Genomic DNA, 70,815 nt, shown 5'->3' on the forward strand with positions numbered 1-70,815 from the left:
GCATATTACAGGTTGTTAATGAGTCTTCCTCCAATCCTGATGACCCATTCTTCTTCATATAGTCCAGTCTCAGATTATTTGCTCAGCATACAAATTGAATAAGTACGGTGAAAGGATACACACCTTTCTTGACTTTAATCCATGCAGTATACCCTTGTTCTGTTTGAACTACTGCTTCTTGGTCTATGAACAGGTTCTTCATGAGCACAATTAAGTGTTCTGTAATTTCTATTCTTCGCAACGTTATCTATAATTTGTTAAGATCCACACAGTTGAATGTTTTTGCATAGTCAATAAAACACAGGTAATCAACTGGTCCCATCCCACTTGGAGCAAAGGAGAATGAAGGAAACCAAAGACACAAGAGACAGAAAGGACCACATGAACCAGAGACTCCACCAGCCTGAGAACAGAACTAGATGGTGCCCGGCTACCACCGATGACTGCCCTGACAGGGAACACAACAGAGAGGGTGGAGCAGGAGAAAAGTGTGGAGCAGAACTCAAATTCATGTAAAAAGACCAGACTTAATGGTCTGACAGAGACTGCAGAGCCCCCGAAACTATGGCCCCCAGACGCACTGTTAGCCCTAAGCTGAAACCATTCCCAAAGTCCACTCTTCTGACTAAGAGTAGACAGGACTATAAAACAAAAAATAATACACATGAGGAGTGTGCTTCTTAGTTCAGGCAGATACACGAGACCAAATGGTTGGCTCCCGTCTGGAGGCAGGATGAGAAGGCAGGAAGGGACAGGAGCTGGTCAAGTAAACACAGGAAACTCGGGGTGGAAAGGTGGAGTGTGCTCTCACATTGTGGGGATTGCAACTAATGTCAAAAAACAATATGTGTATAAATTTTTGTATGAGAAATTAACTCGAGCTGTAAACTTTCACCTAAAGCACAATTAAGAAAAAAAAACAACCAGGTAAACATCTTTCTGGTATTCTCTGCTTTCAGCCATGATCCATCTGACATCAGCAATGATAACCCTCATTCCACATCTTCTGAATCTGGCTTGAATTTCTGGCAGTTCCCTGTTAATGTACTGCTGTAACCACTTTTGAATGATCTTCTGCAAAATTTCACTTGTGTGTGATATTAATAATGTTGTTTGATAATGTCCACATTCTGTTGGATCTCCTTGCTTTGGAATAGGTACAAATATGGATCTCTTCCACTCTGTTGGCCAGACAGATGTCTTCGAAATTTCTTGGCATAGACAAGTGAGTGCTTCCAGCACTGCATCCATTTGTTGAAACATCTCAATTGTATTCTGTCAATTCCTGAAGCCTTGTTTTTTGCCAATGCCTTCAGTGCAGCTTGGACCTCTTCTTTCAGTACCGTCAGTTCTTGATCATATGCTACCTCCTGAAATGGTTGAACGTCTAAAAATTCTTATTGGTACTCTGACTCTATGTATTCCTTCCATCTTTTTTTGATGCTTCCTGTGTCATTTAATATTTTCCCCATAGAATTCAATATTGCAACTTGGGGTTTGAATTTTTTCTTCAGTTCTTTCAGCTTTAGAAATGCAGAGCATGTTCTTTCCTTTTGGTTTTCTGTCTCCAGGTCTTTGCACATGTCATTATAATACTTTACTTGGTCTTCTCGAGCTGCCATTTAAAATCTTCTGTTCAGCTCTTTTACTTCATCATTTCTTCCATTGGCTTTAGCCACTTTACATTCAAGAGCAAGTTTCAGAGTCTCTTCAGACATCCATTTTGGTCTTTTCTTTCTTTCCTGTCTTTCTAATGACCTCTTGCTTTCTTCACGTATGATGTCCTTGATGTCGTCCCACAACTCATCTGGTTTTCTGTCATTAGTGTTCAATGCATCAAATGTATTCTTGAGATGGTCTCTAAATTCAGGTGGGATATACTCAAGTTGGTATTTTGGCTCTCGTGGACTAGTTCTAATTTTCTTCAGCTTCAACTTGAACTTGCATATGAGCTATTGATGGTCTGTTCCATAGTCGACTCCCGGCCTTGTTATGACTTATGATATTGAGCTTTTCCATCGTCTCTCTCCACAGATGTAGTCGATTTGATTCCGGTGTATTCCATTTGGCAAGGTCCACGTGTATACTCGCTGTTTATGTTGTTGAAAAAAAGGTATTTGCAATAAAGAAGTCTTTGGTCTTGCAATAGTCTACTATGCAATCTCCGGTGTCCTTCCTATCACCAAGGCCATATTTTTCTACTACCAATCCTTTTTCTTTGTTTCCAGCTTTCACATTCCAAATGCCAGTAATTATCAGTCCATCTTAACTGCATGTTTGATCAATTTCAGACTGCAGAAGTTGGTAAAAATCTTCAGTTTCTTCATCTTTGGCCTTAGTGGTTGGTGCATAAATTTGAATAATAGTTGTATTAACTGGTCTTCCTTCTTGTTGTTGTTGTTAGGTGCTGTTGAGTCAGTTCCAACTCATAGCGACCCTCTGTACAGCAGAACGAAACACTGCCCAGTCCTGTGCCATCTTCGTAATCGTTGTTATGCTTGAACCCATTGTTAAAGCCAATATGTAATCCAGCTTGTTGAGGGTCTTCCTCTTTTTCGCTGACCCCCTACTTTTCCAAGCGTGGTGTCTTTCTCCAGGGACTGATCCCTCCTGATGACATGTCCAAAGCATGGGAGACATAGTCTCGCCATCCTTGCTTCTAAGGAGCATTCTGATTGTACTTCTTCCAAGACAGATTTGTTCGTTCTTTTGGCAGTCCATGGTATATTCAATATTCTTCACCAACACCACAATTTAAAGGCATCAATTCTTCTTCGATCTTCCTTGTAGGCCTATGAATATTATCCTATCACTGACAGCATTGTATTTCAGGATAGATCTTGACATGTTCTTTTTGATGATGAGTGCAACGCCATTCCTCTTCAAGTTGTCATTCCTAGCATAGTAGAACATATGATTGTCCAATTCAAAATGTCCAATACCAGTCCATTTCAGCTCACTAATACCTAAGATATCGATATTTATGAGTTCCATTTCATTTTTGACAGCTCTCAATTTTCCTAGATTCATACATTATACATTCCACATTCCGATTATTAATGGGTGTTTGCAGCTGTTTCTTCTCATTTTGAGTCGTGCCACATCAGCAAATGAAGGTCCCGAAAGCTTGACTCCATTCCCGTCATTAAGGTCGACTCCACTTTGAGGAGGCAGCTCTATATAAGACAATGTTCCACTGCTATTCATAAGGTTTTCCCTAGCTAATTTTTTCAAAAGTAAACTGCCAGGTTCTTTTTCCTAGTCTGTCTTAGTCTGGAAGCTGAGCTGAAACCTATCCAACAAGGATGACCCTGCTAGTATTTGAAATACCGGTGGCAAAGCTTCCAGTATCACAGCAACATGCAAGCCACCAAAGTAAGACAAACTGACAGACACGGGGTGGACAAAAACTCAGCCAAGTTAAAAATAGATAACCTGAATAGCCCTATATCTGTTAAAAAATTCAATTAGTAGTTTAAAACTTTCCAAAAAAGAAAACACCAAGTCAGATTATTTCACTCAAGAATTCTACCAAACATTTAAGTAGAACTTAATACCAATTCTACACAATCTCTTTCACAAAACAGAAGAGAGAACATTACCTTATTCATTTTACGAGGCCAGCATTATCCTATTACCAAAACCAAACAAAGATATTACAAGAAAACAAACTAAAGACCAATATCTCATGAACATAGATGCAAAAAATCCTTACCAGAGTATTAACAAATTGAATATAACAATATATAAAAAAGATAATAATATCAATATCAGTTGGATTCATCCCAGGAATTCAAGGGTGGTTCAACAGTAAAAAATCAATCAATGTAATTCACCATATTTTCCATCTAAATAAGAAACACCAGATGATCATATTAGTAGATGCAGAAAATGCACTTGACAAAATTCAGTATCTACTTATGATAAAAAAAAAAACTCTCAGCAAATTAGGAATAAAATGAGACTTTCTTAACCAAATAAAGGCTATCTATGTAAAACCACCACCTGTCTGTCATTTTGTTATACTTTGGTAGCTTGCAGATTGCTGTGATGCTGGAAGCTATGCCACCAATATTTCAAATACCAGCTGGATCACCCATGGTGGACAGGCTTCAGCAGAGCTTCCAGATTAAGACAGACTAGGAAGAAAAGCCTGGAGATCAACTTCTGAAAATTAGCCATTGAAAACCTTTCGGATCACAACAGAACATTGTCCAAATAGCTTGCTTTGGACACATCATTAGGAAGGACCAATCCCTGGAGGAACACATCATGTTTGGTGAAGTAGAGGGCCAGCAAGGGCAAGAGAGACCCTTGGTGACATGGATTGGCATAATAGCCAGCCATCATGAGGATGACGCAGGACTGGGCAACATTTCATTCTGTGGTACATAAAGTGACAATGAATCAGAGTCAACTCCACATCAGCAATCTATCTATGTAAAATCTACAGCTAACACCATACTTAATGGTGAGTGTTCTAGATTGATTTGTGTACCCCAAAAATATGTATTGAAATCCAGGTCGCTTTACCTGTAAGTATAATCCTGTTTGGAAATAAGGTTTTCTTTATGTTAATCACTTCTGAGTTTTAAAAGAGCAGAATGGACAAAGGGGGAAGGCAGATAACATGTGAGGACCTGTCTACAAGCAAAGGAATGCCAAGGATGGCTGGCAGACACCAGAAAGTAGGAGAGAGGCTCACGGAAGAAAGACCCTGATTTGGACTTTCAGTCTCCAGAACTATGAGAAAATAAATTTCTGTTCTTTAAAGCCACCCACTTGTGGTGTTTCTGTTACTGCACCACTAGATAACTAAGAGAGCAAACAAATTAATTACTTCCCTCTAAGGAGCCCTGGTGGCACAATGGTTAAGAGTTCACCTCTACTGAAAGGTTGGCGGTTCGAACCCACCCAGTGGCTCTACAGGAGAAAGACCAAGCTATCTACTTTAGTAAAGATTACAGCCTAGGAAACCCTATGAAACAGTTCTACTCTGTCACGTGGAGTCGCTGAGTCAGAATCAACTCAACAGCACTCAACAACAAGATTGGGAACAAGGCAAGGATATCCTTTCTCATCACTCCCATTCAACATTGCACTGGAAGTCTGTTATGGATTGAATTGTGTCCCCAAAAAATATGTGTTCTAAATCCTACTATACCGGCTGCTATAATCCCATTTGGGAATGGGTTTTCTGTGTTATGTTAATGAGGCAGCATTACTGTAGGGTGTGTTTTAAGTCAATCTCTTTTGAGATATAAACAGAGCTGATTAGGTACAGAGAAGCAAGCAGAGGTGGGGGAAGATAGATGTCACACCACCTGAAGATCACCAAGGAACCAAGGAACAAGGACCTTCCCCGAGAGCCAACAGAAAGAGAAAGGCTTCTCCTAGAGCCGGTGCCCTGAATTCTGACTTCCAGCCTCCTAACTGTGAGAAAATAAATTTCCGTTTGTTAAAGCCACCCACTTGTGGTATTTCTGTTGTAGCAACACTAGATATCTAAGACCAAGTCCTAGCTAGTGCAAGCAAGGATACCAAAAAAGAAAGAAACAAGGAAGTAAAGAAAGAGAAAGAGGGAGAGAAGAAATAAAAGACATACATATTGGAAAGGAAAAAATAACTCTATTTGAAGACTACATGACTATCTATGTAGAAAATTCCCCAAAAATTTACAATAAAACTCCTGGAACTAATAAGTAAGTTGAACAAAGTCACAGGATACAAGGTCAGCGTCTTAGTCATCTAGTGCTGCTATAACAGAAATACCGCAAGTGGATGGCTTTAACAAAGAGAAATTTATTTCTTCCGAGTAAAGTAGACTAAAAGTCCAAATTCAGGGCGTCAGCTCCAGGGGAAAGCTTTCTCTCTCTGTCGGCCTTCTCATCAATGTTCCCCCTGGACTAGGAGCTTCTCGGTGCAGGGACTCCGGTCCAAAGGACATGCTCTGCTCCCGGCACTGCTTTCTTGATGGTATGAGGTCCCCAACTCTCTGCTTGCAGGCCACACCCCAGGGAAGCTCCTTTTACATTGGATCAGGGATGTGACCTGGGTAAAGGTGGTGTTACAATCCCACGCTAATCCTCTTTAACATAAAATTGCAATCACAAAAAGGAGGCCAACCACACAATTCTGGGAATCATGGCCCAGCCAAATTGATACACACATTTCTGGGGGGACATAATTCAAACCATGGCAGTCAGTATTTTAAAAAAAATTGTATTTCTATATGCCAGGAAAAAAAATTAGAATTTCAAATAAAAAACAGTTGTTGTTGTGTTGTTAGGTGTCATTGAGTCAGTTCTGACTCATAGCAACCCTATGTACAACAGAACAAAACACTGCCTGTGTCGTCCTCACAATCATTGCTATGCTTGAGCCCATTGTTGCAGCCACTGTGTCAATCCATCTCGTTGAAGGTATTCCTCTTTTTCACTGACCCTCTTCTTTACCAAGTATGATGTCCTTCTCTAGGGACTGGTCCCTCCTGATAACATGTCCAAAGTACAGGAGATGAATTCTTGCCTTTCTCACTTCTAAAGAACATTCTGGCTGTACTTCTTCCAAGATAGATTTGTTCATTTTTCTGGCAGTCCATGGTAGGTATATTCAATATTCTTTGCCAACACCACAATTCAAAGGCATCAATTCTTTTTTGGTCTTCCTTAGTCATTGTCTAGCCCTCTTATGCATATGAGACAATTGAAAATACCATGGGTTGGGTCAGGCGCACCATAGTCCTCAAAGTGACATCTTTGCTTTTTAACACTTTAAAGAGGTCTTTTGCAGCAGATTAGCCAAATGCAATGCGTCGTTTGATTTCTTGACTGCTGCTTCCATGGGTATTGATCGTGGATCCAAGTAAAGTGAAATCCTTGATAACTTCAATCTTTTCTCGGTTTATCATGATGTTGCTTATTGGTCCAGTTGTGAGAATTTTGATCCAATAACCTGAGAAGCTGGACTATATGAAGAAGAATGCTGCGTCGGGATTGGAGGAAGACTCATTAACAACCTGCAATATGTAGATGACACAACTTTGCTTGCTGAAAGTGAAGAGAACTTGAAGCACTTACTGATGAAGATCAAAGACTACAGCCTTCAGTATGTATTACACCTCAACATAAAGAAAAATGAAGTACTTAAGTAAAAACTGAACAAAATATGTGCAGGTAATTTATGTGGCAAACTACAAAACATTGATATAATGAGACAAAAAAGTCTAATTAAATTGCGACCTATGTCATGTTTATGGATTGGAAGACTCAGTATCCTTAAGATGTCAATTCTCCTCAATTTGATCTATAGATTCAATGAAATCTCTATTTAAATCCATAAAGCTTTTTTGTAGATATCAACAAGCTGATTCTAACATTTATATGGAAGGGAAAATGTACTAGAATTGCCAAAACAATTCTGAAAGGGAAGAAAAAAGTCAGAGGACTCAAATGACCCAAATTCAAGACTTAACTATAAAGCCACGGTAATTGAGACAATGTAGTATTGGCAAAAGGATAGACATATTGATCAATGGAATGCAATCTACCAGTTACCATTTGCTGTTGAGTCAATTCCAATTCCTGGTGACCCCATGTCTACCAGTGTAGAACTGTGCTCCATAGGATTTTTTTTAATTTTAATAGTATATTTTATTTAACCCAGTATATCCAAATTATTATCATTTCAACACAAGATCAATATCAAAAGGTACTAATGAGACATTTTACATTTTTTCCTACTAAGTCATCAAAATGTAGTGTGTAATTTACACTTACAGCACATCTTAATTCAGACTAGCCACATTTTAAGTGTAATGACATATTTTACATTCTTTTATTCATACTAAGTCTTTAAAAATCTGGGATGTGTCCTGCATTGACAGTTCATCTCAATTCAGACTAGCCACATTTCAAGTGCTCAGTAGCCACGTGTGCCTAATGATTGGTCATGTCTATGCATGGACCGAGTGCCTATAGAAGCTGAGAAGTGGGCCAGGGAAAGGCTAGTCCAATGTACTGCAGGATAGGAAAGTCCAAAAGGATAGAGGTGAGTGAGCAATGTCTGCAGATGCAGAAAGGAGGTGTGAGAAGCCAGCCCTGCCCCCTGGCCCCAAGACACAGGTGTGGTGGTAGAGGGGGTGAGTTTGGCAGGCAGACCTCGGGTTCAGGCAGAAGCACTGGCTCTCTGTTGGCTAGCAGGGCTAAGCTCTCCAGCCATCCTGGGGGCTGTCAGACTGTTGTGTGTACAGGTGTGTGATGTTTTTGGCTTCCTATTCTACCTGAGTAGATCTTGTTCTAAGTGAGCCTGGGATCCACAGTTTTCAACGGCTGATTTTTCAGAAGTAGATCACAAGGCCGTTCTTCTAAGGTGCCTCTGGGTGGACTCGAACCTCCAACCCTTTGGTTAGTAGCTGAGCCCTTTAACCATGTGCACTACCCAGGGAACGGAACAGAGATGCCAAAATGGATCCACGCAAATATAGTCAACTACGTTTTACAAAAGTGCAAATGTAATTGCAGTTCAATGGAGAAAGAATCATTATTTCAACAAATAGTGTTGGAATAACTATATATTCATATGCAAAAAAGAACATTTACTGCATATTACACCAAAATTACCTCAAAATGGATCATAGACCTGTATGTAAAATGTAAAACCATAAAACTCCGAGAATAAAATATTCATCACCTTGGGTTAGACAAAGAGTTGCTGTTGTTAGTTGTTGTCAAGTTGGCCCTGACTCACGGCAACCTTATGTATAACAGAAAAAATTCTCAGATATGACCTTAACAGCACAATCCATACAAAAAAATTGATAAATTTGACTTAAAAAATTAAAAACATTTGCTCTGAAAAAGACACTGTTAAGAGAATAGAAAAACAGGCCACAGACAGAGAAAATATGTTCAAATGACATGTCTGATAAAGGACTCCTGCCTAGATATAAAGAACTTTTAAAACTAAACAATGAGAAAACAATCCCCCCAAAATGGGAGAAATATCTGAGAAGACACTTGACCAAAGAAGATACATAGATGGTAAGTAAGAGTATGAAAAGATGTTCACCATCACTTATAAATAGAGAAATGCAAATTAAAACAGAATAAAATATCATTGCACACCTATTAGAATGGCTAAGTCAAAAACACTGACAATACCAAATGCTGAAAACTATGCGGAGTGACAGGAGCTCTCATTCATTGCTGGTGGGATGCAAAATGGTCAACCACTTTGCAGGACATTTTCAGAGTTTCTTATAATGTTAAACATAGATTTAGCATATAACCCATCAATAGCACTCTTAGTTATTCAAGTTAACTGAAAAATATATTCACACAAAAATCCATACTTGAATGTTTATAGTAGCTTTAGTCATAATCAACAAAAACTAGAAACAACCAAGACCTATTTCAACAGGTGAATGGATAAGCAAACTATTGTTCATCCATGCAATTGAATACTATCCAGATATAAAAATTAATGAAAGGAGCCCTAGCAGCCACAGTGGTTAAGCACTTGGCTGCTAACCAAGAGGGTCAAACCCACCAGCCATTCCATGAGAGAAAGATGTGGCAATCTACTTCTGTAAACATTACAGCCTTGGAAACCTTATGGGGCAGTTCTACTTTGTCCTATAAGGCCTCTATGAGTCGGAATCAACTCGATGGTAATGGGTTTGTTTTTCCCAGACATAACCAAACGTCTCACAGGATTAGTTTACTGGATTTGAAGGTTTAGAACTGTAGTCTTGTGGGACATCTTGGTCAATTGGCACGTTTAGTTTATGTTCTACATCCTAGTTTGGTAAGTAACATCTGAGGTCTTAAAAGCTTGTGAGTGACCGTCTAAGATACAACTATTGGACTCTACTCGTCTGGAGCAAAAGAGAAAGAAGAAAACCAAAGACTCAAAGAAAAAAGCTAGTCTACAGAACCAATTGCCTACATAAACAATGGCCTACATAAATCTGCGTAAACCAATTGCCTACATGGCCTCACCTATCCAGAGACCAGAACTAGATGGTGCCTGGCTACCACTACCGACCTTTCTGACCGGGGCCACAATTGATGTAGACGTAGAACAAAACCAAATTAAAAAAAAAAAAAAAAGGCCAGAATTACTGGACCAGCAGAGACTAGAGGAACCGCTGAGACTGTCACTCTGAGATAAGCTTTAAACTTTTAACTAGAACTACTCCTGGAGTCACCTTTCAGCTAAATAACAGATTGGCTGATAAAGTAAACAATATAACCCGTGGGAGAAAAATGAATGAGCTGTTGAGTCATGCAACAGTATGGATAAATTTTAAATATATTTTTCTAAGTGAAATGATCCAGGCTGAAAAGTCTACATATTGCATGATTTCATTCATATGACATTCTGGGAAAGGCAAAATTATAGAAATCAATAACAGATCAGGAGTTGCCAGAGGCTTGGGAATTGGGGAGTGGTTGAACACAAGGGGTAATTTCGAGGGCAATGGGAGTATTCTATACGGTACTTTGGTGGTGGATACATAACTCTATGCAATTGTCAAAACCCATGAACTTTAGATCACAAAGAGTGAACACTGATATATGCAAATTTAAGCTGGGAGGTTGGGGGATCCCAGGATGGAATTCATACTGTGACAAAAGTAGCCTGCTATATTACAAATGTATGACATAACCTCACTGAAGGAGGTGGCGAAAGAAAAGATTTGACCTAAGTAATTTTGGAAAATAGTGTTTTGACTGGAAATTGTAAGGCTAAATGCAAAAGGAACTGTATATAAACAGTGTACTCTAGTCGGTAAAGCTGTTTTTTGTTTTTGTTTTTTCTCGCAGATGTATGGGTAAACAATCCCAAAACTACTTAACATGTATATTGAGGTTGAACAAGTAAGCAAATGGATCGTGGATAGTGGGAGCCAGGCTTCCAACTTTCGAAAAGAAAAATTGTAAACAATCCAGGAGGAAAGGCTAGAATAAACCGCGTGGTGCTGTATTAAATTTGGCGACATCAGTATGAGCTCATGTTTAGCCCAATATCCAGATGAATAGATACAGAAATAACTGCAACTAAGTGTGTATATATGGGTTAGTACGTTGTTGTGTCAGTTGACTTGATTCTGACTCATAGAGACCCTATAGGACAGAATAGAACTGCCCCATGGGGTTTCCAAAGTTCTAATCTTTACAGAAGCAGACTGCCACTTCTTTCTCCTGCAGAGCGGCTGGCGGGTTTGAACCCTTAGCAGCAGAGTGCTTTAACCACTGTGCCACCAGGGCTCCTTTAGTTTTATATACATACAGACATATATTTCCTAACTCTGTCCAGTGGTAATTCCCATAAAGTGACATCTCTGTAGTGATGAGCACACCCAGCACCCAGATCTTAGTTTCTAAATAGCATTCTCCAATAAAAGGAATGAAGTCTCTTGGAGAAATGGCTGATTTGGGGGCTGTGGCAGGGAAAATACAAGATAAACTGGGAGCATCTCGTTGTGCAAGATAGTAAAGGCTAAAAATAAACAAATAAAAGGATGAGGCATGTCTAAGGAAAACAGGAGTCACCCTGTGTGGTACAGTGGATGGCTTTTATATGGCCTTTCTCTCCATGGTCTTGTAACTCCCACCAAAAGACTGGGTGGGACTATGCAAGTGAGGTGCTTGTGGCCCACCAAGTGAACTGGATAGCTTGCTAACAATGTAAATATGGTGCATGGCACCCGTGTGGGGGTAGGACCATGCAAACAAGATGTATGAGAGGGACAGATGGTGTTGGAATAGGTAAAAAGGGCTGGTGAGAGAAGGTATGTCTGACCTCTGCCGAATAGGAGTTGGTCTTGGGCTGTTGATCTTGATTGATTCTTAATCTTCCCACACATACACACACATATTGTATTTTTATATTCTAGCATGACCAATCCAAAAATAAAACTAAGAAAACATTTTCATCCATAATAGCATCAAAAAATATCTAGGGATAAATTTATCAATAGAAATGCAAGACTTGTACAGTGAGAACTACAAAATATTACTAAGATTTCAAAATACATCTCAATAAATGAACAGCCATTCCATGTGCATGAATTTAAAAATTCATTATTGTTAAGTTGACAGTATTCCCCATATTGATGTATAGATTTAAAATTTTCCTTATCAAAATTACAGCAGGCGTTTTTGCAGAAATTTACAAGCTAACCCTAACATTTATCTGGAAATACAAAGAACCTAGAATAGCCAAGAGAATATTAAATACAAAGAAAAAAGTGGGAGGACTTTCACTTCCTTATTTCAAAATGTACTATAAAGCAGTTATCAAGTGTGGTATCAGTAATGGGGAAAGGATAGTCTTTTCAACAAATGGTGCTGAGCCAATTACGTATCCACATACAAAAAGATTCATTTAGACGCTTACCTCACACAATGCACAAAAAATGAACCCACAGTAGATCACAGACTTAAATATAAGAGGCAAAACTTTAAAACTTTTAAAAGAAAACACAGGATAGATATAATCTTCATGACCTTGAGTTAGGTTAGGCAAAGAGTTCTTAGACACAACACCAAAAAGCACAATCCATAAAAGAAAAAAAAAAAGATAAATTAGGTTTATTAAAATTCAAAACCTTTGCCCTTCAAAATATACCATTAGGAAAATAAAAAGACAAGCCACAGACTGGGAGAAAATATTTGCAAATCATATATCTGATAAGGGTCTAGTATCGGAACTGACTCGACAACAACTAACAGCAACAACAATCCAAAATATATACAGAACTCTTACAACTCAGCAACACGATAAAGAAACAAATAACCCAATTTTTAAAATGCGCGAAGGATCTGAATAGACATTTCTTCAAAGAAGAGATATAAATGGCCAATAAACACATGAAAAGATGCTCAGCATCATCGATCATTAGAGAAATGCGAGTCAAAATCACAATGAAATACCACATCACAACCACGGGGATGGCTGTAATTTTAAAAAAGTAAAAGGGAAAATAACAAGTATTGACAAGAATGTGGCAAAGTTGGCATTCTCATACACTTCTGCGGGGAATAGAAAATGGTGCCTCCTCTTTGGAACAGTTTGGCAAAAGATTGAACACAGAGTTACCACGCCAAAACCAAACCCAATGCTGTCAAGTCGATTCCAACTCACAGCGACCCTATAGGACAGGGTAGAACTACCCCAAGGAGCGGCTGGTGGATTCAAACTGCCGACCTTTTGGTTAGCAGCCGAGTTCTTAACCACTGCACAACCATGACCCAGCAATCCCACTCTTAGCTGTATACCCAAGAGAATTGAAAACACACATCCACCCAAAAACTTGTACACGAGTGTTCATAGCAGCATCATTCATAATATTCCCAAAGTGGAAATGACCCAAATGCTCATCAAAGATGAATGGATAAACAAAACATGGTATATACATATAATGGAGTATCATTCAGTCATAGAAAGGAATACAGTTTTGATACATGTTACGACATGGATGAACCCTGAAAACATCATGCTAAGTGAAAGAAGCCAGACACAAAAAGATAAATATTACAGGATTCCACTCATATGAAATATCTAGAATAGGCAAATTCAGAGAGACAGAAAGTAGGTTAGTGGTTGCCTGATGCTGTGGGTGGTAATGGGTATTGACTGCATGAGGGCAAAGGCGATGTCACTGAGGTGATGGAAATGTCTAAAATTGGATTGTAGTGATGGTTGCACCACTTGATAAATTTACTAAAAATTGCATTTATTGCGCCAAGGGCATTTTAAAGACATTTATGTGAAGGAATTAAAAACAGCGACTTTTATGGTATGTAGATTATACCTCGATAAATTTTTTTTAGAAGCACTCTGCGGGGAGAAAGAAAAGAAGGGAAGGAGGGAGGGAGGGAAGGAAGGAGAGGGGGTCAGGAGGTCATCTATCGACTTTGACCATTTATTTGAGCTCATACAGAGCTTATTAGGCTGTGGTCTGTTGTTGTTGCTGCTGTGGTCACGGTAGGGATGGTAGTTTTCCCAAGAAGGCTAAGGGTCAAGTAATGATTTGGACTTTTTGAAAAAAATCAAAATTTCAATTAAAAAAAAAAATAAGAAATGTTGCTGGCTTGAAATTGGGAGTAGCAGTAGAGACAAAGTGGAGATGATGGATTTTTAAAATACACAAAATGTAAAAGTGACAGGACTTCGTATTGATTGGCTATAGGGAGTGGAGAAGCATGAGGATGCCTCAGACTTGGCATGCTTAAAGTTGAACTCCTATTGTCCTCCCGCTTGCTTGTCCGCCCATGCTGCCAATGTCAGTGAGTGGACGGGCGCCCTGGTACAGAGCAGGCATTCACTGACTGTCTTTGGAGTGAGCAAATGAGTGAATGGAGTGAAAATATGTCCAAACAAAGCCTTCACCAGCTCCTGCTAAACAGCTAATCCTAAACTCAACATCAAGGTCAGACACAGCAGATTTCTAGCACAATTTCCCTCTCACTTTTATGACCATTCGAGAAATCATCAGGTCTCACAACCCAGAACACCCGTCTTCATATCAGCCACTCCTCGTGTGGAACCCGCAGGTGTGGCACAGGCTGTGTTTTGCCAAGAGCCTCTTACCCTGTAAATCTCTGCACACAGCAACGGCAGGTACATGTTAAATCCACATGAACATGGGCAATGTTTGGTGCTGCTGTAGAAAGGAGGGTCATGGTGGCACCCAACTGGTGGATCTATGTTCAGTTTGGCTCCAAGCAGGAACAGACTCTTACCAGCAAAACCCAAAAAAACCTATTGCCATCGAGTCGATTCTGACTCATAGCAACTCCATAGGGTTTCCAAGGCTGCAAATCTTTATAGAAGCAGACTGCCACATCTTTCTCCTAAGAAGCAGCTGGTGGGTTCAAGCCTCCGACCTTTTGGTTAGCAGCCGAGTGTTTTAACCACTGCACCACCAGGGCTCCTTCTTACCAGCAAAGGTGTTTATTAATGCTGACTTCCCTCCTCAGTCCTAGCAGGCAGAAAACAGAGCTGCCAGAAACATTGTAGACACCCAGTGATCAGTGCGGAAGGTCAGCAAACTGATATTTTACTGCTGCCCCAGGGTTAACAAGCAGAGATCTAGAACCACTCGTGGTTTCTGATGCAGAAGCCAAAACAAGGAAGTGATCGGTTCCAGTCCCTGATCACCAGAAATAAAGAACTAGGTGGGGCACTCAAAAGAAGCCTCCGGACTCAACCCCAGGGAATGTTTCCTGGTTATAGAAGAGAAGTGAAATTTGCAACCCAAAAGGGAAATCTGGCTGTGTGAGCAATAGAATTGCGGGTGGAAATACACTCTTAGACAGGATCAGGGAGCCCTGGTGGCGCAGTGATTAAGAGGTCGGATACTATCTAAAAGGTCAGCAGTTCGAACCCACCAGCTGTTCCACAGGAGACAGACGTGGCAGTCTGCTTTCATAAAGACTTACAGCTTTGGAAATCCCGTGGGGCAGTTCTACTCTGTCCTATAGGGTCTCTACTAGTCAGAATCAACTTGACGGCAACAGTTACACGGGATCATTGGATAAACATCCTTTTCAATGATAAAACCCAAGTCATTTCTCCCTTTTCCTGGAAGAGCTTTTTGCTGCTGTCAGGTTACAGGAACAGCAATAAGAGGCCCTTTTCTGGGCATGGAGCCCAGGACTCTAAGGGAGGCTCTAGAGAACATCTGGTCTGCTTGATATATAGAAGCCAGCACTGCATGTGTGTGTTTGTGTGTGTATGTGTTTCTCTGATGCTGACTCACAGCACTGAAGCCTCTCTGGAAACACCCCCACCCTTCTAGCCAGCCAATTTACACATACCCCTTTGGCTCCTCCTTGATTCAAATTTTAGGTCAAGTGGAAGAAGGAAAAGGAATTCAAGAGCTGCTCTCAAGCCTCTAGAATTCTCTGGACCCCACCTCTTGAGAAGAGAGACTGGCCCAGCTCTGACTCAGTCAACTACAAACTGGACTCTCCTTTTAAGCACCAACATTACTTGAGCCTTTGGATAAAACTGAAAGAGTTCACGAGTATTGTGTACTGTGCAGGAGTCAAGCGGCTGACAACTGGCAGTAAGACAGAAATATGGCAGGCCTGAGGCCCAGAACTCAAGCAGACCCTGAAATTGAGCTTTTTGTGAAGGTAAGTTTTCCAGCTATAATAACAGCATATGGACTGTATTATTTCTTGACTCCGGACTTCGTCTTTTTTAAAAACGTCAACATTTGGGCTAGAGATGTAAGAAAGAATTTTGTAATTATTTTCTTAATTTGAATCCTAAAACAGTGCCCAAGTGCTTAGCTGTTCTTAGGTGACAACGGAAAACATCTCACCTGAAAAAGCAAGGTGATATGGTAGAAAGAGCACTAGACTGATTGGTAGTCAGAGCACCTAAATTGTATTCTCAGTGGCTTCCTCTGCAACCTTGGACAAATCCCTTCCTCTCTCTGGACGTTTGTTTCTCCATCTATACAATGAAGGAGACTGGCAAGATGATTGTTAAGGGCTTTTCCAGCTCTAGCAATCTGTGTTTTATGAGATAGGTTTTGAAAGACCTGGATGGGTAGAGGTGAGGGCCAAGAATGGCCTGAGAGCCCCTTTCCCACACATAGCTCAAACAGAACTTTCTGAAATTCTCCTACAATGGAGAAACTTCACAGTAGAGTCGCATGGACGCTGTGGGAGGAAAACGAAAGACAGGAGTCTGTGTGTCTGTTATGTAAGAAGGAGGCATTTTCTCTTTACCGTCTGCCCTGGAGTTTTTTTACTTCTTAACTTTTCAGAAAAGCCCTTTGGAAACCCCCTAAAGTAGGCAAAAGGAACGTGTTTCTAAATTGGTTCATCAAGAAAAAAAGGTTTTGTATGGGTTATTCCAAACAGGAATTACATAGTTTCCTAAATCCTTGTTTAGATTAACTATTTATTTTTACCTGTACTTTCATTGACTATTGAAAGTACTCAGGATAATAACAATAATAGCAAACTATCATATCATGCTTGACGCTTTTCTAAGCATTTTACATATATTGCCTCCTTTAATCCTGACCACAATTTAGGGGGCAGGTTACCATCATTAACGTCATCATCACTATCATTAGTAGTAGCTGTAGTCATCATAGTCATAGTAATAGTGTCCTCATCATTTTCTAGATAAGTAAACTAAGGCATACAAAGCTTAAGTAACTTGCCTCTAAAACTATACAGCCTCTTTATCGCTTACAAAGACAGAAAATAAGGCATGCTTATCCAGCATTAGGTTAAATAGCTGTTGGCTAAAGTGATATTTTTACAGCCATTTTACATTATTTAACAACAATCACATATATACACCAAGGACATTATCAATCTGCCTCTTCAAAATAATAAGAGAGAAACATTGGCATTCCTATATAGCAAGGTAATCCAAACAAGTGTTTGCTGGACTATGGGACATAGGAGCTACTTTTCCTATCTCTAAATTCCAGCAAAAATATGTGAGTGTTCCGACACTAAGGATATAAACGAGCCTTAATTTCCTAACTGGACTTTTACACAAACCAATTCCAAGCCAGAGATAATATCTCTACATAGGGTAATTACTAAAGTATTCCTTTTGTCTAAACTGTTCATTCAGTTCAAACTCTTCAAACCAGTTGTTGACATTGATTTGTTTATCTTCATAGACTTCCCATATTTGAGTAGTAATTTGGAGGGCAGAGGTTAGCAAATCACGCATCGGATTAGCAACCATTGAATTAAATAATAACTTTCTAGTTAAAATGCTAATAATTTCTTGAGTACTTACTATACAGCAGGCACTGCACTGCATGGTTTATTATTAATCCCATTTTATAGATACAGAAACTAAAGCAAAGAGCAGTTAAGTGACTTTGTCCGTGGTCACATCGCTAGTGAATGGCAGAATTAGGATTCGAATCCTTTAAAATAGCTGTTTTGGTGAATGACCACATCCTGTCTTTGCCAGCCAAAGATACTTAAGAGGTAGGTAATTCATCAATCAGCCTAGGGAATTTACATCCTAAAATTTTATGTGATGGCACTTTAAATAATCTTATTAAATCATTTAATAACAAATCTTATTAAACTGTTTTCAATTGGCTGAACTTTTTAGTAAAATTTTCCAGAATTTCATGAGGTGGAATCCTTTAGAAATAAGCTCATAATAAATTATTAGCAATTTTAACCTGAAAGTTATTATTTAATTCAACAGTTGCTCATCCAATGCATGATTTGTTAACCTCTGTCCTCCAAATTGATTTTCTGGAAGAACCTTGGGTATTATCTGATGCAGGCTTTGTTTTGCTTTGCTTTATGATGTGTTCCACAGATCCCTAGAAATTTCATGGAGAATACTTGGGGTGAGGGGAGCATAGGGATTAAGAATGGTGAAAAATGTAAAAGTAAATTTAAAAAGCACTGCTCATTGCCAGTAGTATCTCCTTTATATCTAGTGTGATATCTTTCCAAAGATTAGAAGAATCTGTGATTTCCTCCGGCTACCTTTGGCTGTGGCTCAAGAACTCTCCCATAACTTCTTCCCCATACCACTGATGGGATCCCTATAAGAGATTAAGCACTTTCCCGTCACAATTAATTATCCATATCACACCATCTATGTGTTCCACATAGCCAAGGAGAGCATTGCTTTTCAGCTCTGAATGATTTTGGCAAGATTTATATCCAGGAACTAAGAACAAAGGGATTTTATAACACATATTTTTCTTTCTCTAAACGCAGAGTTCATCTTATTGGTCTGTTGTTCATTGTTAAATGGCATGTTTGAGTTCTCTATCAAACACTCTAAAATTAAGTTTTAACCTAATTTGTACATAGCATTATGGAATCAAACATTTGGGTCAAAAAATTCCGAATGTAATATTTTTGTCAAAAACTATTTTATTTGTGTGGGAAAAAAGGAAGAGATGAATGTTCAGACCATTTTCAAACTCTCTTAGAACTATCATAAAAACTCTAATTAATTAAAAACAACAAAATTATTAGAAGTGAGAAAGCAGTATTTAAGAGCATGGGTTCTGAAGTAAACTGTAGGTTCTATAGGGTTGCTATGAATCAGAATCAACTCGACGGCAAGTGTTTGGTCTGGAGTAAATAATCCTGGGTTTTCTAAGTGAGAAGAGGATCATTGTAAGTATTAAATGAGGCAATGTATATAAAGCACAGTAGTTGGTAACATAGTAAACACTCAATAAATGTTAGCTGTTATTGTTACTATTATTATTTTTCGTGTTTAGAAACTTAGATCACAAACACAAAGAGAAATAGCTGTTTCGGTGAATGACCACATCCTGTCTTTGCCAGCCAAAGATACTTAAGAGGTAGGTAATTCATCAATCAGCCTAGGGAATTTACATTCTAAAATTTTATGTGATGGCACTTTAAATAAGCGTAACATAAACAGAAGGAAAAAAAAACCCTTCAGTTTTCCTGTAAAACTTGACTGCATTTCCCCCACACCTCCCTGTTTTGCCTTTCCTTTTGCCAAAGGCGATCCACCCTTCCTGCTGTATCTATTATCAGACTCCATTCTTTTTCCTGTCTCCCACCCCTAATCATGTTTCCACCCACTAACTCCAGTTCTGATTTGTATCCTTAGTCTGACTTCTGTACACAACTGTTATTAAAAAAAAAAAAAAAATGCAGCTGCCAAGGTCGGTTGCCTCTTCCCATACCTCTTCACTCCCTGACACCATCAAAGAGAGAAACATTATTTCCTCTGTTTCACCCACTGCCAGGGAAAGGAAAGTTTGCCAAAAAATTTAAATTATACCCAGGGTTTTTGTGACCTTAATATTGCTACAAATAACAGATAAGAGCAGCTGTAGGAGGAAGTATCCTTTGTTTCCTTCTACAGGCTACAAGCTTGTGGATAAGTGATACATAAAAGAAAAAAAATTTAGTTCCAAAAGATTAAAGATGCTTATAGCTTGGACTTAGGTAGTCAGCACCTAACAGTGCTTGGGAGATACTAAGCATTAAATAAGCATTGAATGAATGAATGAAGTCATGGCCACGGGAAAGGAGAGAACTGAATTTATTTGGGAGATATTTTTATGTAAAATTGACAAGAATTGGTATTGGATTGAATGTTGGGGGTGAAGCAGAGGGATGAGTACTGGTTTTCTAGCTTGAGCAACTGGGTGGATGGCAGTGCCATTCACAGGAGTGTGAGCCCTATAAAAAATCAGGTTGATGTGTAGAGTAAACACAAAAGGAGTAATTCCATTTGGGACATGTTCAGATTTAAGTGTCTAAAACCTGAATCTTCCGTGAGAACACTGCATCAGCTATAGCCCTCTCAAGAAGTGGCTGCTTTTTCTTCCTCATTCCTCTTACCACTGAGCCTGGAGATGCGGTAGGTGTCCTTGCTCCTCATTGCTGTTTACAGACCATTCTACCTCCTCCATTCAGAGAAACGCCTATGTTGGGTCTCATAACATCAAACTAAGCCACTCACTACCCCTCCTTGTTATACTTATCTTCTAAACCCCAGGTCACTCTCCCTTATTCCTTGAGGATTTTAGGTCCTGCGTCACTGACACTCTGCCCATTACTACTCCTGTCGTAATTCTTGGTGATTTCAAAATCTACACAGATGATCCTTGCGATACTGGTCTCTCAGATCCTTGACTTGCTCTCCTCCAGTGATCTTGTTCCACTGTTTCTCAGCCCTCCCCTCCCATGGTCATACCCTTAACTTTGTCATTCCAATGTCTGCAACCTCTGCATACTATCATTTATTTTGTTTTTTTCTGTTCTGCTTTTTGGCCTTTTCTGTTTTAATCAACTCTACTGGGATATAATTACATAAAATAAAATGCACCCATTTTAAGTACACAGTTTAATAATGTTTGACAAATATAGACACACATGTAACTACCACCCCAATCAAAACATAGAATATTTTCATCACCTCTGAAAGTTATCTATTGTCTCTTTTCAATCTTCCCCACATCTCCCCGAAACCATCTGCTTTCTGTCAGGATAGATTAGTTTGCATTTTATAGAATTTTCTATAAATGGAATCACACAGTATGTACTCTTTTTTGTCTGACTTCTTTCACTCAGCATAACTATTTAGAGACTTACCCATGTTGTTGTATCAATAGCTCATTTCTTTTTATTGCTGAAGTATTGCATTGTGTAGATGTACCATAAGAACCAACCCAAGGACATTTGCTATAAATATCTGTGGACAATTCTTGGTATGACTATATGCTTTCATTTCTCTTGGATAAATACTTAGGATTGGAATCGCGTCATACTATAGGTGCAGGTTTAACTTTGCCAAACTCTTTTCCAAAGCAGTTGTACCATTTTATACTCCCACCAGCAGCGTATGAGCGTTTCAGTTGCTTCAGATCCTCACCAGCTCTTCGTATGGTCAGTCTTTTTAATTTCAGCCATTCTAATGTGTGTGTAATGGTATCTCATTGTGGTCTTAATTTGCATTTCCCTGATGACTAATGATGTTGAGCATCTTTTCATGTCCTTATTTACCATATGTTTATCTTCCGTTGTGAAGTGTCTGTTCAAATCTCTTACCCATTTTTAAAGTAGGGTAGTTCGTTTTGTTATTGTGTTGTAGGAGTTCTTTATTTACGTATGTTATAAATGTTGGATACAAGATCTTTTTCATTTTCTTAACAGTTCTTTTGAAAAGCAGATTTTAACTTTAATATAGCCCCATTTATCAAAATTTTCTTTTCTCTCCCTCACTCCCTGAATTCCAGTCACCTTGCCCTTCTTTCAGTTCCTTATATGTGCTATGTTCAAGCCTGTTGCAAGCCTTTTGCCATTCCCTCTGTTTAGAAGGCCCATTTCATGTCCATTCACCTAGTTAACTCTTACTTACCCTTTGAACTCTGTTCAAATGCCACTTCCTCAGGAAAGGCCTTGCCTGACAGACCCCACGTAGATTAGGTTCCTCTGTTACATTCTCTCATAACATGCACTTCCTTCCTTCAAAGAATTTATCTCAGTTTATAACTTAGACTTTATTTTGGAGACTGTTTATTTTAATATCTGTTTTTGCTTACTATTATCTTTTTATTTCCTAGTATATGTTCCAACCAAACCAAACCCCTTGTCATCGAGTTGATTCCGACTCATAGTGACCCTATAGGACAGAGTAGAACTGCCCCGCAGGGTTTCCAAAGTCGAAAGCTTTATGGAAGTAGATTGCTACCTCTTTCTCCCATGGAGTGGCTGGTGGTTTCGAACAGCCAAAAACTGTCAGTTAGCAGTGGAACATTTTAACCATTGTGCCACCAAGATTCCTTTAGCATATGCTAAACACATCGTAATTATTTGTTCAGTGAATACTTACTGGGTGAGTGAATGGATGAATGAAGAATAGAGAGTCCACAGATAAATTCCAATATATATAAAATTTCAAAGCAGTTTTTGACAAAAATATTACATTCAGTGGGAGAAAAATGGATATTTTAATGAATGGTGTTAAGACAATGACTAATTATTTGTAGAAAGAAAGAAAAAGAGAGAGAGAGAAAGAAAGAGAAAATACTAAAGCTAGAGTCCCAGTACATCCCTTACACCAAAATAAATTTCACATAGATCAAACAAATGTAAAAATGAAAGCACAAAGTTACTAGAATAAAATAGGAGAGATTTTTATGATAAAACAAAATAAGAAAATAAGTTTTTTGTAATATTTATGTATATAAGGCCTTTCTAAACATATCACAAAAAGGAAAAGAATGCATAGACATAAAGAATGATAGGTTTTATGTAAAATCTAGATTTTACATAAGACATGTTTTAAAAAAATTACATGTCACATGCGTCACAAAGAGTTAATGTCTTTAGTATACAAATAATTTTTCCAAATTAATAAAGAAAAGAAATAGTTACCTTAACAGAAAAATGGAAGATTGACATGAACAAAACAATTCACAAAATAAGGAAATCAAATAGTCAGTGAAGACATGGAAAGATACTCACCTTTCAGAAAGGATATTTGGCAGGATCTGTCAAAATTCAAAATGTGCGTACTATTTACTTAGGCTTCTCATTTTCAAGAATACACTAAAGATATAATCTCAGAAAAGGAACAATTTAGATGCCCAGAAATGTTTGTTGCAAAAGTATTTATAATGGAAAAAATTTTGGAATATCCTAAATGTCCATCAATAGAGAAGGAGTGGTTATATAAATTCTGGTAATATGTAAATTTTATTATTATTAGGTACTCATATTTGTAATTTTACATATAATGAGATGAATGCCTTCCTTATCTCTCTTTGCCTATAAATTGTAGAATCTACGAGAGTAAGGACTTCTCACTGTATCCCCAGCAACTGACTCAGTTCCCAGTAGGCACTCATATATTCGTTGAATGAATGAGTGAATGAATGAATGAACTAAGGCCTTTCTTTATCTTAATAGGCTGGGAGTGATGGAGAGAGTATTGGAAACTGTCCCTTTTGCCAACGCCTTTTCATGGTCCTGTGGCTTAAAGGAGTTAAATTCAATGTGACTACTGTTGACATGACCAGGTAAGGAGAAATCAGGCCATGTTTAATTCTGGGGACTGAGATCAGTAGACGCCAATACAATCTTGGTGTTTGTATAATGTGTACTTTATCTATAGGCCTAACTCTGCTTATTTTCAATAATCATAGAAAGCCTGAAGAGCTGAAGGACTTAGCCCCAGGTACCAATCCTCCCTTCCTGGTGTATAACAAGGAGTTGAAAACAGACTTCATTAAAATTGAGGAGTTTCTAGAGCAGACACTGGCTCCTCCAAGGTACAGCATTTTACAGGATACTATTGTACTTGAGACAATCTATATTATTGGCCTATTTATTGCAATTGAGGATTCTTCCTTCTAGGCATCTAACTCATCTTTTTCAATACCACGCATCTCTTTTGCTATCTTTCTAGTGAAGTTTTACAAAGATTCCCCTTGATCACTTCAAATATGACTAGAAACTTTACTACAGAATTCTTTATTTAATTTATCTAGGTAGTATGTTAGGAAATGGCAAAAGATAGACTTGGAAATCTGAGGAAGGCTGGTAAATTTGAGTGACATTTAATTTCAGACACATTCTCTGATCCATAATGAAGTTTGGAAACATTTATACTGATAGAAATCAGACTTATTTTATTGTAGACTTCTCAGGAAATTTTCAGTGTGAGCTCTTAGCTCTTCGGGTTGGGAAGCCTAATTTAAAGTTCAAATGAAGCACATGATTAAACCTCCCCCTCCAATTTCAACTACATAAAATTAATAAATAAAACATTTCAAATTTTCTTTTAAATACATAGCATACTTTAGAACAAGAAAATAAATTCTCTGTGGTCTAGAAATTGAGAAGGAACATCACTGAGGTCTCTTTTTACTGGCCAGCTGTCACCAGGGTCCATGTTCAGTTTCTATAAGCTGCCCCTTTTCATATGCAGTTCACGATATGGCTATTTGCTTTTTTTTCCTCTGAGGTCAACAAAACAATGCCTCTCTGATGCTTTACCTCCTTTTAAGGGCTCACCTGATTTGGTCAGGCCTACCCAGGATAATCTCCCATTAGATTAACTCAAAGTCAACCGATTGGCAGCCTAATAACGGACATGATATCCCATCACATTCACAGATATTGCCCGCACCCAAGGGGAAGGCATCATACTGGGCATAGAACACCAGGGGGTAGGAATCTTGCAGGCCATTTTAAAATCCTATGTACCACACCAGCCTGGGGCCAGGAACAAAAACAGAGTTCTCAAAGTGAGACAGGGTCCCAGGGCTACATTATTCATTCTTAGTATTTTGTAATTTCCATTCTTTCTTTTTTTTAACCCATGAATTATTTAAAGGTTTCTTTTCTTTTTTTAATTCCGAAAGCATGGGAGGGCTGTCTGTCTCTTTAGAATTGATTTCTAATTTTCTTCCGTTATAATCAGAGAATTACATTTTAACTAAAATTACACTGCTGTGTTATCATTATTTTAGTTAGAATTTGCCTGATATATAATATTCTGGCCTTTTATTTCCAACCTTTCTGAAACACTTTGTTTTAAGCATACCTCTTGTGCTTAGCATATAGCAACAGACAATTGCTGATGGGGGACAGAGAAACTAGAAAAGATTTTGGTGGATGCTTGGAGAGCCTTATGCATTTTTCCCCTCAAGATATTTTCCACATTCTGAGACTCTTCACGGTAGAAGGGAAAAAAGACTTGAGCAGAAAATGTCTGAAAACAACAGAGCTTTCTACAGTCTTGTGAGACAAAAACGTGAGTTCAGTATCTGCTAGGGTGAGGGTCCTTGAAGAATATTCAAGCACTCATATGAAAATGCCATGGAGCCAGGGGTGAATCAGCACAGTCTCTGATAGAATGAAGGTGATCAGCCAATGAAAGGATGAGCCCTCGCTAGAAGAAGATAACTTGGAGCCTCTACAATTTTTCCATTAAAAAAACTAGAAACAACAAAATACAGGACTATATGATGGAAAAACAAAAGTGAAATAAGACAATAGAAGTCAACAAGTGATCCAGCTAAAAAGAAGTTTTATATAAATGTGATTGATATGTTCAATAAAATAGAGGAAAAATATGGCAAAAATAGTTGTAAAGATGGAGACTTTCACTGAAGAATTAGAATGTATTTTTTGTAGGGAAAATATACATAACAAAACATACGTCATCTCAACAATATAATGTATTTTGAAAAGAACAGAATAAGATTCTACAACTGAAAAATACATGGGTTTTATAGCAGATGAGACAGCAGAAAGAGGAGAAAGAGAATGGGGCAGAATTGATATTTGAAGAGGTGATTTTCATCTAAAGTTGATGAAAAACAGCTCCCCACAATTTCAAGGTCTATGAACCCCAAACAAGCAAAAAATCAAAGAAAAAATCACATGAAGGCACATCATAGTAAGACTTCTTAAAACTGAAGACAAAGATCCATTTCTTAAAAGACTCTTTCAAAGAAGCAACAATAAGACTAACATTTCTGAGTTCTTCGTAGAAAAATATGCTATCTTTAAAGTACTGAAAAAACATTACTGCCAACTTCGAATTATATGTCCAGCAAAAGTTCTCTTCATAAACAAAGACAAAATAAAGATGTTTTCAAACAGAGAAAAACTAATAGAATTCATTGTCATTACTATTGCACTAAAAGGTGTATATTTAAAGGAGTTCTTCAGGAAGAAAAAATTATTCCAGATGGAAACATAGAGTTGTATTCAGTAATGAAGAGCAACAGAAAGAGAAAATATGTAGACAAATATTAATGAATATTAACTGTATACTGACTATACAGAACAATAACAGTAATGTCTAGTGGAGCTTAAAATGTACGTAGACTTAAAATGCAAGAAAATAACAGCGCAAAAGATTACAAAAAAAAAAGAAGAAAACAGTTGCTGTCGAGTGGATTCCGACTCATGGTGGCCCCATATGTGTCAGAGCAGACTTGTGCTCCATAGGGTTTTCAATGGCTGATTTTTCAGAAGTAAATCTCCAGGCGTTTCTTTCAAGGTGCCTCTGGGTGGACTCCAATCGCCAACCTTTTGCTTAGCGGCCAAGTGCTTTAACCGTTTGCACCACCCGAGGACTCAATGCAAAACACAGCGACCCAATAGGACAGAATAGAACTGCCCCATGGGGTTTCCAAGGAGTGGCAGCCGAGCTCTTAACCACTGAGCCACCAGGGCTCCAGGAGGGTGGAAAGTAAACGTAAATATTTCTAATTAGTATTTATCAACCAAGTGGTAAGAGTAATAATTTATAGTAACCTGTATGAGTCAGAACCGACTCAACAGCAACAGGTTTGGTTTTTTTACAGGTAATGAGTGAAATATGCATTTTATAACATCTAAAGTAACCATTGGAAACCCTGTTGGCATAGTGGTTTAGAGTTCAGCTACTAACCAAAGTTCGGCAGTTCGAATCCACCAGGTGCTCCTTGGAAACTCTATGGGGCAGTTCTACTCTGTCCTATAGGGTCTCTACGAGTCAGAATCGACTCCACAGCAGCGGGTTTGGTTTTTTTTTTTTTTTTTGGTAAAGTAACCATTAAAAGAACAATACAGGCAGTCCCTGGATTACAAACCAGTTCCCTTCCTAAAATCTGTCTTTAAGTCAAATTTGTACGTCCAAGCCAGAACAGTTAGGTACTGTTCGTATCTAATGTCACTTAGTCAAATGTTTGTCTTAGTATATAATATATAGTGTATCTTTCTATGCATAAAAAATTAAACACCTCCAGATACACTAAACCATCTTTGACATAATAATACAGTAATACTAATAATAATGTTTTGATGCATGTCGCAGAGTAGCACCCATTTGTTATTATGAACCATTGTATGTATCTCGAATTTTCAGTATAGTAGACCTTACAGGGATTGCTTGATAACAATGGCTTGTACGTAAGTCGGACATTCATAACCCAGGGACTGCCTGTAATGTATAAATACAAGTTTATAGAGGCAAAAAGTAAAAATAAAAACACCACTATTTGCCCACCTATTACCCAGATCTTGGTTTCTAATACCATTCTCCAATAAAAGGAACCAGTGCTTCTTGGAGAAATGGCTGATTCTAGGACACGGACAGGGAAAATACAAGATGAGCTTGGAGCATCTTGTAGTACCAGAAAGTAAGAAAGTGCTCAAAAGAAAAAAGGGATGGAGGCATGTCAAATAGACACAAAGCCAACCTGAAAGAGCTCTTAATGGTTAAAGCTGGAATAATTTTAACAATAAAATAAATAATGTAGTACAACCCAAATTATAGAATAAATATCCATGAGTCCATACTGATATAAATAAATGATTAAATAAATAAATGGATGAGAATCACATATCTGACAAAGGACTTGTTTCAGAATATATAAAGATGTCTCAAATATCAACAGTAGGAAAACAAATACCCAGTTTAAAAATGGACAAGCAATTTGAACAGACACTTCATTAAAAAGGATATATGGACGGCAAATAAACACTTGACAAAATGATCAAGATCATTGGGCATTGGGAAAAATGCAAATTAAAACCATGATGAAATACTACTATACACCTATTAGAGTGGCTAAAATAGAAAATACCGACAATAACAAGTGTTGATGAGAATATGAAGCAAATGGAACTCATGCATTTCTGGGGGAAATGCAAACTGGTACAGCTTGGGAATTTCTTATAAAGTTAAACAGAACTTACCATATGACTCAGCAATTGAATTCCTGGGTATTTACCCTAGAGCTAACTGAAAGGCTGCTAACTGAAAAGTCGGCAGTTCAGATCTACCAGCTGCTCCATAGGAGACAGATGTGACAGTCTGCTTCTGTAAAGATTACAGCCTTGGAAGCGCTAGGGGGCAGTTCTACTCTGTCCTATGGGGCCGCTATGAGGCGGAATCAACTCCTCGGCAACAGGTTTCGTTTGGGTTTTTTTCACCCGAAAGCAGTGGTTCTCAATTGGGGAGATCTTGTCCCCAGGAGACATTTGGCAATGTCTGCATATACTTTTGGTTGTTAAGACTGGGATGAGGGGTTGCCATTTAGTGTATAGACGCCAGGATAGGTGCTACTAAACACTTGGCAATGCATAAGAAGCCTCTCACAGCAAAGAATTATCCAGCCCAAAGTGTGAATGGTCTGCTGTTGAGAAATCTTGCCCTAGAGAAACAAAAACATAAGTTCAAACAAAAACCTGTACACAAATGTTTATACCAGCTTTATTCATAATTGTCCAAAACTATAACAACCCCAATGTCCTTTGTCTGGTGAATGGATTAACAAACTGCTAAATCCATACTATGGAATACTACTCAACAATAAAAAGAAAATGGACTAATGATTCATGCCACAACTTGGATAAATCTTTAAAAGATATTATACTGAGTGAAAGTATCCTGTCTCAAAATGTTATATACAGTATGATGCCATTTTATATAGCATTCTCAAAAAGGCAGAACTATAATGATGGAAAACAAATCAGTGATTGCCAGGGGTTAGGAGTGGGGGAGGGTGTGATTATAAAGGGGTAGCAGAAGGGAGATTTTTGGGGTGAAGAAATAGTTCAGTATCCTAATTATGATGGTCATTACACAACTCTATGCATGTGCTAAAATTATGTACACCTCCCAAAAAGTTATTTTATTGTATGATAATTTTTTTTAATTTAAAAAATTAAAAAATATTTGGTTAAAATACCAATGACATTCTTCAAAGAGATGGAAAAACTAATCATTAACTTTATACTGAAAAGGGAAGAAGCGCGGGATAAGTAAAGCACTATTGAACAAGAAGAATAAAGTAGGAGGACTCACACTACCTGACCTCAAAACCTACTATAGAGTAGTCAAAAGAGCCTGGTACTGGTACAACTACAGATACACTGACCAAAGGAACAGAATTGAGAACCCAGATGTAAATCCATCTACCTACGGTCACCTGATCTTCGACAAAGGCCCAAAGTTCATTAAATGGGGGAAAAGGCAGTCTTTTTAACAAATGGTGCTGGCAAAACTGGATATCCATCTGCAAAAAAATGAAACAGGACCCATACCTCACACCATCTACAAAAACTAATTCAAAAGGGAGCAAAGACCTAAATATAAAGCCAAAAACTATAAAGTTCATAGAAGAAAAAACAGGACCAATGTTAGAGGCCCTAATACACGGCATTAACAGGATACAAACCATAAGCATCAACACACAAACCCCAGGATATAAGCTAGATAACCGGGATCTTCTAAAAACCAAACACCTATGCTCTTCAAAAGACTTCACCAAAAGAGTAAAAAGAGAACCTACAGACTGGGAAAAAAAATTTTTGGACAGTACGAGTCAGACAAAGGTCAAATCTCCATCATCTACAAGAAAATCCAACACCTCTACAACAAAAAGACAAATAATCCTATTAAAAAATGGGCAAAGGAAATGAACAGACATTTCAACAAAGAAGACATTCAAGCAGCTAACAGACACACGAGGAAATGCTTACGATCACTAGCCATTAGAGAAATGCAAATCAAAACTACGACGAGATACCATCTCACCCCAGCATTACTCGCACAAATCAAAAAAAAAGAAAATAACAAATGTTCGAGAGGCTGCAGGGAGACTGGAACTCTTATGCACTGCTGATGGGAATGCATAATGATACAACCATTTTGGAAAATGATATGGTGCTTCCTTAGAAAGCTAGAAATAGAAATACCATACGATCCAGCAATCCCACTCCTAGGAATATATCCTAGAGAAATAAGAGTCGTCACTCGAATAGACATATGCACACCTATGTTCATGGCAGCATTGTTCACAATAGCAAAACAATGGAAACAACGTAGGTGCCCATCAACAGATGAATGGATAAACAAACTATGGTACATACACACAATGGAGTATTATGCAACGATAAAGAACAATGATGAATCTGTGAAGCATCTCATAACATGGATGAAACTGGAGGACATTATGCTGAGTGAAATAAGTCAATCACAAAAGGACAAATATTACAAGAGACCTCTATTGTAAAAGCTCATGAAAAAGTTTACACACAAAAAGTAACAGTCTTTGTTGGTTACAAGCGATAGGAGGGGTGGGGGGAAATACTAAATAGACAATAGATAAGTAGTAACTTTGGTGAAGGGAGAGACAATACACAATACTGGGGAAACCAGCACAACTTGTACAAGGGAAGGTCATGGAAGCTCCATAGACACATCCAAACTCCCTGAGGGACTGAATTGCTGGGCGGAGGGCTGTGGGGACTATGGTCTCAGGGAACATCTAGCTCAAATGGCATAACACAGTTTATAAAGACAATGTTCTACATTCTACCTTGGTGTGTAGTGTCTGGGGTCTTAAAAGCCTGTGAGCAGCCACCTAAGATACTCCACTGGTCTCACCCCTTTGGGAGCAAGGGAGAATGAAGAGAACAGTATACAAGGAAATGATAAGTAAAGGACTAATGGACCACAGCTACCAAGGCCTCTACCAACTGAATCCAGTACAGCTAGATGGTGCCCAGCTACCACCACTGACTGCTCTGACCAGGATCACAAAAGAGGGTTCTGAACAGAGCTGGAAAAGGATATAGAACAAAATTCTAACACACAAAAAAAGACCAGATTTACCGGCCTGATAGAGACTGGAGAAACCCTGAGAGTATGGCCCCTGGACACCATTTCAGCTCAGTTGTGAACTCACTCCTGAGGTTCACCGTTCAGCTGGGGATTGGACAGCCCCATAAAACAAAACCGGACTAATAAGGCACAGCAGTCCAGGGACAAGGACTAGAAGGCAGAAGGGGACAGGAAAGCTGGTAATAGGGAACCCAAGGTTGAGTAAGGACAGTGTTGACATGTATCGGGGTTCTTAACCATTGTCATAGGGCAATATGTGTACTAACTTTTTAATGAGAAACTATTTTGCTCTGTAAACCTTCATCTAAAGTGGGAATCGCAGCACAACTGGAAGAATATAATCAAAGTCACTGAATTGTACATGTAGAAATTTTTGAAATGGTGTATCTTTGGCTCTGTATATTTTTACCAAAAAAAAAAAAAGTCCTCTGAGGCTCAGAAGGGAGCGTGTTGACATGTCGTGGGGTTGTTAACCAATGTCATAAAACAATATGTGTACTGACTGTTTAATGAGAAAGTATTTGTTCTGTAAACCTTTGCCTAAAGTACAATAAAAATTTTTTTTAAATATTTGGTTAATTTAAAAGCATTTAAGAAAAGAGAGAAAGGGGAATATAAAATAGCTGGATCGAATGAAAAATACCAAGTAAGACAGTAGATACAAACTCAAATAGATCAGCCATTACATCAAATGTGAATTACTAAATATTACTATTAAAAGATTAACATGGTTAGTCTAGATGAAAAATTCAGAATCTATATTTATGCTGCTTACAAGAGAGTCACCTAATATATAAGTATACAAAAAAGTTGAAAGTAACATGATGGAATAAGGTATACCATGCAAACATTAACTAACAGAAAACTTGTATATCTATACTGATATCAGACAAAATAGACTTAAGTCAAAAAACATTACCAAGAATAAAAAAGGACATTACATAATGATAAAAAGGGAGGATACATCAGGAAGGTATCACAATCTTAAATATGAACATAGCATCAAAATTTAAATAGTTTTCAGAGCTAAAAGAAGAAATAGAAGAATTCATAGTAATAGCAGACTTTAACGCCTCTGCCTGATAGAGCATGCAGAAAAAAATTGGTAGCAGTATAGTAGATCATATTAATACAATTAATAAACACGACTTAATTGACTTTCATAGAGGACTGCATAGAACAATGACAAGATATACTTTTTTTCCCAAGTGATTATGGAAAATTTTCCAAAATTGATGATAAGCTAGGTCATAAAGCAAGTCTCACCAAATTCCAAAGGATTAATATCACTCAGAATATGTTTTCTGAGCACAGTGGAATTAAACTAGAAATCAAATTGAACAAAAATATAACTATAAAACCCCATCTTCTTGGAAATTAAATAATATACTTCTAAATAAAGAAGAAATCACAATGTAATTTAGAAAATAATTTTACCTGAATTATAATGAAGAAACAATCTATCAAAATTGTTGGATTCATATTGTAGTCTGGATTCAAGGCCTTTGTCAGATATATATATTATAAGTATTTTTTCCAGTCTGAGGTGTGCCTTTTCATTTTCTTAGTAGGGTCTTTTAAACAGTGTAGTTGTGAAAATTTTGATGAAATCCAATTTATCAATTTTTTTCTTTTATGGTTTGTAAATTTTGTGTCCTATATAACAAATCTTTGCATACCCTAAAATGGCTAATATTTTCCCCTGTGTTTTCTTATAGAAGTCTTATAATTTCGTCTCTTGAATTTAAGTCCGTGATCCATTTTGAGTTCATTTTTGTATAAGATGTGAGGTTTAAGTCAAGGTTCTTTTTTTTCCTTTTCTTATAGATATGCAATATATCCAGCACTGTTGGCTGAAAAGATTATTCTCCCTACTGAATTCCCTTGACAACTTTGGTGAAAATTAATTATCATATAAATGTAGGTCTATTTTTGCACTCTATTTTGTTCCACTGATCAGTATATCTATTTTGGCCAATACCACATTGTCTTGATTACTAAAGCTGTATAATAAGCCTTAAAATCAGTAGTGTAAGTCTTTCAACTTTCTTCTTTTGCAAGAATGTTGTGTCTATTCTACGTCCTTTGCCTTTCCATACAAAATTTTAGAATCAGCTTGCAAATTTCTACCCAAAAAAGCCTTTAATTTTAATTGGGGTTATATTAAATCTATTGACCAATGTGTGGCGAACTCATATCTTAACAATATTGAGTGTTTCAGTCCATGAATATGGTATACCTCTCCAATGATTTAGGTCTTCTTTAATTTCTCTCAGTATTGTTTGTTTATAGTTTCAGTGTACAAATCTTGCACATATTTACTTAACTAAATTTTATGGTTTTGCATGCTATTTTAAAAGGAATTTTTAAAATTTCATTGTCCAATTGTTCTTTGCTAGAATATAGAAATACAATTGATTTTACATTGACCTTGTATTCTCTGACCTTGCCAAATTCACTTATTAGTTCTAGTAGCTTTTCTGTAGACTCCATAAAACTTTCCATGAACACAAATATGTCGTCTGTGAATAAGACAGCTTTTATTATTCTTCATTTCCAATCTATATATCTTTTATTTCTTTTTCTTGCCTTATTGTACTGGCCAGGGTCACCAGTTCATGTTGAATAGAAGTGGTAAGAGCAAATATCCTTACCTTGTCACCAATATTAGGGAGAAATCTTTCAGTCTTTTACCATTAGGTATGACATTAGCTATAGGTCTTTGTAGAGGCCCTTTATCAGGTTGAGGCATCAACTGGTAATATCAATGACTATTTTTATTTCTAGAACTTTCATTGCATTCTTTTACAAACATACTTGTTCTTTTTTGATGCCTGCTTTTGTGTTTTGTGTTGTATTTCTACATCTTTTTCTTTTTAACATTTTTCTTATGAAGTTTGTTTTCACTTTCTTACTAATAAAATTTCTGATAATATCACATTTTCATCTACAATTCAAAACTGTAAGATCTTTCACATATTTATACACATATTAAATTATTGACTTCATCCCTCATCATTAGTAATATATTAACAACTCAATAAGTTTCACACGGTGCCTGTGTATATTAAGCAAAATTATTTTATGATAGCTCTGCACCATTTGCTACATACACTTATATTCAATTAAATATAAAGGATATACAAAAAGGTTCTTCTATCAGTCCATAATTATTCCCCCCCTAAAGAACTTGAGATATAATTCTAGATTATTTTCTGTGTGCCTATACCAGGTTTCTTTGACACATTATTGATGAATTCTTAGATTTTACTTAAGTGCCTGCTACAAGTATGGTCTATAAGTATTAAGTCTTATTTTGTTCTTTTTCCCTCCTACATTCTCCTCTAATACTCTCTCTCTCCTAACACCATGTGTCTGTCAGTTTGTTGTACTGTGGTGGCTTGCATCTTGCTGTGATACTGGAAGCTTTGCCACTGGTACTTCAAATACCAGCAGGGTCACCCTTGGCGGGCAGGTTTGAGCAGAGCTTCCAGATTAAGACAGATAAGGAAGAAGGACTTAGTCTACTTCTGAAAAAACTGGATAATGAAAATCTTATGAATAGCAGTGGAACATTGTCTGTATAGTGCTGGAAAATGAGCCCCTCAGGTTGGAAGGCACTCAAAACACGACTGGGAAGAGCTGCCTCCTCAAAGTAGAGTCAACCTTAATGATGTGGATGGAGACAAGCTTCCAGGACCTTCATTCGCTGATGTAGCATGACTCAAAATGAGAAGAAACAACTGCAAACATCTATTAACAACAGAACGTGGAATGTATGAAGTATAAATCTAGGAAAATTGGAAATCTTTGAAACTGAAATGGACACATAAAGATTGATATCTTAGGCATTAGTGAGCTTAAAATGGACTGGTATTGGCCATTTTGAATCAGACAATTGTATGGTCTACTATACTGGGAATGACAGATTGAAGAGGAATGGTGTTGCATTCATCGTCAAAAGAACATTTCAAGATCTATCCTGAAGTACAATGTTGTCAATGATAGGATAACATTCATACACCTACAAGGAAGACAAGACCAGTTACTATGACTATTATTCAAATTTGTGCACCAACTACTAAGGCCAAAGATGAAGAAATTGAAGATTTTTACCAACTTTTGCAGGTTGAAATTGATCAAACATACAATCAAGATCCATTGATGATAATTGCTGGTGATTGGAATGCGAAACTTGGAAACAAAGAAGGACTGGTAATTGGAAAATATGGTCTTGGTGATTGAAACAATGCCAGAGATCGCATAATAGAATTTTGCAAGACTAATGACTTCTTCATTGCAAATACCTTTTTTCAACAACATAAATGGTGATTATATACGTTGATCTCACCAGATGGAATACACAGGAATCAAATCAACTACATCTGTGGAAAGAGACAACGGAAAAGCTCAATATCATCAGTCAGAACAAGGCCAGAATAGACAATGAATTGCTCGTATGCAAGTTCAAGTTGAAGTTGAAGAAAATTAGAACAAGTTCATGAGAGCCAAAGTATGACCTTGAGTATATCCCACCTGAATTTAGAGACTATTTCAAGAATAGATTTGACTCATTGAAAGCTAATGACCAAAGACCAGACAAGTTTTGGAATGACATCAAGGACACTGAACATGAAGAAAGCAAGAGGTCATTAAAAGGACAGGAAAGAAAGAAAAGACCAAAATGGATGTCAGATGAGACTATGAAAGTTGCTTTTGAACATAGAGTAGCTAAATCAAAAGGAAGAAATGATGAAGTAAAAGAGCTGAACAGAAGATTTCAAAGGGCAGCTCGAGAAGATAAAGTAAAGTATTATGATGAAATGTGCAAAGACCTGGAGATAGAAAACCAAAAGGGAAGAACACACTCTGCATTTCTCAAGCTGAAAGAATTGAAGAAAAAAATTCAAGCCTCGAGTTGCAATAGTAAAGGATTCTACTGGGAAAATATTAAACGACACAGGAACCATCAAGAGAAAATGGAAAGAATACACAATCACTGTACCAAAAGGAGTTGGTTGACTTTCAACCATTCCAATGGTATTGAAGGAAGAGGTCCAAGCTACACTGAAGGCACTGGCAAAAAACAAGGCTCCAGGAATTGACAGAATACCAAATGAGATGTTTCAACAAACGGATGCAGCGGTGGAAGCGCTCACTTGTCTATGCCAAGAAATTTGGAAGACAGCTACCTGGCCAAACGACTGGAACAGATCCGTATTTGTACCCATTCCAAAGAAAGGCAATCCAACAGAATGTGGAAATTATCGAACAATGTCATTAATATCACACACAAGTAAAATTTTGCTGAAGATCATTCAAAAGCGGTTGCAGCAGTACATCAACAGGGAACTGCCAGAAATTCAAGCTGGATTCAGAAGAGGACACGGAGCAAGGGATATCATTGCTGATGTCAGATCGATCGTGGCTGAAAGCGCAGAACACCAGAAAGATGTTTACTTGTGTTTTGTTGACTGTGCAAAGGCATTCGACTGTGTGGATCATAACAAATTATGGATAACATTGTGAAGAATGAGAATTCCAGAACATTTAACTGTGCTCATGAGGAACCTGTACTTAGACCAAGAAGCAGTCGTTCGAACAGAACAAGAGGATACTGTGTGGTTTTAAGTCAAGAAAGGTGTGCGTCAGGGTTGTATCCTTTCACCATACTTATTCAATCTGTATGCTGAGCAATAATCCGAGAAGCTGGACTATATGAAGAAGAACGGGGCATCGGGATTGGAGGAAGGCTCATTAACAACCTTCGATATGCAGATGACATTTCAGTATGGATTACACCTCAACATAAAGAAAACAAAAACCCTCACATCTGGACCAATAAGCAACATCATGATAAACGGAGAAAAGCTTGAAGTTGTCAAGGATTTCATTTTACTTGGATCCACAATCAACGGCCATGGAAGCAGCAATCAACAAATCAAATGACGCATTGCATTGAGCAAATCTGCTGCAAAAGACCTCTTTAAGTTGTTAAAAAGCAAAGATGTCACTTTAAGGACTAAGGTGTGCCTGCCCTATTCCATGGTGTTCTCAATTGTTTCATATGCCTGTGAAAGCCGGACAATGGATAAAGAAGACCAAAGAAGAAATGATGCTTTTGAATTATGATGTTGGCAAAGAATATTGAATATACTATGGACTGTCAGAAGAATGAACAAATCTGTCTTGGAAGAAGTACAACCAGAATGCTCCTTAGGAAGGATGGCGAGACTACGTCTTACATACTTTGGATATGTTATTAGGAGGGATCAGTCCTTGGAGAAGGACATTATGCTTGGTAAAGTAGAGGGTCAGAGAAAAAGAGGAAGACCCTCAGTAAGACGGATTGACACAGTGGCTGCAACAATGGCCTCAAGCATAACAATGATTGTGAGCATGGAGCAGGACCGGTCAGTGTTTCATTCTTTTGTACATAGGATCTCTATGAGTTAGAACTGACTCAATGGCACCTAACAACAACAACTCTTTCTCCTTACACCATCTGCTCCCCAACCTTTTTTTTTTTTACTCTCAAAGGTAACCAGTGAAAAAAATATTGTGTATTTTTCCATAGTTTTCTGTTTGTATAGGCATAATAATAATAAGCATAATTTACTTTATAAATATTGCACCTTGCTTGTCTCACTTCAGAGAAGATTGTTAACATCTTTCAACTCTACTGGTGTAGATTTAACTCATTCTTTTAATGGCTGCATAATAATCCATGTCACAGTTTGCCGTAAGTTGCTGAACTAGATGGGCATTTCCTTTCTTTCCAGTTTTTTATCACTAGATGTAGAGCTATAAATAACATCTTTATTCATATATCCTTATATATTGATGTTTTTATTCCTGTGGAATAGATTGCCAGGAGTGAAAGTCAAAGGGTATATTTTTATATTTTGACTGCTTTAGCCAGCATATGTAACAACATCTGACAGTGGTAGATGTTATCAGTCTTTTAAAATTTGTCACAATCTGATGAGTGTAGAGATATTCCATTGACACTTGAATTTGCATTTCCCTGAATAATAACTGAATTTGAGCATCTTTAAATATTTTGGTTGATCATTTATTTTTGTTCTTCTGTGAATTGCCTTGTCAAATCCTTCTGAATTTCTATTGCCTTCTGTATTAGTTAGGAACTGCGTTTAGCTCTGATAACCAGAGGGCTCAAAAAGCAATGGCTTAAATAAATAAGGATTTTTCTTTTCTCATATAATAAGAAGTCCAGAAGTAGGCATTGTAGGGCTGGGATGATAGCTCCATAATATCATTGAGGACTCAAACCAAACCCACTACCACGGAGTCAGTTCTGACTCACAGCAACTTAGGACAGAGTAGAACTGCCCATAGAGTTTCCAAGGCTGTAAATCCTTATGGAAGCAGACTGCCACATCTGTCTCCCGTGGAGCGCCGCGGACTTTTCAGTTAGCAGCTGAGTTCTTAACTCCTGCACCACCAGGGCTCCTTCACTGGGGACCCAGACTCTTAATATTTCTGTTTTGCCATCCTGCAGGTTTGGCTTCCATTCTCAGAGTTAACTCATGGTGGCAATATGTCTGCTGGAGCTCCAGGCAACAGATCTAACATGCACACAAGAAGAAGGGAAAGGCAAGGGAAAAAAGATGCAAGCCAGCTGAGTTAGCCTTCCTTTTTAAGGAGATTTCTCAGAAATTACGCTCAACCACTTCCGCTTACATCTCCTTGGCCAGAAGCAATTCGCATATGTATTTTTACACAAGTAACAGGAGCCTTCTGCGTTTGTTTGCCGCCATTGTGCCCTCCCCTTGTCCCCAGGTATTTTCCTAAGTGTGCTATGCTAATTTTCTTTTTACAGCAAAATGTGGAAGAGGATTGGCATGGTGTAACCCGATGAGAGTGGGTGCTCCCCGGTGCGACCTCTCGAATCAATTGAGAGACACCAGGACTTTGAGAAAGGGAAAGTAGACTTTATTGCAAGCAGGTCAAACAAGGAGCTGGGAGACTAAGTCTCAAATCAAGCTCCCTGACGCTGGGGATTCTAGGGCAGTTATAGGGTTCAAGATAGAGAATTTATGCATAATTCATGAAGTTTCTGGGAATAGGCAGGCAATTCCAGGAATTAACATGTATGGGGGTGCAGTAGGGGGATACAATATGGTGGTTAGGGGGTGTGTGTTTTTTAGGGGGTATGACGCATGAAGTTTATCTAAGGACAGCTTTGCGGCTTATTGCTCATGTCCGAATTGGGGGGGGGGTGCAATTAGTGAAGTGGCCTTGAGCAGAGAAGCAGTAAAATGACCTTGGGCTGCTACATAGAATGCCTTATCAGGAACTCACAGATTGGCTTGGTCATCTAGTGCTGCCATAACAGAAATACCACAAGTGGATGGCTTTAACAAAGAGAAATTTATTCTCTCACAGTCTAGTAGGTTACAAGTCCAAATTCATGCTGTCAGCTTCAGGGGAAGGCTTTCTCTCTGTGTCACCTCTGGAGGAAGGTCCTTGTCATCAGTCATCCCTTGGTCTGGGAGCATCTCAGCACAGGAACCTCAGGTCCAAAGGATGTGATCTGCTCCCAGCACTGCTTTCATGGTGGTATGAGGTCCCTATGTCTCTCTGCTCACTTCTCTTTTTACAGCTCAAAAGAGATTGGCTTAAGGCACTATCTAATCTTGTAGATCTCATCAATATAACTGCCACTAATCCATCTCATTACATCATAGTGATAGAATTTACAACACATAAGGAAATCACATCAGATGACAAAATGGTAGACAATCATACAATACTGGGAATCATGACCTAGCCAAGTTGACAGATATTTTGGGGGGACACAATTCAATCCATGACACAGACCCTGGGTGTGATGGGAGGAGGAGGAACAGTTTAACTCTGTCAGTTACATTCTAGGAAGGGGGAACAGTTTAACCTTGTCGGTTACATTCCCTCCTCTGGTTTTCAGAGTCTTCAGTCTTGAAGATAGATCTTTATGTAGGTGGTGGCCTGGACCTCTGGAACTTTTGAGCTTGCTGACTGGTGTAAGCATGTGCATTGTAAGATCTGAGGTTTGTTGAGAGGAACGTGGTTGGAGGTCTGAAGCACCATGATGTTCACAGCTGCTAGGCAATTTTGAATGAAACTGGTAAGATAGTTTAAGAGGCAGGGCAAAAACAGACAGATTAGCAAAAGAATTATCAGTGGAGTAAAAAGGGGCCAGAGCCAGTGGAAGCTGGGAAACAGGGACGTTATCCATGACCACCAATCAGACGGAGTTTCTCCAGCAGTAGGTTGGCAAAGGGGACGAGTCCAATTGGCGATTTATTCTTATTTGTGGAGATTGACTTCTACCTCATGACTGGTGTTTATCCAGGTACAGAGGTGTTGGCTACGGCACAGACGCCCCCTTCTTTGGCTAAGATATAGTCAAGAGCAATATGGTGGTCCATCACAACCCCATCCAGGGAATTTAAGGAAGTTTGCTGGGGTTTTACAGCTCAGCTGGTAGTTTTGGAAAGGATGTGAATAGTGTCTGATAAGTTTAACACAGCGTCTTGAAGAGCTGTGAGCTGAGGGAAAATTGTAAGCATTCGAATGACAAACCAACCAATGCCAATTTCGGTTATGGGATTACACCTGGTTCCAGTTAAGTCCCATCTGGTTTCATCAGAGTCGTCTGAGGTTTGAGTTTCTCTTTTTTTCCTCCATTAAGTTAGTAGGTGGTTTCATTAGCAGAGTGAGGTTATAAGGGGAAGTGATTATCATGGGGAAGGATGCTATTCCAAGGGTACAAGTACAAAGCACAGCTCGAGGCAAGAAGTATTTGTAAGCAGTAGAGAAGAATGTTTGACTCCCAGGTTTAGTATAATTACTGCAAAGAAATGAATTTCCAGGCAGTGTGCAAATACAGGTATGGCTTGCAACTTTTGAGTTGTTTCTCTCTGAATAAAACCAAGGGTTGGCAGTGTCATTGAACAAATTATCCCAGCTTTGTGTTATGCTATAGTTATTAATGACACAACCTGGATAAGTTCCTAGGTTAATAAGGCTGGTTAGATTTCGTAGGTGTTTCATTCCTTCTACTAAGGTGGAGTAATTAGTCCAAGTAAAATTGCCTATAGTGTCCAAATCTATAACCCAGTAAAATATGCTTTTGCTTTTAAAGCAAGGAGTGGTATCACTTGCTTTTTGGGCTCGTACCTCTAACCCAGAGCTATGGAAAGTGTCGTTACAGGTGGCAGGCAGTACCTTCTTTAGGTGTGTAACATCAGTTATTGGAACTGCCCAAGGGAAGTCGAGACTTTCCACGGTGGTAGGCAGAGGCTGACATACCCAACAGTGAGATTGCTTCCAGTGGCTACTGACTGGATTAGTTTTAGATAAAAATGGTCTGTCCATGAGACGCTCAGCATGGAGTCAAAATATAGGAAAGCAAGGAATGACCTGGAGCTGCTGTAAAAAGAGAAGGAGGAACACAATGATTGCCAAGACAGTAAAGGCAATGTAAACATTAAGAGAACAATCATGATGGAGGATCTCTGGGTTGGAGGGGCACCAGTCAGGCATTATCTTAGTTTTTTTTTTTTTTCAACAGATATTTTAAGTCCTGCACAAGCTCGCAGGTCCAATTGTTTTGATGAGGTTGTTCTTGTTGCAGAGGATATTCCAGGGGTGGCACAGGTTTGAGGCTAGTGTGATGCACCCAAGCTTCGATGTTTTCGACTTTAGCTGCCAAGTGGGTGGTTAAAAGAACAGTGTACAGTCCAGTCCACTGGAGTTCAAGGGGCTCCACTTTCCAGGTTTTCAGCTGAACTTGATCACCAGGCTGGAACGGGTGAAGTGGGGCATCAACAGGATATTTTGGATGGCTGAGAGCATACCTGTGAACAGAAGATAGGATGCCAAAGACAACAATTTTCGGAAAGCGACCTCCCTGGTGACAGAAACCTGAGTACTGGTTAAAGGCAAGTTATTTTTAAGAAATTGTTTTCCATACAGAATTTCGAAAGGGCTCAATTTGAACCTGCTTCTGGGGATGACCTGTACCTGCAAGAAGGCTAAGGGCAAAGCTTGGGGCCAGGTTATCTTTGTTTCTTGACAGATTTTGGCAATTCAGTTTTTTAGCATGTGATTCATCTTCTCAACTTTTAAGCTTAACTGTGGTCTCCAGGCTGAGCGTAAGTTCCAGTTGATTCCTAAAGGTCTAGAGACTTCTTGTGAAATTTGTGGGGTGAAGTGAGATAGTTGCAGGCAGGCCGAACCTGGGAATGATTTCATTAAGGTGCCATTTTGTAACTTCTGATGCTTTCTCTGCTTTACAAGAAAAAGCTTCTACCCAACCAGAAAAAGTGTCAATGAACACCAGCATAAATTTATAACTGCCACGGGCTCTTGGCATGTCGGTGAAGTCGACTTGCCAGTCTTCGCCTGAACTCTGTCTTTGATACTGGATTCCAGTGGTAGGCGGCCTGGTTGTTTTGGGGTTGTTTGGGCGCATATTTGGCAGGAACGGGTTGCCGGCTGGATGGCTCAATGAAGGTTTTCTCTAATAATGTGTTTAGAGACCAGGTTGTAAAGGGCTTCACTGAGAAGGGGATCCATCAAGTGTCCTGGACTCATAACCTTTCTTTCATGGGTACGTTTCCATCCATGAAAATCTACTGTTGTTCCACATTCAGCTGCTTGTTTAAGTTCTCTAATAGTGTAATTTGGAGCAGTTTCTGGAAGTTGTAAAGAAGGGATTAAAATTTCTGTGGCATACTTAATGTCTTTCCGAGCTGATGTTATAAGGTCCCGTTCTTTCCAAATGGCCCCATAAGCATGCAGGACTGAGAAGGCTTACCTGGAATTCGTGTAAACGTTAGTTGTTTTACCAGCAGCTATTTGGAGGGCTCGCATGAGAGCAATTAACTCTGCTTTCTGTGCCGAGGTTCCAGAGGGAAGCATGACTTCTGGATTGTCCAGGAGCTGGGCTTGGTAGCGGGCTGTTCGGCCTGCTGTGAGCCAGAGCCCGTCTTTCTACTCCAGTATGGTGAAAATTGCATGAGGTAAAAACATAGTCACAGGCTGACCTAAGGTAAACTTTTCAGCTTCAGCTAAAAGAAGGCAAGTTGCAGCTACCACCCTAAGACAGGCTGGCCATCCCTGAGGGACTGGATCTGGAAGTTTAGAAAAATATGCTACCTGGTCTTTTCCAAGGACCCGGTTGTTAAGACCTCTGCTATGACTCCCTCCACTTCCTGTACGTATAGTTTGCAGGGCTTTCTGAGGTCTGGAAGTCCAAGTGCCAGGGCAGAGGCTAGCTTTTCCTTGATTTTCGAGAAGGCTTGTTGACATTCACCTGTTCATTTGAAAGGGTCAGAGCCCTTTCCTCATGTGGCTTTGTAGAGAGGCTTTGTTATTAACCCAAAATTCAGGATCCACATTTTGCAAAAACTAGCCATACCTAGAAAGCCTTGAAGTTGTCTCCAGGTGGTCGGGTTGGAGATCTGGAGGATTACTTGTTTGCGCTCTGGCAGCAGGACACGCTGACGTTGAGAAATCTGGAAACCTAGGTAAGTTACCTTTTGTTGTGAGAGCTGAGCCTTGGCAGCAGATACTCGATAACCCGCCTGGGCTAGAAAGTTCAAAGTTAGAATTGTGTTTTTATCTGAGTCCTCTGTGGTAGGAGACAAGGAAATCATCTACATATTGAAGAAGGAGACCCCAAACCATCTGTACATCTGTAGACCCTGGAGATCTTTCGCCAGGGCTGTTCCAAACAGGGTGGGGCTGTTTTTTGAACCCCTGGGAGAGAACAGTCCAGCAATATTGTTGTTTTTCCCCCAAATAGTGTTACTCCCTTTCAAAGGTATTTCCTGAGATTCAGGGATTAAAGGAATGCAGAAGGCAGCCTTCAGGTCTAGGACAGGGAGGTTAGAAGAGTTTAAGGGTTTGCAACCATCGGGTGCAGGTCTTCAGTTACTTGATTGACTGTGCCTAAGTCCCACACAAATTGATATTCTCCTGTTTTTGGCTTCTTTACTGGGAGCACTGGAGTGTTGAAAGCAGATTTACACGGGTGGATGAGCCCTGCTTGTAGAAGTCTTTTAATCTGGGTTTGTAGACTGAGCCTAACTTCTAACTTAAAAGGGTATTGTTTAAGATGAGGGGGTATTGTTCCAGATTTAAGCTTTACTTGGACCAGATCTGCATTTTGAGCTCAGCCTGGATCCCCTTTAGCCCATACTAGTGGGTTAACAGCATTTATAATTTCTTTCAGTATTTCAGAGAAGAAATATGTTGGGCTGGGGGATAAAGCTAATAGGGAGGCCTGGAGCTTCCATCTGTTTTCAGGCAGGACCTGCAGGCTCAGTTTTCCTTCTGAAAAGCTGATCTGAGCATTTAGTTTTAATAACAGGTCCCATCTGAGCAATGGGATAGAACATTCTGGCATGTATAGGAAGCTATAAGTCAGGGAGGTTTCTCCTACCTGGCACTCCATAGGCTGCAGAAAAGGTCTTGTAGAAGGCTTTCCTGTTACCCTGATTACTTGTGTAGTTTGGGGAGAAAGTGATCCTTTCAGGTGATTCAAAACAGAATAGGTTGCTCCTGTATCAACAAGAAAACCTACAAGGTTATTTCCCAGCTTTAATGTAACCAGGGGCTCGGCGGATAAAGCTTGGAGGTGGGTGGATGCCCCTGGTCCTCCTCAGTCTGAATCTTTGGGCTGGGCAGATTGAAGCATCTCAGGGGCAGCTGGGCTTCGGCTGAGTTTCTGGTTCTGACATTCCTTCTTCCAGTGCCCCTCTTGTTTACAGTAAGCATGCTGATTTTTACCTAGTTGGGGGAGGCTCCTTGACAACGCCCAGGGCAGTTGCCCCTTCAGATGGTTATGTTGGCCTGGTTTGAAAGGCCAGCAAGCCAGAGTGGCCGTGAGGAAAGCTGCTTGCTGTTTGAATTTATGGATTTCTTTCTTTTCCTGGACCTAGCCTCTGTTGGTAAACACTTTAAAGGCTACTTCAACTAATTGTGCTAGGCTCATACCTAGACTCCCCTTGGCTTTTCGTCACTTCTTTCTAATGTCCAGTGCACTTTGCCAAATAAATACCATATTTATCATTTTTGCGTTCTCTGGATTTTCTGGGTCTACATCTGTATATTGTCGAAATGCAGCGAAAATTCTTTCAAGGAACGTAGATGGACCCTCAGTCAGTCCTTGACGGACCTCATAGAGCTTATTTAATTTTTTTTGTTTTGGAGCACCTCGTTTCAACCTCACAGTAAGATAAGTCTGAAAATGGTTGAGCCTGCCATTTCCCAGAGGATCATTAGGGTTCCGGCTAGGCTCAGAAGAAGATATTGCTAAATCAGGAGCTTGTTGAATAGGGTTGTTGGACTGATGGATGTGCTCCACTTCTTCCCTGGCTTTTCATAAGACTAATCTCGCTCCTCTGGGCTCAAAAGAATATTCAAGAGTGACTGACAGTCAGCCCAGGTAGGGCGATGGGTGGGGAAGATGGAAATAAAAAGATCTGCCATATGTTTTGGGTCCTCTTGATAAGGAGGGAGATTGTTTTTCCAATTGAACGAATCAGATGTAGAGAATGGAGTGTGTACCCAGACTAATCCTGGAGTTCTATTTTCTTCCTGTCCAGTAGGAATTTGTGTTAGTGGATAATGCCCTGTTGCCTTGTTTAGGGTAGGGAAGTCCATCATCTGAAAGTAGCACCACTTCACATGTGCTGCAGGGAAGCCATTTCTGAGGTTGGCTCTGCCGGCCCAGACGGTTCTGGCAGATACAACGATAGGGCTGACATCAGAGGAAGAGGGGGCAAATCATCTTCCCATAGAGAATCAAAGACCTTTTATCTCTTTACCTCAGTTTGAACCATAATTTTACATTACTTTTGAATGTTTCTATTGTTATACAAGGACATAAAGGCATCAACATACATTTTCTCATCCCATTTACCTTCCTGAGTGCAAAACAAATCTAACTGGAGAACAGTATTGTCATTTAGGGAACCATTTTGAGGCCAACTTTCCCCATCAGCCAGTTGATATTGTGGCCATGCAACGTTGCAGAAAAATTTCATCTTATCTTTTTTCATAGAATTGTAACTAAAAAAATCCCAATTAGCTAGGATGCATCCCAAGGGGCTGCACTTTGGTATATCTTGTGCGTTCCCCATACTTGAGCCTAGGCCAAAATGAGGATCTAGGCTAAAACCAGAAAAACCAGGAGTACTAGAACCACAACAACCAAAGTGCAACAGGGATTTCTTATGACTCGAGCAATATAGCCCTCAACCACCAGATTCTGACAGAAACAGCAGTCCTCTTGGGCTCGTCCCCGGCTCTTAAGTCACTCACCCCCTCAGAAGCCCTTAGGTACTTGTGACAACGTTTGCACAGTACTCACCGGATCAGTATCCTTACCCAGCATCTGTTTCTCAATCTCAAAAAAGCGGGTCACCATGGGTCCAGGCAAAGCTCCAGCTGTGAAGGTCAGTTTTGCCATCGCCTCCCAGAAAAATTAGCTGGTCCACGCTGAGGGCCAGAAGCGCTCCCAGGAGCTGGGCAGCAAAGTTAGAAGGAGAATAAAGGTCCCATCTGGGTCGCCAGAATTTATAACCCAATGAGGGTTGGTCCTGCCTGGTGCGACCCCTCGAGTCAATTGAGAGACACCAGGCCTTTGAAAAAGAGAAAGTAGACTTTATTGCAAGCCGGTCAAGCAAGGAGCTGGGAGACTTAGTCTCAAATCAAGCTCCCTGAGATTGAGGATTCTAGGGCAGTTATAGGGTTCAAGACAGGGAACTTATGCATAATTTATGAAATTTCTGGGAATAAGCAGACAATTCCAGGAATTAATTAACATGAATGGGGGTGCAGGGGGTGCAGTATGGTGGCTAGGGGGCATGTGTTTTTTGGGGGTATGACACATGAAGTTTATCTAAGGACAACTTTGTGGCTTATTGCTCATGTTCAAATGGGGGGGCAATTAGTGAAGCAGTCTTGAGCACAGAAGCAGTAATACGACCTTAAGCTACTACACAGAATGCCTTATTAGGAACTCACAGACCCTGGGTGTGATGGGACGAGGGGGAACAGTTTAACCCTGTCGGTTACAATAGTAGCACTTGTGAGGGTGCCTCATGAGGGGGGGAGGTCGCTGCCAGCAAACAAATGCAGAAGGCACATGTTATTTGTGTGAAAATATGGTAGTCATATCTAAGTAATAAGAGGATCTATGAAATGTAGTTTATATCCAGGTATCTTGCCGTCCCTAACAAAATCAGGGTTCAGTTAATAAAAAAGAAAGGTAAAGTGGTACATACTAGTGTTAATTTCCCCCTCTGATCATCCAAATAAATGTGTGCATCCTTCTCTCCCTACGTGGAAAACACTTACTCCGAAGGGAGATAACTTCCAAGTCCCATACAGTTACCGCATCTAGTTCAAAGTCAAGGATCTTTTGGTTAGGTTCAATGTCTCCATTAGATACTAATGGTCTAGCAATCAAATGAATTAAAAGATGAGCTATCTCCACCCACTCCTTGACACATTCAATATTCAATGGTGGATTAGGAATTAGATAACTGGAATAAAAACTCCTATTTTTAAAAGGGAAGATTGGATAACACACAACAATCACTGGTCTATAACAGTTAACATTCTCCTCTTGGTTACAAACACCAAAAAAATTATTTTTGTAAGGCCCTCAGAATGGTGTTTAGTTTGCCATATTGCTAGATATGGGGGCCTTTCCATATGAACTTTGTTTCGTCTAATTTTTAAAAACCTATTAGATGCTAAACAAAATTTAAAAAAAATTTAATGGGCGAAGGACTTGAATAAACATTTCTCCCAAGAATATATACAAATGGCCAATAAGCACAAGAAAAGATGCTCAATATCATTAATCATTAGGGAAATGCAAATCAAAACTACAATGAGATACCACTTTGCCCCCACTAGGATAGCTATTATCAGAAAAATGGAAATTGACAAGTGTTGGAAAGGATGTGGGGAAACTGTAACCCTCATCCATTGTTAGTGGGATTGTAAAATGATGCAGCCGCTGTGGAAAAGAGTATAGTAGTTCCTCAAAAAGTTAAACATAGAACTAGCATGTGATCCAGCAATTCCACTCTTAGGTATATATCCAAAAGAATTAAAAGCAGGGACTCAAACAGATGCTTGTACACCAGTGTTCATTGCAGCATTATTCACAATAGCCAAAAGGTGGAAACAACGCAAATGTCCACGGGTTGGAAGAATGGATAAATAAAATATGGTATATACATACAGTGAAATATTATTCAGCTGTAGAGAGAAATGAAGTTCTGATATATGCTACGACATGGATGAACCTTGAAAAGATATTGAGTGAAATAAGTCAGACCCAAAAGGACAAATATTGTATGATCCCAAAAACCCATTGCTGTTTAGTCAATTCCAACTCATAGCAACTGTATAAGACAGAGTAGAACTGCCCCCATAGGGTTTCCTAGGAGTGGCTGGTGAATTTGAACTGCTGACTTTTTGGTTCGTAGCTGAGCTCTTAATCATTGGGCAACCAGGGCTCCTGTATGATCCCATTTAATATGAAATATTCAGAATAGGCAAATGTATAGAGCCCAAAGTTTATTAGTCGTTAGCAGAGGCAGGTGAGGGGGGAAATAGGGAGATATTGTTAAGGGGTACTGAGTTTATGTTAAGGGTGATGAAAACTTTGGTATCAGATAATGGTAATGGTTGAACAACATGGTGACCATAATCAATGTCACTGAATTGTACATGTAAAAATGGTTAAAATGGCAAATGTTTTGTTTTATATATATATATATATATATATATATATATGTATATCACAACACTAATATTTTTTAAGTAAGAAAACAGAAAGGGAGGGAGAGACAGACAGATACACAGTTTGTACCTGCCAAAATATCACCCTTCAGAAGTGGAACCAGGGCTTGTTTGTAAGCACACTGTGGCAGCTTGGAGAAGGGAGAGATGCCCACTCTTCAGTGGCTATGGGCTGCCATCTCCTTACAACTACTTAGGGCTCACAGGGTGTCATAATACAGTAGGGTGAGTCCTAATCCCATCTGAGTGGTGTGTTATAAAAAAGAACAGACATAGGGGAAAGACATCATGTAAAGATGCATCCACAAGCCAAGGAAAGCAAAATTTTCTGGGAGCCACCAGAAGCTGAGAGCAGGGAACAGTTTCTCTCTCAGAGCCTTCAGAAGGAGTCAACATGACTGATACCTTGATTTGGGACTTCTAGCCTCTAGAACTGTGAGACAATAAAAAAAATAAATTTAAATTTAAAAACCTATTAGAGATACACATAAGTGAAAATGGTGGAGTAGAGAGAGCCAAAACTGTCCATCCAAAAAATGCAATGAATAAACTGGAAAAAAAATTAGAATCAACTTTTAACTTTAGAATCCAATAAATAAAAAACTTACAACAGCTAGGGGAGTACTTTAATAAAGAAATAAATACCTGAATTTCAGTGAGAGAGCTCAGTTGCCATCCCCTACTCCTCAGCTCAGCAACGGCCTTGAAGATGGCAGTCCACATTCTGGATACAGCTTGCTGGTACCAGAGGGAGAAATATGGACATTATTCTCAAATAATTGTGGTTGTGTGTTTTGACCTATCTGGCGGAGCCCTGGTGGCGCAGTGGTTAAGAGCTATGGCTGCTAACCAAAATGTCGGCAGTTCGAATCCACTAGCTGCTCCTTGGAAACCTTATGGGGCAGTTCTACTCTGTCCCATAGGGTCACTATAGGATCGCTATGAGTCAGAATCAACTCGAAGGCAACGGGTTTGGAGTGTGGGGCAGGGGGTTTTGGTGCCTCCCTGAAGAATTGGCTCACAGGCTTGCCTTTGTTTTGTCTGCCTTGGAGCTTCTGCAGGGCTGAGGCAGCTTCCTAGGTGGCATTTGTTGAAAGCATTTAAAGGCATATGTATTACCCACTGCCACATACAGCAAGAAATAACAGTTGGGCAAGAAAAAGACAGACCAAAAATCATGAGAAGGAAGAGGCTGGGGAAGGAGATACTTGGAATAATAAGGGCTCCCATGTATTCTGGAGAATCTAAAAGGCCACACACATGCCCAGGGCTGGACACATGCTTGAAAAGAACTGAAAAGACTCTATGCTCTCACCTCTAGCAGTCCTACAGATTCTGTACGAGCAGGAAGTAAAGGCTATGTCAGAGTTGTAAACTGCAAGGCTAAGTGTTGAAGGAGGGCTCCAACACAGAGCAAATCTGCAAAGACAGGGAGAGTTGTTTTTTTGTTTTTTCTTGTTTCTCTTTTTAGATCCAAGCAGTTAAGGAAATATCTGTCAAATCACTAGTAGACTACTAAGCTAATGAAACAGAGACTTCAGTGGCCACACATAACAAAGAATACAGATTGCACAAATTTAGTTTAGAAAAGTAACTAACCAAATAAATAACCACCACAACAAGTAACAACAAACCCTGGGGAGGAGAAGAATCTATTTTCCAGCACACATTATAATATGCAAAGTGTCCAGTTTTCAACAAAAATTTACAAGATATGCAAAGAAGCAAGAAATTATGGCCCTTTAGGGAAAGAAAAGAAATTAACAAACTATTCCTGAGGAAGCCCAGACATTGCACTTACTAGACAAACACTTTAAATCAACTATTTTAAATATACTCAAATAGATAAAGGAAACCATGGACAAATAAGTAAAGGAAACCAGGAGAGCAATGTCTCACCAAATAGAGAATATCAGTAAGGAAATAGAAATTATAAAAAGGAATCAAATAGAAAATCTGTAGAAAAGTTCTGCATGAGTACAATTAAGTGTTCTGGAATTCCCATTCTTTGCAATGTTATCCATAATTTGTTATGATCACACAGTGAAATGCCTTTGCAGAGTCAATAAAATACAGGTAAGCATCTTTCTGGTATTCTCTGTTTTCAGCCTGGATCCATCTGACATCAGCAATGATATTTCTTGTTCCATGCCCTCTTCTGAATTTGGCTTGAATTTCTGGTAGTTCTCTGTCGATGTACTGCTGCAACTGATTTTGAATGATGTTCAGCAAAATTTTACTTGTTTATGATATTAATGATATTGTTCAATAATTTCCTCAGTTAGATCACCTTTCTTTGGAATGGGAACAAATATGGATCTCTTCCAGTGGGTTGGCCAGGTAGCTGTCTTCCAAATTTCTTGGCATAGAAAAGTGAACACTTCCAGCACTGCATCCATTTGTTGAAACATCTCAATAGGTTTTCCATCAATTTCTGGAGCCTTGTTTTTCGTCAATGCCTTCAGTGCAGCTTGGACTTCTTCCTTCAGTACCATAGGTTCTTTGTCATATGTTACCTCCTGAAATGGCTGAACGTCAACCAATTCTTTTTGGTACAATGACTCTGTGTATTCCTTCCATCTTCCTTTAATGCTTCCTGCATCATTTAATATTTTCCCCATAGAATTCTTCAATATTGCAAAGCAAGGCTTGAATTTTTCCTTCAGTTCTTTCAACTTGAGCAATGCCAAGCGTGTTCTTCCTTTTTGGTTTTCTAACTCCAGATCTTTGCACATTTCATCATTAATACTTTACTTTGTCTTTTTGAGCTGTCTTTGAAATCTTCTGTTCAGCTCTTTTACTTCATCATTTTTTCCTTTTGCTTTAGCTACTCCACATTTAAGAGCAAGTTTCAGAGTCTCTTCTGACATCTATTTTGGTCTTTTCTTTCTTTTCCTGTCTTTTTAATGACCTCTTTGCTTTCTTCATGTATGATGTCTTTGATGTCATTCCACAGCTCGTCTAGTCTTCAGTCATTATCGTTCAAGATGTCAAATCTATTCCTGAGATGGTCTCTAAATTGAGACCCCACAAGTGTGTCAGTTTGTCATACTGTGGTGGCTTGTGTGCTGCTGGGATGCTGGAAGCTATGCCACCGGTATTTCAAATATCAGCAGTGTCACCCATGGTGGACAGGCTTCAGCTGAACTTCCAGACTAAGACAGACTAGGAAGAAGAAACTGGAGGTCTACTTCTGAAATAATTAGACAGTGAAAACCTTATTAATAGCAGCCAAACATTGTATGATATAGCACCAGAATATGAGCCCCTCAGGTTGAAGGCACTCAAAATACGACTGGGGAAGAGCTGCCTCCTCAAAGTAGAGTTGACCTTAATGACATGGATGAAGTCAAGCTTTTGGGACCTTCATTTCCTGAGGTGGCATGACTCAAAATGAGAAGAAACAGCTGCAAACATACATTAATAATAGGAATGTGGGATGCATGAAGTATGAATCTAGGAAAACTGGAAATCATCAAAAATTTAAAAAAAAATATAAGCATTGATATCCTAGGCATTGTTGTTGTTGTTGTTAGGTGCCGTCAAGTTGGTTCCAACTCATAGTGACCCTATGCACCACAGAATGAAACACTGCCCGGTCCTGCGCCATGCTCACAATCATTGTTATGCTTGAGGCCATTGTTGCAGCCACTGTGTCAGTCCATCTCGTTGAGGGTCTTCCTCTTTTTCACTGACCCTCTGCCAAGCATGATGTCCTTCTCCAGGGACTGATCCCTCATGACAACATGTCCAAAGTATGTAAGACGTAGTCTCGCCATCCTTCCTAAGGAGCATTCTGGTTGTACTTCTTCCAAGACACATTTAGTCGTTTTTTTGGCAATCCATGGTATATTCAACATTCTTCACCAACACCACAATTCAAAGGCGTCAATTCTTCTTCGGTCTTCCTTATTCATTGTCCAGCTTTCACTGCATATAATGTGATTGAAAATACCATGGCTTGGGTCGGGTGCACCTTAGTCTTCAAGGTGACATCTTTGCTTTTCAACAGTTTAAAGAGGTCTTTTGAGACAGATTAGCCCGATGCAATGCATCTTTTGATTTCCTGACTGCTGCTTCCATGGGTGTTGATTGTGGATCCAAGTAAAATGAAATCCTTGACAACTTCAATCTTTTCTCCGTTTATCATGATGTGGCTTATTGGTCCAGTTGTGAGGATTTTCGTTTTCTTTATGTTGGATTGTAATCCATACTGAAGTCTGTGGTCTTTGATCTTCACCGGTAAGTGCTTCAAGTCCTCTTCACTTTCAGCAAGCAAGGCATTAGTGAGCTAAAATGGACTGGTAGTGGCCATTTTGAATCAGGCGATCATATGGTCTACTATGTCAGGAATGACAAATTGAAGAGGAATGAGGTTGCATTCATTGTCAAAAAGAACACTTCAAGATTTATCCTGAAGTACAACGCTGTCAGTGATAGGATAATATCCATACACCTACAAGGAAAACCAGTTGATATGACTATTATTTAAATTTATGCACTGTCTTAGTCATCTAGTGCTGCTATAACAGAAATACCACAAGTGGATGGCTTCAACAAAGAGAAATTTATTCTCTCACAGTCTAGTAGGTTACAAGCCCAAATTCAGGGCTTCAGCTCCAGAGGAAGTCTTTCTCTGTCGGCTGTGGAGGAAGGTCCTTGTCATCAGTCTTTCCTTGGTCTGGGAGCATCTCAGCACAGGAACCTCAGGTCCAAAGGACGTGCTCTACTCCCGGCACTGCTTCCTTGGTGGTATGAGGTTCCCATGTGTCTCTGCTCACTTCTCTCTTTTACATCTCTAAAGAGATTGGCTTAAGACACTACCTAATCTTGTAGACCCCATCAGTATAACTGCCGCTAATCCATATTATTACATCATAGTGGTAGAATTTACAACACATAAGGAAATCACATCAGATTACAAAATGGTACACAGTCATACAATACTGGGAATCATGACCCAGCCAAGTTGACAGATATTTTTGGGGGACACAATTCAATCCATGACATGCACCAACCACTAATGCAAAAGATGAAGAAACTGAAGATTTTTACCAACTTCTGCAGTCTGAAATTGATCAAATATGCAATCAGGATGCATTGGTCATTACTGGTGATTGGAATTCAAAAGTTGGAAACGAAGGATCAGTAGTTGGAAAGTATGGCCTTGGTGATAGAAACGACGCCAGAGATCGCATGATAGAATTTTGCAAGACCAACGAATGCTTCATTGCAAATACCTTTTTTCAACAACGTAACTGGCAAGTATACACGTGGACCTCGCCAGATGGAATACACAGGAATCAAATCAACAACATCTGTTGAAAGAGATAATGGAAAAGCTCAATATCATCAGTCAGAACAAGGCCAGGGCCCAGCTGTGGAACAGACCATCAATTGCTCATATGCAAGTTCAAGTTGAAGTTGAAGAAAATTAAAACAAGTCCATGAGAGGCAAAGTACAAACGAGACTATATCCCACCTGAATTTAGAGACCATTTCAAGAATAGATTTGGCGCATTGAACACTAATGACCAAAAACCAGACAAGTTGTGATTATTGATAGCATATAAAAAAAACTTTAAAAAAAATTTTTTTACTTGTATTTAGCCAGCATACCAAAATAGCTCATTAATCCTGGTAATGTTTTTCTTATACTTTCTTGAGTTTTCTAGGTATTCCATCATATTATTGTTTCTCTCCCGCTAATTACACTGATTATTTTCGGTTACTCCCTTCCTCCACTTGCTTGAATCTCAAAAACAATACCAAATAATAGTCGAAATTATTTGCATCTCTTTCTTGTTCATAGTTTTAATGTAAATGGCTTTAGTATTTCACAACTTAAACTGTCTTTTCTTCTCTTACTGGTTAGGACATTCAGTGTAATGTTGAAGAACAGTCGTGATGATATTGATTATCCTTTTCCTTTACTGATTTTAAAGAGAGCATTTCTAAATTTCACCATTTAACATGATGCTTGCTGTAAGTTCTTGATGAATATCTTTTAAGAAAGTTAATTAATAGATTTGTTTAATCCTTCAAATATTTAGTGAATATTTACTGTATGTCAGGTATTATTCTAGGTACTTGGAACATATCAGTGAATGAAACAGGCAAAAACTCTCAGCTCTGGTAGAGCTTACATTCTAGTAGAGAGAGAGATGGGAAATAGAAAGCATGTTAAATGATGATAAATGATAAAAGAGAAAAAATAAAGTAAGGAAAGGAGTTAGTGAGTGTTAGATATAGGGGAGAGGTTGCAATGTTACCTAGGGTGGCCAGGGAAAGGCTTCACTGAGGAGGTGATATCAGAAAAAAAAAAAAAAAAGACCTGGAAAATAGACTGGGAACAGGATATGTAGTTATATAGGGAAATCACTCCATCTAAGGGAAGACCAAGCGCTAAGGCTCTCAGGCAGGAGCTACCCCGGCCTGTTTGAAGAACAACAAGGAAGCCAGTGTCACAAATGTAGTGAGTAAGGGAGTAGTAGGAGCTGCAGTCAGATCACGTGGGTCTTTGTAGACCATGTAAGGACTTAGACTTTGACCCTGAGTGAGATGGACCCATTGGTGGGTATTGAGACATCACTGACTTCTGGGTGGAGAATAGACTGTAAGGGAATAAGAGTGAAAGTAGGGAGATCAGTCAGGAGGCTGTTGCAGTGATACAGGGTAGAGATGGTGGTAGCTTTAGACTAGGGCAAGGGACAGTGGCGGTGGTGGGAAGTGAACAGATTGTGGGCACATTTTGAAAGGTAAGCTGGCAGGAGATGGATAGAATGTTTGGTTGGAGAGAAAGAGAGGTGTTGAGGATGATTGACCACTCCGCATTTGTTAGTGGTTTTTTTAATGAATAGGAATTGATTTTTATTGAACACTTTTTTCTGCATATATTCATGATTATATGGTTTTTCTTCTTTAATTTATTAATGCCATGAATTACATTATTTGATTTTATTATGCTATATGAACTTTGTATTCCTAAGGGGGGGACATCTTGGTCATTTGGTGTTAAATTTTTGTATATTGCTGAATTTGGTTGCTAATATTTATTTAGGAGTTTTCCATCTATGTTCATATGGAATATTGGCTTATATTTTTTCTTTCTAATGTTGCTTTTATCTAGTTTGGGTATCAAGTTAATAAGAGCCTCTTAAAATGAATCAGGGAATATTCTTTTTTTATCTTCTGTGGAACTAGTTGTGTAAGATGGGGATTTCTTTTCCTTAATGGTTTGGGAAATTGCCTGTAAAAGAAATCTGGTCTTGATGCTTTCTATTTTTGTCCCAGTGAATGTATTTTAAACTATATACCCTATTTCTTTGATGATTATATGTCTATTGAGATTTATTATTCTTGAGTTAGTTTTGTTTAGCAATATACATTTTAGGATAATTGACAATTTTCTTCTAAGTTTTAAATTTATTGGCAGGTAATTGGTGATAGAATTCCCTTAGTTCCCTCCTCACTTTGATATATGGAGACATTACTTGTCTTTTTCTAGCCTCTCCATCCTCTTCATCCTCACTTCATTCATTTTGTAAGTTAAAATATTTGAAATTGTATTTTTTTTCTACTACTTATCTTTGAAAATGTATAGTATTACCACCATATCTTCTGCCAAATAGGCTTTTAGGAGCACGTATGGGAACCTAATTACCATTTAAAGCACTGTTTCTACAGATAAATGAGCTTTGATTTCTAGACAAGTGATTTGTCAGTGAATTTTATAAAGTATTCTGAGATTGGGAAAAAAACTGTATATTCTAATGAGAGATTTCTCAGGACCTGCAGCTTCCAGTAAAATTTTCTAAAGTCTCCATTCTCAGTATAGTGCAAGCTACATTTCCCGATCTTCTCTCTATAGACACCACATCTCTGCCTTGTTATGTATGTGTGAATGATAGTTCAGTGGTGTTTCTTTTTAAGGTATCCTCACCTGAGCCCCAAGTACAAGGAGTCCTTTGATGTGGGCAGTAATCTCTTTGCCAAGTTTTCTGCGTACATTAAGAACACGCAAAAGGAAGCAAATAAGAGTAAGACACCTTTCTTTAAGTCTATTTCTCTCACTCCCGTGTTCACTCTCACATTCTCACTTAGCTAAAATGGATTTTCCCGAAGATATGTATATGTTGGGGAACAGCCTACTCTCTTCCTCTTGGTTCTCTCCTCTGAAATTCCCTTGCATGAAGTTTTATTAGATTTAGAACCCAAGATTCAATATGGAAATTACCAACTTAGCTCGATTAGAGCGTTGGCATATTACCTTTAAGGTTCTTTAAACTGTAGCATCTACCATCTCCCATAAACATCCTTGAATAGGTTTACTATCCTCTAAAGTGAGTCATGAGAGCTATCAGTCTCTCACTTTCTGCCTTCCGTGTAAAACACTAACATATATCACTTTTCTTTCTTTCTTTGACTCACCTCCCAATGCACCTTCCCAAGAAAAGCCCCAAAAGGTTTTAAATCACCATTTGATTAAACATCTGACTCTGTCTCATCAGTGGTCAGTTGAGCATTCTAAATAGATGTTGAAGAGCCAGTGTAGGCAACATGCATAGCTAGAGATGTCTAAATGTGTGAAAAGCATAGTGAGAATGTTATTTACTCATGAAGATAAAACATTTATAATTGACCCAAGACTTCACTCTTCAGATTTTGAAAAATCTCTGCTCAAAGAATTGAAGCGTCTGGATGACTACTTAAACACCCCACTTCTGGATGAAATTGATCCAGATAGTGCTGAAGAACTCACGGTTTCCAGAAGATTGTTCTTGGATGGAGATCGGCTGACACTGGCTGACTGCAACTTGTTACCCAAACTGAACATTATTAAAGTAAGTTTTTATAAGGCAGATTGAATAGTTTGGGGAGGGGTTTGTGAGTTGCCAGCACAAAGCCCAGTGACCTTCCAGTGTGAGGTTGTTATGTGATGTCTTTGTCGTCATCATCATCATCATCAATAAATAGTGTATATCTCCCTTTTGCTCCTCAGAGGAAAGATCCATAATGTCCTCCTCTGGGAAGCATAAAAACTTCTTGTTTCTTTCTAAATCAGACGGTATTTTCCACTGCCTTGTCTGTAAAACCAGGATAACAATTCTACTTATTTAACAGAATTGTTGAGAGAATTAACTAAATTAAAGCATGTAAAATGCTTAGCACTATACCTAGATCATAACAAATGATAAAAATATGGACTATTAATATTATTAGAATGATTTAATCATTAATTTAACAAATATTTATTGAACAGTACTTTATCCCAGGCCCAATGCTTGATAGAAAATACATAAAGAAACTAGACATAACCAGGGCCCTAAATAAGCTCTTAGTCTACTGGGGAAGGTATGTGCTCCTTTTCTATGTTCTCTTCCTCTAAATATATTCATAATTAAATAAAGTATCGATATAAACATATGATTGCAAGCTTTGTCTACATTGGTAGACAAAACATTAAAGTAGTAAATCCAAGATTCTTTAAGGAAATGTAGTTTATTTTATAGTACTTTTTGAGTAGATAAGATGTCCTCACTAATCTTAATTTTTGAAACATGATTCTACATAGTATGCATATTACTTGTTCCTTTTATGACCAACTGATTTTTCTTCTTTCTTCCAAAACTCAAGGTTGCTGCCAAAAAATACCGTGACTTTGACATTCCAGCAGAATTCTCAGGAGTCTGGCGCTATCTCCACAATGCCTATGCCCGTGAAGAATTTACCCACACGTGTCCTGAAGCCAAAGAAATTGAAACTACTTATGCAAGTGTGGCTAAACAGAAGAGTTAGGACAACTCTTCCAGCAGGAAAACTTACCTTTGTTATCAGATTTCATTTATTGTCATATTAGAAAGGTTTTTGGAAACAAGAATATGGCAAATACTGTTTCCTCTATCCAACTCTCATTAAAAAGAACTCTGTATTTTCTGTATCTATTTAGCCACAGTCTGCCCACTGTGTATTTTACAGATCTTCATATTTTTCCTTTATTTTCTTTATGCTCAAGGCATAACCACTACAATCTTGAATGACATGGAAAGCATCAAGATGTTTTGCTCTTTGCTTGAATTCCTAGAATGCATTGTGTGTAAGCTAAAAATAGGTGTCTACAGTTACAAATTGTATACCGTATTTTTTCGCAAATAATGCGCCCACGCATATAATGCACGGAAATGATGAAATTAAATAAAACAGTTCTGGCATAGAGTGGCCATGCATATACTGCACATGTCCCATGACATTTCCTGAAGTGAATTTCAGCCTCATTCACCCATCCTCCCATATTACAAGTAAATCATATCGTTCTGTTCATTTTCTTTAATCTCCTGCTTATGTGTATAAAAATAATCCAAAAATGTTACTTCTGTAGTTCTTCGTCAGTCATGGAGTCCCACTGCTCCATCAACATGAAGTCCCAGTGCTCCATTCACAAGAATGAGGAAGATATTTTATCAGGAAATTGCAAAAGTTAAATTTTGTAAATCACTTTTGATCTACCAGTAAATAGTTTTGGCTTAAATTCTAAGTAATATAAAATCAATACCTACTTTAGGTGAAGTTTCCATGTGATCAGAAATAGAAATTGAAGTCAGCAACATGTAAAAAAAAAAAAATTGGCATAACGTGCTTAAGAAAATAATGCATGGGGGTGGGGGCGTGGTTTCCTAGGTTGGCAAAAAATGTATAATGTGCATGTTATTTACTAAAGATATGGTAAGTAGAGCCACAATCCCAAACTGCTGCTTATAAAACATTTCCATTCAAATTATTAAAACAATTTTACATTTATGTTAGTTTAATACATACGTGAGTTTATTTCTGAGTTGAATAATGAAGTCAGAGAGTAAGCACATCAGAGAGGTAAACTCTAAAAGAATGGTTAAGAAAATCAGATCTACGAAGAGATCAAGACCAACTAGTCTTAGACTAATATTCAGCATCTCCTCATAGTCATAGTTCCATTACCATGTGTACTCAAATGCATGTTAAAGTAATTTCAAATTATTCAAATCTATCCTTTTCTTAGCCATATCTTTATTTTCTGATGCTAGTAGTTGATATTTTTTAAATAAAAATAAATTTATGATCGCTAACAAAATATTTATAAGTATACAGTATCTTGCAATATACTCCATTTTTTCCACTTATCATTGTCATGTTTCTCTCTTTCCATTATTATTATTATTATTTTAATCTAACAAGGGTCCTCAACTCCTCTGTGAAGAGGAACACAATTTTTGTCCAGGGCATGTGAGAATAGGAAAAGAAGGTATGGTGAAGAGTTCAGGGGCACTGACTGCAAAGGCCTTGAGGGAGATTGGGGAGGACAGTACTCTTAGCCCTACTTCCTGGCATACGTCAGAGAAAGGCCGATTCAGCAGCAACCATCTGGGAAAACTACCAGCACACTCAAATCTACTGGAACAAAGAAAAATACAATGTTATTATAGGGTTTGAGGGAAGGGTAGAGTTTAGGTAAAATTTAAATACAGCAGTTTTTTAATAGGTTCAAGGAAAAGTAAGACAATGAGTAAAGAGTTAACATCAAGCTGAGAAAGGGCCCAGAGTCCTGACCTTGGAAACCACAGAGTCAAGATAAATGAGAAATAACGAATTAATGAAGTATTTACTGAATGAATGAATGTTATTTTAAGCCACTAGTTTTTGAGTTGGTTTGTTAGGTAGTAAAAGCTAATTGATTTCTTATAATGATATTTCCTGGCATCCTCAGGAAGAGAGATCATGATGAATTTAAAATGAATCAAGCAGAGGCAGGGCTCACTTTCTGATTCTTTAACTGACGGACACCCATAGAACTCCATCTAGCTAAAGAGGAAAAAGTAGACCCTATTTGGTGACGGGATCCCATTAGAAAGGGATAACATAGAGAAGTAAACAGGAGACAGGCAAATTGTCTGACACATTCCTAAAATGGCAAAGCCTTTCTGAACTGCAAACAATGCAGATACGGAGCTTATCCACAGCATCCCCAGGCAGTAGAGGGGAGGTAGAGAGGAAGATATGGAAGAAAGACATCAAGGGGCCCTAAAATGTGCACATGGCCCACATCCTATAGATCACCTCTACTATTCTTGGGGCTCATTTCACTCAAGATTTTGCCAATTATACCAAATTGTGGTGGGAATAAAATACTCCCATGGAATCAGAATTTTAAAACAAGGCTACTATTTATTAGAAAGAAGGAGGTAAGTGTATAGCAGCCAGTGTCTGGGATAGGCTTTCTTTTCTGGATGTTACAACCTAAGATCACCTCTAAGATTTGCTTCGTGGTCAGCAGGGGAGGAGGGGCCTGACACATTCAGGTATAGAAAATGAGACCTAGTGACATTCAGCAGAAGAGGGGATGGTGGAGCTAGTTGTTAGTTGTCATAAGTTAGGAAACTTCAAAAAGGCTATTTATGAACACTGTCTTAGGCTGGGTTCTCTAGAGAAGCAAAACCAGTAAAGTGTATAAATATGTATAGAGAGATTTATATCAAGGAAATGACCTGTGCAGTTGTAGAGGCTGGAAGGTCCCAAGTCCATGGATCAGGATAGAAACTTCTAATTCGTGTAGCCTCAGGGGCTGGCGAACCCAAGCTCAACAGGTCAGCGAGCAGGCTCTTGATCACAAGCTGTGAAGATCGATGAATCCCAAGATTGGCAGGCAAGATTGCAGGTAAACTGCTAGCTCAAGCCCCAAGAATCGGAGGTCAGACGAACAGGAGCCAGCTGCAGTATTCAGCATGAGCAAAATGCCGCCGAGCCTTGCCAGAATGTCTGCTTATATTCGATGCAGGCCACACCCCCATGGAAACTCCCTACCGACTAATTGGCTACTCACAGCAGATCCCATCATGAGAATGATCACATATCAAATCTCAACAGGGAAGTGATCATAACATTATACAATTGCCAAAACACTGAGAATCATGGCCCAGCCAAGTTGATACACAATTGTAACCATCACGGTCCACCCCTTATCAACTTAGCACCTGTACACATCTCCCCAAACCACACTTAATCTCTGAATAAAGACAATTACAAAGTCATACCTGCACCCAACATGATAAAACTAACATGCGTACAATCGAAAACACACTAGCCCCATTTACATCTTAAATTTTATAAGTGAAGGAAATGAAAACATTTGATGCATACATACAAAGCAGAAATACTCATAATAATTACAGTCCCCATTTCCGCAACTGATCACGTGGCCGTAACTGGTATTTAGAACTACCTTCTTCCACCACCCATTCTGTATTCCCTTTGCCCTCAGCAAGCACCTCAGCTGGTCGTGGTTGTTTGCCTGGTGGGGTGACCCAAACCTTCATTCCTGAGGGGTCTGGGTCATTAGTAGTCATATCTGAATTGGGTTGCTGTAGTTTCGACTGACGTTAATCACAGGACACGGTAGTACTAAGAGACAACCTAAGGGAGCTTCTGCATACTCTTCTTTACCTCCATTATGAAATATCAATCCAATTTCCTCTTGGTAATCAGGATCAGTCACACCAGCCAGTATGGTAACTTCCTTCTTTGCCTGTTGATCCAGAGACATAAGGAGCCCAAAGTGGCCAGGTGGCATTCTTAGCTTCCAGTTCAATGGAATCAGTGACGTGTCTCCAGGTGGGAGCATTCCTTGCTTAGGAACTAAGACCTCTAGACCTGCAGAGCATAAGGTCACCGGGACAGGAAGCAAAAATCTTGCAAGTGGGTCACTAGGGGTAATAGTGACTGGTGCCACTCCCATTTCCACCCCTTGATTCCTGTACCCAAGAATCCTAGCTATGAGAGAAACAACACCATATATTGGACACTGGTTTAAAGCATATACAGCCTCCTGGAGAATATTGCCCCAACCCTGCAAGGTGTTGCCACCTAGCTGGCGCCATAATTGTGTCTTTAGAAGGCCATTCCATCCATCGTTCTATCAAGCCAGCTGCTTCAGGATGATGGGGAACCGGATAAAACCAGTGAATTCCATGGCATGGGCCTATTGCTGCACTTCATTTGCTGTGAAGTGACTCCCTTGATCCGAGCCAATGCTGTGTGGGATACCAGGATGGTGGATAAGGCAGGTAGTTTTGGCAGAAGCATTATGTGTAGGGACTATCCAGAATAAGTGTTTATTCCAGAAAGAACAAAATGCTGCCCTTTCCATGGTGGAAGTGGTCCAATGTAATCAACTTGCCACCAGCTTGCTGGCTGATCACCTCAAGGGATGTTCCCATATCGGGGACTCAGTGTTGGTCTCTGCTGCTGGCAGATTGGGCACTCAAGCAGTGGCTGTAGCCAATTCGGCTTTGGTGAGTGGAAGTCCATGTTGCTGAGCCCATGCATAACCTACATCCCTGCCACCATGGCCACTTTGTTCATAAGCCCATTGAGCAATGACAGGAGTAGCTGGGGAAAGAATATGAGTGGTTTCCACAGAACGAGTCATCCTATCCACTTGATTGTTAAAATCCTCCTCTGCTGAGGTCACCCTTTGGTGAGCATTCACATGTGACACAAATATCTTCACTTCTTTGGCCCATTCAGAGAAGTCTATCCACATACCTCTTCCCCATACCTCCTTGTCACCAATTTTCCAATCACGTTCCTTCCAAGTCCCTGACCATCCAGCCAAACCATTGGCCACAGCCCATGAATCAGTATATAATCACACATCTGACCATTTCTTCTTCCAAGCAAAGTGAACATCCAGGTGCACTGCTCGAAGTTCTGTCCATTGGGAGGATTTCCCTTCACCACTGTCCTTCAGGGAGGTCCCAGAAAGAGGTCGTAGTGCTACCACTGTCCACTTTTGAGTGGTGCCTACGTATCACACAGAACCATCTGTAAAGCAGGCATGAGTTTTCTCTTCTTCAGTCAACTGATCATAAGGAACTCCCCATGAGGACATAGGTGCAGACTGGGAGATGGAAAGTAATGTGACAGGAGTAGAGACAATGGGCATTTGGGCCACTCCCTCATGCAACTTACTTGTGCCTTCACGTCCTGCTTGGGCCCGATCTCATATACACCACTTCCATTTAATGATGGAGTGCTGCTGTGCACATCCAACTTTATGACTCTGTGGGTCAGATAACACCCAGTTCATGATGGGCAGTTCAGGTCACATGGTGACTTAGTATCCCATGATTAAGCATTCAATCTCTATTAAGGCCCAGTAACAAGACAAAAGCTGTTTCTCAAAAGGAGAGTAGTTATCTGCAGGGGATGGCAGGGCTTTGCTCCAAAATCTTAAGGGTCTTCACTGTGATTCACCAATAGGGGCCTGCCAAAGACTCCAAACAGCATCTCTACCTGCCACTGACAATTCAAGCACCACTGGATTAGCCAGATCATATGGCCCAAGTGGCACAGCGGCTTGCACAGCAGCCTGAACCTGTTGCAGAGCCTTCTCTTGATCTGGGCCCCACTCAAAACTAGCAGCTTTGTGAGTCACTTGATAAGTAGGCCAGAGTAACACATCCAAATGAAGAATATGTTGCCTCCAAAATCCAAAGAGGCCCACTAAGCATTGTGCCTCCTTTTCAGTTGTGGGAGCAGCCAGATGCAATAACTTATCCTTTAATTTAGAAGGAATATCTCAAACATGTCCCACACCATTGGACCCCTAGAAATTTCACTGAGCTGGAAGGTGCCTGAATTTTTGTAGGATTCATTTCCCACACTCTAGCAGGCAAATGTTTTACCAATAAGTCCAGAGTCATTGACACTTCCTTACTAGGTCCAATCAGCATAATATCAGCAATGTAATGGACCAGTGTGACGTCTTATGGAAGGGAAAGGCAATCAAGGTCCCTGTGGACCAAATTATGACATAGGGCTGAAGAGTTGATGTAGCTCTGAGGTAGGCAAGTGAAAGTGTATTGCTGGCCTTGTCAGCTGAAGGCAAACTGCTTCTGATGGTCCTTCGAAACAGGTATAGAGGAAAAGGCATTAGTTAGATCAATAGCTGCATACCAGGTACCAGGAGATATATTAATTTACTCAAGCAATGAAACCACATCTGGAACAGCAGCTGCAATTGGAGTCACCACCTGGTTAAGTTTTCGATAATCTACTGGCATTCTCCAAGAGCCATCTGTTTTTTGCACAGGCCAAATAGGCAAGTTGAATGGGGATGTGGTGGGAATCACCACCCCTGCATCCTTCAAGTCCTTGATGGTGTTAGTAATCTCTGCAATCCCTCCAGGAATGCAGTATTCCTTTGGTTTACTATTTTCCTACGTAGGGGCAGTTCTAATGGCTTCCACTTGGCTTTTTCTACCATAGTAACCCTTACTCCATTTGTCAGGGATCCACTGTGGGCTTTCTGACAGTTGCTGAGTATATCTATTCCAATTATGCATTCTGGAACTGGGGAAATCACTACAGGATGGGTTTGGGAACCCACTGGACCTACTGTGAGGCAGACATGTCATTGAGTCAATTCTAACTCATAAGGACCCTGTAGGGCAGAGTAGAACTGCCCCCATAGGGTTTCCAAGGAACAGCTGGTGGATTCGAACTGCCGACCTTTTAGGTTAGCAGCCGTAGCTCCTAACCACTGTGCCACAAAAAAAGACAGTTGTGAGTGTGGTTTGCAGTAACTCCAATACATCATAAGTCGAGGACTATCTGTACTCAGTTAATGAGTTAGGAATACACTTGGTTTTGTCCAGTGCAGTGGTTCTCAACTTGGTGTGACTTTGAATCCCAGGAGACATTTAACAATGTCTGGAGACAATTTGGTTGTGACAATTGGAGTGGGAATGGATTGGTAGTGCTACTGGCAACTTGTGAATAGAGGCAAAGGAGGCTGCCAAACATCTGAAAATTCGCAGGATGCCACTCACCCCCAGCAAAGAATTATCCAACCGAAAATGTCAGTAGTGCCAAGGTTGAGAAACCTTGGTTTAGCGGAATAAATTTTTGTGATGTTCAGTTTCATTTATAATTAAGTTATTCCTAGATGTCTTGGTGTAGAAATGGCTTCTAAGAACACTTTATGAAAACTCACCTAGAGCAGTGATATGAAGGTATAGAACCAGAGATTGTATCACTATATGAACTTGCTCTAGGGTAATTGGCACTAGAAGTATATAGGTGGTGGAGAACAAACAAGGTTTGAAACTTATGGAGCCAGAAACTGGTCTGAGATAATTTTTCCAAATACCAAACGTGTAAAATTAAGGGAGGATGCTTAGTTAAAAGAGAAGTTCTCTTCTGTCAGGAGCATACTCTATTGGAGCATGTGCAATTAATTATAAATGCACTACAGTTTTTTTTATCTTTTCTGGTGTGAACTATACAAAATGGAATTTATAGAATTCCTGTGATTCTTGGACACAACCTATTGCAATATCACAAACTCTATGTATGTCTGTTTTTAAAGTTACATGTTTTATTCATCCCAACAAGGGGGCATCTTGGCATTACATTAACAGCCATGAGTTGTGAAGCCGAAAGAAAGCTTTCTGAACTAGCATTAATTTAAAGTATATTTTTATCTGCTATGCTGGAGGGCAGATGAATTATTTTTCCATTCCATCTATAGAAAATATTGTAAAAATTGTGGTCATATAAAGAGGCGATCAAAGATAGACAACCGAAAATGATGGGAAAAAAGTATTAGAGTTATTTTAGATAGTTAATTAATTAAATATTATCTATTGATTGATTTTTGAGATGTTATTTTATTTGTCCCCACACATCTGTCAGTTTTTTGTACTGTGGTGGCTTGCGTGTTGCTGTGATGCGGGAAGCTTGTGCCACCGGTACTTCAAATACCAGCAGGGTAACCCTTGGTGGACAGGTTTCAGCTGAGCTTCCAGACTAGACAGACTAGGGAGGCAGACTTGGCAGTCTACTTCTGAAAATATTAACCAGCGAAAACCTAATAAATAGCAGCGAAACATTGTCTGGTATAGTGCAGGAAATTGAGTCCCTCAGATTGGAAGGCACTCAAAATAGGACTGGGGAAGAGCTGCCTCTTCAAAGTAGAGTCAACCTTAATGACGTGGTTGGAGTCAAGCTTTCAGGCTTTTCATTTGCTGATGTAGCATAACCCAAAATGAGAAGAAATAGCTGCAAATATCCATTAATAATTGGGACGTGGAATGTACAAAGTATGAATCTAGGAAAACGGGAAGATGTCAAAAATGAAATGGAATGCTTGAAGATCAACATCCTAGGCATTAGTGAGCTAAAATGAACTGGGTATAGGCCATTTTGAATCAGACAATCATATAGTCTACTATGCTGGAAATGACAAATTGAAGAAAAATGGCATCGAGTTCATTGTCAAAGAGAACATTTCAAGATCTGTCCTGAAGTACAATGCTCTCAGTGATAGGATAATATTCATACACCTACAAGGAAGAACAGTTAATAGGACTATTATTCAAATTTATGCACCAACCACTAAGGCCAAAGATGAAGAAATTGAAGACTTTTACCAACTTCTGCAGTCTGAAATTGATCAAACACCCAATCAAGATGCATTTATAATTACTGGTGATTGGAATGAGAAAGTTGGAAACAAAGAAGGATCAGTAATTGGAAAATATGGCCTTGGTGATAGAAACGATGACAGAGATCGCATGACAGAATTTTGCAAGACCAACGACTTCTTAATTGCAAATACTTTTTCTCAACAACATAAACGGCGATTATCCGCATCAATCTCACCAGATGGAATACACAGGAATCAAATTGACTACAACTGTGGAAAGAGATAATGGAAAAGCTCGATATCATCAGTCAGAAAAAGGCTAGAACAGACCATCAATTGCTCACATGCAAGTTCAAGTTGAAGCTGAAGAAAATTAGAACAAGTCCACAAGAGCCAAAGCATGACTTTGAATATATTCCACTGGAATTTAGAGACAATTTCAAGAATAGATTTGACTCATTAAACACTAATGACTGAAGACCAGACAAGTTGTGGGATGACGTCAAGGACATTACACATGAAGAAAGCGAAAGGTCATAAAAAAGATAGGGGGAGAAGAAAAGACCAAAACTGATGTCAGAAGAGACTCTGAAACTTGCTGTAGAACGTAGAGTAGCTAAAGCAAAAGGAAGAAATGATGAATTAAAAGAGCTGAACAGAAGATTTCTAAAGGTTGGCTCAAGAAGACAAAGTAAAGTATTATAATGAAATATGCAAATCCCTAGAGTTAGAAAACCAAACAGGAAGAACACCCTGGGCATTGCTTAAGCTGAAAGATCTGAAGAGAAAATTCAAGCCTTGAGTTGCAATATTGAAGAATTCTATGGGGAAATTATTAAATGATGCAGGAAGCATCAAAAGAAGATGGAAGGAATATACAGTCACTGCACCAAAAACAATTGGTCGATGTTCAACCATTTCAGGAGGCAAAATAAGATCAAGAACTGATGGTACTGAAGGAAGAAGTCCAAGCTGCACTGAGGGCAGTGGTGAAAAAGAAGGCTCTAGGAATTGATGGAATACCAATTGAGATGTTTCAACAAATGGATGCAACACTGGAAGTGCTCACTTATCTATGCCAACAAATTGGAAGACAGCTACCTGGCCAATCGACTGGAAGAGATCCATATTTGTGCCCATTCCAAAGAAAGATGATCCAACAGAATGTGGAAATTACTCAACAATAATAATATCACACACAAGTAAAATTTTGCTAAAGATCATTCAAAAATGGTTGCAGCAGTACATCAACAGGGAACTGCCAGAAATTCAAGCCAGATTCAGAAGAGGACGTGGAACAAGGGATATCATTGCCGATGTCAGATGGATCTTGGCTGAAAGCAGAGAATACCAAAAAGATGTTTACCTGTGTTTTATTGACTATGCAAAGGCATTCGACTGTGTGGATCATAACAAATTATGGATAACTTTGAGAAGAATGGGAATTCCAGAACACTGAATTGTGCTCATGAGGAACCTGTACTTAGACCAAGAGGCAGTCATTCGAACAGAACAAGGGGATATTGAGTGGTCTAAAGTCAGGAAAGGTGTGCCTCAGGATTGTATCCTTTCATTACACTTATTCAATCTGTATGCTGAGCAAATAATCTGAGAAGCTGGACTATATGAAGAAGAATGGGACGTTGGGATTGGAAGAAGACTCATTAACAACCTGCTATATGCAGACAACACAACCTTGCTTGCTGAAAGTGAAAAGGACTTGAAACACTGATGAAGATCAAAGACCACAGCCTTCAGTACGGATTATACCTCAATATAAAGAAAGCAAAAATCCTCATAACTGGATCAACAAGCAACATCATGAGAAATGGATAAAAGATTGAATTTGTCAAGGATTTCATTTTATTTGGATCTACAGTCAATGCCCATGGAAGCAGCAGTCAGGAAATCAAACGACGCATAACTTTGGGCAAATCTGCTGCAAAAGACCTCTTTCAAGTGTTAACAATCAAAGACGTCACTTTAAGGACTAAGGTGCACCTGACCCAATCCATGGTATTTTCAGTCGCCCCATATGCATGTGAAAGCTGGACAATGAATAAAGAAGACTGAAAAATAATTGATGCCTTTGAATTACAGTGTTGGCGAAGAATATTGACTATACCATGGACTGCCAAGAAAACTAATAAAGCTGTCTTGGAAGAAGTACAGCCAGAATGCTCCTTAGATGAGAGGATGGCGAGACTTCGTCTCACACACTTTGGACATGTTGTCAGGAGGGACCAGTCCCTGGAGAAGGACATCATGCTTGGTAAAGCAGAGGGTCAGCGAAAAAGAGGAAGACCCTCAAGGAGATGGACTGACACAGTGGCTGCAACAATGGGCTCAAGCATAACAATTGTTAGGATGGCGCAGAATCAGGCAATGTTTCATTATGTTGTATATAGGGTCGTTATGATTTGGAACAAATTCAACAGCACCTAACAACATTTTATTTGTCAGTTTTTTTAAATGTATAATTTGTTGTGATTTATTTTACCATTTTGAATAAATATTCAATTCTGAACTTAAAAAAAAAGGCAAAAAAATTTGAGTGGTTTTTCTTGGTTCTTGATGAATTGACTGTTGTTATTTATTCAAGGAGTCAATGACATGTTTGAATTGACTGAAGATTAGCCTCTGTGAATAAACACTCTTTATAGAACAACTACAGGCAAGAATATTTTCAAAGAAGTTGAAAAACACTAACTCAGCACAACTTGAAGTGGAATCTGCTAAGATGTGTTATAACTGATGGTGGTTTAAAAAAAAAAAAGTACAGAACAAAAAAAGATTTAGTTGGACAAATTTACAAGATTTGTAAGAAATCAAGGTGTTTAAATGCTATTGTCATTCATTAAATTATTCATCAGCAGGTACTTTGTGGAAAATATTTTTAATCTATCATGTGTTATTGAACCAGAAGAGTCAACGGTGAACTTCATTCACTCTATGGGCTTAGCCGGGAGTTCCATTAATTTTTGTCAGAAAGAGAAGCTGAATATCCTGAACTTCCCTACCATACAGCATTTTGATGGTTTACCAGTGATAAAGTTTTATTGTTTTTTTTTTTAGCTCAAGATCGAGATTAAAATTTTTCTGAATGAGAAGAACTGCTCTCAACTACTATTACTAAACACTTAATGGCATTAAGAATTAGCTTTTGCAAGGAACGGTCATGGAAGCCCCATAGACACATCCAAACTCCCTGAGGGACTGAATTGCTGGGCGGAGGGCTCTGGGGACCATGGTCTCAGGGAACATCTAGCTCAGTTGGCATGACACAGCTTATAAAGACAATGCTCTACATTCTACCTTGGTGAGTAGTGTCTGGGGTCTTAAAAGCCTGTGAGCGGCCATCT

At 39.1% G+C, this 70,815-nt stretch overlaps 1 protein-coding gene across 2 annotated transcripts; it reads left to right on the plus strand.

The window, feature by feature from the left end:
- The first annotated feature begins 15,844 nt into the window (after positions 1 to 15,844).
- Positions 15,845 to 59,171, plus strand: CLIC2 (chloride intracellular channel 2). 2 transcript variants are annotated; one of them, XM_004390923.3, is made up of 6 exons: positions 15,845 to 16,151; positions 23,436 to 23,545; positions 23,672 to 23,797; positions 56,926 to 57,032; positions 57,655 to 57,836; positions 58,630 to 59,171. In XM_004390923.3, exons 1-6 carry the CDS (start codon positions 16,095 to 16,097, stop codon positions 58,789 to 58,791), a joined length of 744 nt encoding a protein of 247 aa, XP_004390980.1. In that variant the 5' UTR covers positions 15,845 to 16,094; the 3' UTR covers positions 58,792 to 59,171. The 2 variants fall into 2 exon arrangements, with proteins under 2 accessions (XP_004390980.1, XP_023581447.1); XM_023725679.1 differs by lacking the exon at positions 23,672 to 23,797 and having other exon boundaries at positions 15,932 to 16,151.
- Positions 59,172 to 70,815: the final 11,644 nt, after the last annotated feature.

Source organism: Trichechus manatus, unplaced genomic scaffold (assembly GCF_000243295.1).
Source record: "Trichechus manatus latirostris isolate Lorelei unplaced genomic scaffold, TriManLat1.0 scaffold00354, whole genome shotgun sequence".
NCBI lineage: Eukaryota > Metazoa > Chordata > Mammalia > Sirenia > Trichechidae > Trichechus > Trichechus manatus.

What these genes read in the sequence shown, in the direction of transcription:
- CLIC2 (XM_004390923.3), top strand. Translation starts at nt 16,095, where the DNA reads ATGGCAGGCCTGAGGCCCAGAACTCAAGCAGACCCTGAAATTGAGCTT. An exon ending in CAGACACTGGCTCCTCCAAG is followed by an intron (nt 23,798 to 56,925) that starts GTACAGCATTTT and finishes TTTCTTTTTAAG; the next exon opens with GTATCCTCACCTGAGCCCCA. An exon ending in GCAAAAGGAAGCAAATAAGA is followed by an intron (nt 57,033 to 57,654) that starts GTAAGACACCTT and finishes TTCACTCTTCAG; the next exon opens with ATTTTGAAAAATCTCTGCTC.